Here is a 67,478-nt window from a genome sequence, read left to right as displayed (position 1 = left end):
TTTTGCCAGCATATTTCTTTTTCTCTGCAACCAACTGCTAAATTGTGCTTCCTAGATGTTTTTATAAAATCATTGAATCAAATCTAACTCTGATTACATCAGAGAAGGCCAGGTACCCTACACAATAACAGGGGGTATGAAATTTGACTTGTCTACTTAAAGATCACCAAAATCTGATAACAAGGTCAATTACGTCCCTGGGTGGGATTGAACCACCAACCTTTTGGTTAATAGCCGTACACACTAACTGATTGCGCCACAGAGACACTTTGCGAAAGTACATACTGACAAATGCTAATAAGCATTCATCTAAAACGTTTCCTAGAAAAACTTAAAAAAGTCAATAATCTGGAGAGTTTTTGTAAGATGTTTCTTCTATCAACCAACGAAGAAACACATTGGTACTTTCCCATGATGAGTGAGTGCTTCAGGATCTCTTGCACTAACATGTGCAGCAGAGTACAGCAATGGAAGCATGCTGGGCCCATAACCCAGAGGTAGGCAGATTGAAACTATCCTCTGCTATATGCATTTTTTTTGTTAATTAAAGTAATCCAAAACTGGGATTGATATTTTGGCTCTTTTATTTTTACTTAAAGTACAATAACTTTTACCATTTTAATTTGTTTTAATAGTATATTGACAGTATTGTTTTCTTTCAAAAATCCACTTCATTTTCTTTACCCTATTATTAAAATGGTAATTGACAAAAACAAACTACATTGTCACCAGAAGAGCAATACAAAATGTACAAGTGATATATTAAAATCATCTTTCCAGCTTGAATTTCAATGATGCATTGGGGCAACGATTTTGTGAGAAACATCTTCACCCTTAAATAAAGATTTTCTTAATTCCTTACCTGTGTGCTAATTAGATATCACCTTGTTTTCACATTAAACAGACTTCCACATGAGAAAGCAGCAAGGATGCAGTGGCGTTAATGTTTCCTGGTGTCAACCTGTATTATTTCAGTAGACATTGAAATGAGGATGCATCTTGCTGCCTTTCCAATGAAGCAAGTTTAATTTAGTAATAGGTGAAAAACCATCCCTACAAAGGTGTTAATCAGAGACTTTGCTTTGTGGACACTTTTCAGAGAACAAATTTGTTAGCATAAAAATAAAGCCAGAAAATGAAGAGCTGTTTAATCACTCAATTGGATTTTTCTGCCAGCATATTTCTTTTTCTCTGCAACCCACTGCTAAATTGTGCTTCCTAGCTGTTTTTATAAAATCACTGAATCAAATCTAACTCTGATTACATCAGAGAAGGCCAGGTACCCTACACCATTACAGGGGGTTTGAAATTTTGACTTGTCTACTTAAAGATCACCAAAATCTGATAACAAGGTCAATTACGTACCTGGGTGGGATTGAACCACCAACCTTTTGGTTAATAGCCGTACACACTAACTAATTGCGCCACAGAGACACATTGCAAAAGTATATACTGACAAGGGCTAATAAGCATTCATCTAAAACGTTTCCTAGAAAAACTTTAAAAAGTCAATAATCTGGAGAGTTTTTGTAAGATGTTTCTTCCATCAACCAACGAAGAAACACATTGGTACTTTCCCATGATGAGTGAGTGCTTCAGGATCTCTTGCACTTACATGTGCAGCAGAGTACAGCAATGGAAGCATGCTGGGCCCATAACCCAGAGGTAGGCAGATTGAAACTATCCTTTGCTATATGCTTTTTTTTTTGTTAATTAAAGTAATCCAAAACTGGGATTGATATTTTGGCTCTTTTATTTTTACTTAAAGTACAATAACTTTTACCATTTTAATTTGTTTTAATAGTATATTGACAGTATTGTTTTCTTTCAAAAATCCACTTAATTTTCTTTACCCTATTATTAAAATGGTAATTGACAAAAACAAACTACATTGTCACCAGAAGAGCAATACAAAATGTACAAGTGATATATTAAAATCATCTTTCCAGCTTGAATTTCAATGATGCATTGGGGCAACGATTTTGTGAGAAACATCTTCACCCTTAAATAAAGATTTTCTTAATTCCTTACCTGTGTGATAATTAGATATCACCTTGTTTTCGCATTACACAGACTTCCACATGAGAAAGCAGCAAGGATGCAGTGGCGTTAATGTTTCCTGGTGTCAACTTGTATTATTTCAGTAGACATTGAAATGAGGATGCATCTTGCTGCCTTTCCAATGAAGCAAGTTTAATTTAGTAATAGGTGAAAAACCATCCTTACAAAGGTGTTAATCAGAGACTTGGCTTTGTGGACACTTTTCAGAGAACAAATTTGTTAGCATAAAAATAAAGCAAGAAAATGAAGAGCTGTTTAATCACTCAATTGGATTTTTCTGCCAGCATATTTTTTTTCTCTGCAAACCACTGCTAAATTGTGCTTCCTAGCTGTTTTTATAAAATCAATGAATCAAATCTAACTCTGATTACATCAGAGAAGGCCAGGTACCCTACACCATAAGAGGGGGTTTGAAATTTTGACTTGTCTACTTAAAGATCACCAAAATCTGATAACAAGATCAATTACATCCCTGGGTGGGATTGAACCACCAACCTTTTAGTTAATAGCCATACACACTAACTGATTGCGCCACAAAGACACTTTGCGAAAGGGCATACTGACAAAGGCTAATAAGCATTCATCTAAAACGTTTCCTAGAAAAACTTTAAAAAGTCAATAATCTGGAGAGTTTTTGTAAGATGTTTCTTCCATCAACCAACGAAGAAACACATTGGTACTTTCCCATGATGAGTGAGTGCTTCAGGATCTCTTGCACTTACATGTGCAGCAGAGTACAGCAATGGAAGCATGCTGGGCCCATAACCCAGAGGTAGGCAGATTGAAACTATCCTTTGCTATATGCTTTTTTTTTGTTAATTAAAGTAATCCAAAACTGGGATTGATATTTTGGCTCTTTTATTTTTACTTAAAGTACAATAACTTTTACCATTTTAATTTGTTTTAATAGTATATTGACAGTATTGTTTTCTTTCAAAAATCCACTTAATTTTCTTTACCCTATTATTAAAATGGTAATTGACAAAAACAAACTACATTGTCACCAGAAGAGCAATACAAAATGTACAAGTGATATATTAAAATCATCTTTCCAGCTTGAATTTCAATGATGCATTGGGGCAACGATTTTGTGAGAAACATCTTCACCCTTAAATAAAGATTTTCTTAATTCCTTACCTGTGTGATAATTAGATATCACCTTGTTTTCGCATTAAACAGACTTCCACATGAGAAAGCAGCAAGGATGCAGTGGCGTTAATGTTTCCTGGTGTCAACTTGTATTATTTCAGTAGACATTGAAATGAGGATGCATCTTGCTGCCTTTCCAATGAAGCAAGTTTAATTTAGTAATAGGTGAAAAACCATCCCTACAAAGGTGTTAATCAGAGACTTGGCTTTGTGGACACTTTTCAGAGAACAAATTTGTTAGCATAAAAATAAAGCCAGAAAATGAAGAGCTGTTTAATCACTCAATTGGATTTTTTTTGCCAGCATATTTTTTTTCTCTGCAACCCACTGCTAAATTGTGCTTCCTAGCTGTTTTTTATAAAATCACTGAATCAAATCTAACTCTGATTACATCAGAGAAGGCCAGGTACCCTACACAATAAGAGGGGGTTTGAAATTTTGACTTGTCTACTTAAATATCACCAAAATCTGATCACAAGGTCAATTACGTCCCTGGGTGGGATTGAACCACCAACCTTTTGGTTAATAGTCGAACACACTAACCGATCGCGCCACAGAGACACTTTGCAAAAAGCACATACTGACAAAGGCTAATAAGCATACATCTAGAACGTTTCCTAGAAAAACATTAAAAAATAAATAATCTGGAGAGTTTTTGTAAGATGTTTCTTCCATCAACCAACGAATAAACACATTGGTACTTTCCCATGATGAGTGAGTGCTTCTGGATCTCTTGCACTTACATGTGCAGCAGAGTACTGCAATGGAAGCATGCTGGACCCATAACCCAGAGGTAGGCAGATTGAAACTATCCTTTGCTATATGCATTTTTTTTGTTAATTTAAGTAATCAAAACTGGGATTGATATTTTTGCTCTTTTATTTTTACTTAAAGTACAATAACTTTTACCATTTTAATTTGTTTTAATAGTTTATTGACAGTATAGTTTTCTTTCAAAAATCCACTTAATTTTCTTTACCCTATTATTAAAATGGTAATTGACAAAAAAAACTACATTGTCACCAGAAGAGCAATACAAAATGTACAAGTGATATATTAAAATCATCTTTCCAGCTTGAATTTCAATGATGCATTGGGGCAACAATTTTGTGAGAAACATCTTCACCCTTAAATAAAGATTTTCGTAATTCCTTACCTGTGTGCTAATTAGATATCACCTTGTTTTCACATTAAACAGACTTCCACATGAGAAAGCAGCAAGGATGCAGTGGCGTTAATGTTTCCTGGTTTCAACCTGTATTATTTCAGTAGACATTGAAATGAGGATGCATCTTGCTGCCTTTCCAATGAAGCAAGTTTAATTTAGTAATAGGTGAAAAACCATCCCTACAAAGGTGTTAATCAGAGACTTGGCTTTGTGGACACTTTTCAGAGAACAAATTTGTTAGCATAAAAATAAAGCCAGAAAATGAAGAGCTGTTTAATCACGCAATTTGATTTTTTTGCCAGCATATTTTTTTTTCTCTGCAACCCACTGCTAAATTGTGCTTCCTAGATGTTTTTATAAAATCATTGAATCAAATCTAACTCTGATTACATCAGAGAAGGCCAGGTACCCTACACAATAACAGGGGGTATGAAATTTGACATGTCTACTTAAAGATCACCAAAATCTGATAACAAGGTCAATTACGTACCTGGGTGGGATTGAACCACCAACCTTTTGGTTAATAGCCGTACACACTAACTAATTGCGCCACAGAGACACATTGCAAAAGTATATACTGACAAGGGCTAATAAGCATTCATCTAAAACGTTTCCTAGAAAAACTTTAAAAAGTCAATAATCTGGAGAGTTTTTGTAAGATGTTTCTTCCATCAACCAACGAAGAAACACATTGGTACTTTCCCATGATGAGTGAGTGCCTCAGGATCTCTTGCACTAACATGTGCAGCAGAGTACAGCAATGGAAGCATGCTGGGCCCAAAACCCAGAGGTAGGCAGATTGAAACTATCCTTTGCTATATGCTTTTTTTTTGTTAATTAAAGTAATCCAAAACTGGGATTGATATTTTGGCTCTTTTATTTTTACTTAAAGTACAATAACTTTTACCATTTTAATTTGTTTTAATAGTATATTGACAGTATTGTTTTCTTTCAAAAATCCACTTAATTTTCTTTACCCTATTATTAAAATGGTAATTGACAAAAACAAACTACATTGTCACCAGAAGAGCAATACAAAATGTACAAGTGATATATTAAAATCATCTTTCCAGCTTGAATTTCAATGATGCATTGGGGCAACGATTTTGTGAGAAACATCTTCACCCTTAAATAAAGATTTTCTTAATTCCTTACCTGTGTGCTAATTAGATATCACCTTGTTTTCACATTAAACAGACTTCCACATGAGAAAGCAGCAAGGATGCAGTGGCGTTAATGTTTCCTGGTGTCAACCTGTATTATTTCAGTAGACATTGAAATGAGGATGCATCTTGCTGCCTTTCCAATGAAGCAAGTTTAATTTAGTAATAGGTGAAAAACCATCCTTACAAAGGTGTTAATCAGAGACTTGGCTTTGTGGACACTTTTCAGAGAACAAATTTGTTAGCTTAAAAATAAAGCCAGAAAATGAAGAGCTGTTTAATCACTCAATTGGATTTTTCTGCCAGCATATTTTTTTTCTCTGTAACCCACTGCTAAATTGTGCTTCCTAGCTGTTTTTTATAAAATCACTGAATCAAATCTAACTCTGATTACATCAGAGAAGGCCAGGTAGCCTACACAATAAGAGGGGGTTTGAAATTTTGACTTGTCTACTTAAATATCACCAAAATCTGATCACAAGGTCAATTACGTTCCTGGGTGGGATTGAACCACCAACCTTTTGGTTAATAGCCTTACACACTAACCAATTGCACCACAGAGACACTTTGCAAAAAGTACATACTGACAAAGGCTAATAAGCATTCATCAAGAACGTTTCCTAGAAAAACTTTAAAAAGTCAATAATCTGGAGAGTTTTTGTAAGATGTTTCTTCCATCAACCAATGAAGAAACACATTGGTACTTTCCCATGATGAGTGAGTGCTTCAGGATCTCTTGCACTTACATGTGCAGCAGAGTACTGCAATGGAAGCATGCTGGGCCCATAACCCAGAGATAGGCAGATTGAAACTATTCTTTGCTATATGCATTTTTTTTGTTAATTAAAGTAATCCAAAACTGGGATTGATATTTTTGCTCTTTTATTTTTACTTAAAGTACAATAACTTTTACCATTTTAATTTGTTTTAATAGTATATTGACAGTATTGTTTTCTTTCAAAAATCCACTTAATTTTCTTTACCCTATTATTAAAATGGTAATTGACAAAAACAAACTACATTGTCACCAGAAGAGCAATACAAAATGTACAAGTGATATATTAAAATCATCTTTCCAGCTTGAATTTCAATGATGCATTGGGGCAACGATTTTGTGAGAAACATCTTCACCCTTAAATAAAGATTTTCTTAATTCCTTACCTGTGTGCTAATTAGATATCACCTTGTTTTCACATTAAACAGACTTCCACATGAGAAAGCAGCAAGGATGCAGTGGCGTTAATGTTTCCTGGTGTCAACCTGTATTATTTCAGTAGACATTGAAATGAGGATGCATCTTGCTGCCTTTCCAATGAAGCAAGTTTAATTTAGTAATAGGTGAAAAACCATCCCTACAAAGGTGTTAATCAGAGACTTGGCTTTGTGGACACTTTTCAGAGAACAAATTTGTTAGCATAAAAATAAACCAGAAAATGAAGAGCTGTTTAATCACTCAATTGGATTTTTTTGCCAGCATATTTTTTTTCTCTGCAACCCACTGCTAAATTGTGCTTCCTAGCTGTTTTTTTATAAAATCACTGAATCAAATCTAACTCTGATAACATCAGAGAAGGCCAGGTACCCTACACAATAAGAGGGGGTTTGAAATTTTGACTTGTCTACTTAAATATCACCAAAATCTGATCACAAGGTCAATTACGTCCCTGGGTGGGATTGAACCACCAACCTTTTGGTTAATAGCCTTACACACTAACCAATTGCGCCACAGAGACACTTTGCAAAAGTACATACTGACAAAGGCTAATAAGCATTCATCTAGAACGTTTCCTAAAAAAACTTTAAAAAGTCAATAATCTGGAGAGTTTTTGTAAGATGTTTCTTCCATCAACCAACAAAGAAACACATTGGTACTTTCCCATGATGAGTGAGTGCTTCAGGATCTCTTGCACTTACATGTGCAGCAGAGTACTGCAATGGAAGCATGCTGGGCCCATAACCCAGAGGTAGGCAGATTGAAACTATCCTTTGCTATATGCATTTTTTTTTTGTTAATTAAAGTAATCCAAAACTGGGATTGATATTTTGGCTCTTTTATTTTTACTTAAAGTACAATAACTTTTACCATTTTAATTTGTTTTGATAGTATATTGACAGTATTGTTTTCTTTTAAAAATCCACTTAATTTTCTTTACCCTATTATTAAAATGGTAATTGACAAAAACAAACTACATTGTCACCAGAAGAGCAATACAAAATGTACAAGTGATATATTAAAATCATCTTTCCAGCTTGAATTTCAATGATGCATTGGGGCAACGATTTTGTGAGAAACATCTTCACCCTTAAATAAAGATTTTCTTAATTCCTTACCTGTGTGATAATTAGATATCACCTTGTTTTCACATTAAACAGACTTCCACATGAGAAAGCAGCAAGGATGCAGTGGCGTTAATGTTTCCTGGTGTCAACCTGTATTATTTCAGTAGACATTGAAATGAGGATGCATCTTGTTGCCTTTCCAATGAAGCAAGTTTAATTTAGTAATAGGTGAAAAACCATCCCTACAAAGGTGTTAATCAGAGACTTGGCTTTGTGGACACATTTCAGAGAACAAATTTGTTAGCATAAAAATAAAGCCAGAAAATGAAGAGCTGTTTAATCACTCAATTGTATTTTTTTGCCAGCATATTTTTTTATCTGCAACCCACTGCTAAATTGTGCTTCCTAGCTGTTTTTTTTATAAAATCACTGAATCAAATCTAACTCTGATTACATCAGAGAAGGCCAGGTACCCTACACAATAAGAGGGGGTTTGAAATTTTGACTTGTCTACTTAAATATCACCAAAATCTGATCACAAGGTCAATTACATTCCTGGGTGGGATTGAACCACCAACCTTTTGGTTAATGGTCTTACACACTAACCAATTGCACCACAGAGACACTTTGCAAAAGTACATACTGACAAAGGCTAATAAGCATTCATCTAGAACGTTTCCTAGAAAAACTTTAAAAAGTCAATAATCTGCAGAGTTTTTGTAAGATGTTTCTTCCATCAACCAATGAAGAAACACATTGGTACTTTCCCATTATGAGTGAGTGCTTCAGGATCTCTTGCACTTACATGTGCAGCAGAGTACTGCAATGGAAGTATGCTGGGCCCATAACCCAGAGGTAGGCAGATTGAAACTATCCTTTGCTATATGCATTTTTTTTTGTTAATTAAAGTAATCCAAAACTGGGATTGATATTTTTGCTCTTTTATTTTTACTTAAAGTACAATAACTTTTACCATTTTAATTTGTTTTAATAGTATATTGACAGTATTGTTTTCTTTCAAAAATCCACTTAATTTTCTTTACCCTATTATTAAAATGGTAATTGACAAAAACAAACTACATTGTCACCAGAAGAGCAATACAAAATGTACAAGTGATATATTAAAATCATCTTTCCAGCTTGAATTTCAATGATGCATTGGGGCAACGATTTTGTGAGAAACATCTTCACCCTTAAAGATTTTCTTAATTCCTTACCTGTGTGCTAATTAGATATCACCTTGTTTTCACATTAAACAGACTTCCACATGAGAAAGCAGCAAGGATGCAGTGGCGTTAATGTTTCCTGGTGTCAACCTGTATTATTTCAGTAGACATTGAAATGAGGATGCATCTTGCTGCCTTTCCAATGAAGCAAGTTTAATTTAGTAATAGGTGAAAAACCATCCCTACAAAGGTGTTAATCAGAGACTTGGCTTTGTGGACACTTTTCAGAGAACAAATTTGTTAGCATAAAAATAAAGCCAGAAAATGAAGAGCTGTTTAATCACTCAATTGGATTTTTTTGCCAGCATATTTCTTTTTCTCTGCAACCCACTGCTAAATTGTGCTTCCTAGCTGTTTTAATAAAATCACTGAATCAAATCTAACTACATCAGAGAAGGCCAGGTACCCTACACCATAACAGGGGGTTTGAAATTTTGACTTGTCTACTTAAAGATCACCAAAATCTGATCACAAGGTCAATTACGTCCCTGGGTGTGATTGAACCACCAACCTTTTGGTTAGTAGCCGTACACACTAACTGATTGCGCCACAGAGACACTTTGCAGAAGTAAATACTGACAAAGGCTAATAAGCATTCATCTAGAACGTTTCCTAGAAAAACTTTAAAAAGTCAATAATCTGGAGAGTTTTTGTAAGATGTTTCTTCCATCAACCAACGAAGAAACACATTGGTACTTTCCCATGATGAGTGAGTGCTTCAGGATCTCTTGCACTTACATGTGCAGCAGAGTACAGCAATGGAAGCATGCTGGGCCCATAACCCAGAGGTAGGCAGATTGAAACTATCCTTTGCTATATGCTTTTTTTTTGTTAATTAAAGTAATCCAAAACTGGGATTGATATTTTGGCTCTTTTATTTTTACTTAAAGTACAATAACTTTTACCATTTTAATTTGTTTTAATAGTATATTGACAGTATTGTTTTCTTTCAAAAATCCACTTAATTTTCTTTACCCTATTATTAAAATGGTAATTGACAAAAACAAACTACATTGTCACCAGAAGAGCAATACAAAATGTACAAGTGATATATTAAAATCATCTTTCCAGCTTGAATTTCAATGATGCATTGGGGCAACGATTTTGTGAGAAACATCTTCACCCTTAAATAAAGATTTTCTTAATTCCTTACCTGTGTGATAATTAGATATCACCTTGTTTTCGCATTAAACAGACTTCCACATGAGAAAGCAGCAAGGATGCAGTGGCGTTAATGTTTCCTGGTGTCAACTTGTATTATTTCAGTAGACATTGAAATGAGGATGCATCTTGCTGCCTTTCCAATGAAGCAAGTTTAATTTAGTAATAGGTGAAAAACCATCCTTACAAAGGTGTTAATCAGAGACTTTGCTTTGTGGACACTTTTCAGAGAACAAATTTGTTAGCATAAAAATAAAGCCAGAAAATGAAGAGCTGTTTAATCACTCAATTGGATTTTTCTGCCAGCATATTTTTTTTCTCTGCAAACCACTGCTAAATTGTGCTTCCTAGCTGTTTTTATAAAATCAATGAATCAAATCTAACTCTGATTACATCAGAGAAGGCCAGGTACCCTACACCATAAGAGGGGGTTTGAAATTTTGACTTGTCTACTTAAAGATCACCAAAATCTGATAACAAGATCAATTACATCCCTGGGTGGGATTGAACCACCAACCTTTTAGTTAATAGCCGTACACACTAACTGATTGCGCCACAGAGACACTTTGCGAAAGGGCATACTGACAAATGCTAATAAGCATTCATCTAAAACGTTTCCTAGAAAAACTTTAAAAAGTCAATAATCTGGAGAGTTTTTGTAAGATGTTTCTACCATCAACCAACGAAGAAACACATTGGTACTTTCCCATGATGAGTGAGTGCTTCAGGATCTCTTGCACTTACATGTGCAGCAGAGTACAGCAATGGAAGCATGCTGGGCTCATAACCCAGAGGTAGGCAGATTGAAACTATCCTCTGCTGTATGCTTTTTTTTTTTTTATTAAAGTAATCCAAAACTGGGATTGATATTTTGGCTCTTTTATTTTTACTTAAAGTACAATAACTTTTACCATTTTAATTTGTTTTAATAGTATATTGACAGTATTGTTTTCTTTCAAAAATCCACTTAATTTTCTTTACCCTATTATTAAAATGGTAATTGACAAAAACAAACTACATTGTCACCAGAAGAGCAATACAAAATGTACAAGTGATATATTAAAATCATCTTTCCAGCTTGAATTTCAATGATGCATTGGGGCAACGATTTTGTGAGAAACATCTTCACCCTTAAATAAAGATTTTCTTAATTCCTTACCTGTGTGCTAATTAGATATCACCTTGTTTTCGCATTAAACAGACTTCCACATGAGAAAGCAGCAAGGATGCAGTGGCGTTAATGTTTCCTGGTGTCAACTTGTATTATTTCAGTAGACATTGAAATGAGGATGCATCTTGCTGCCTTTCCAATGAAGCAAGTTTAATTTAGTAATAGGTGAAAAACCATCCCTACACAGGTGTTAATCAGAGACTTGGCTTTGTGGACACTTTTCAGAGAACAAATTTGTTAGCATAAAAATAAAGCCAGAAAATGAAGAGCTGTTTAATCACTCAATTGGATTTTTTTTTGCCAGCATATTTTTTTTCTCTGCAACCCACTGCTAAATTGTGCTTCCTAGCTATTTTTTATAAAATCACTGAATCAAATCTAACTCTGATTACATCAGAGAAGGCCAGGTACCCTACACAATAAGAGGGGGTTTGAAATTTTGACTTGTCTACTTAAATATCACCAAAATCTGATCACAAGGTCAATTACGTTCCTGGGTGGGATTGAACCACCAACCTTTTGGTTAATAGCCTTTCACACTAACCAATTGCACCACAGAGAAAAAGTACATACTGACAAAGGCTAATAAGCATTCATCAAGAACGTTTCCTAGAAAAACTTTAAAAAGTCAATAATCTGGAGAGTTTTTGTAAGATGTTTCTTCCATCAACCAATGAAGAAACACATTGGTACTTTCCCATGATGAGTGAGTGCTTCAGGATCTCTTGCACTTACATGTGCAGCAGAGTACTGCAATGGAAGCATGCTGGGCCCATAACCCAGAGGTAGGCAGATTGAAACTATCCTTTGCTATATGCTTTTTTTTTGTTAATTAAAGTAATCCAAAACTGGGATTGATATTTTGGCTCTTTTATTTTTACTTAAAGTACAATAACTTTTACCATTTTAATTTGTTTTAATAGTATATTGACAGTATTGTTTTCTTTCAAAAATCCACTTAATTTTCTTTACCCTATTATTAAAATGGTAATTGACAAAAACAAACTACATTGTCACCAGAAGAGCAATACAAAATGTACAAGTGATATATTAAAATCATCTTTCCAGCTTGAATTTCAATGATGCATTGGGGCAACGATTTTGTGAGAAACATCTTCACCCTTAAATAAAGATTTTCGATTTTCTTAATTCCTTACCTGTGTGATAATTAGATATCACCTTGTTTTCGCATTAAACAGACTTCCACATGAGAAAGCAGCAAGGATGCAGTGGCGTTAATGTTTCCTGGTGTCAACTTGTATTATTTCAGTAGACATTGAAATGAGGATGCATCTTGCTGCCTTTCCAATGAAGCAAGTTTAATTTAGTAATAGGTGAAAAACCATCCTTACAAAGGTGTTAATCAGAGACTTTGCTTTGTGGACACTTTTCAGAGAACAAATTTGTTAGCATAAAAATAAAGCCAGAAAATGAAGAGCTGTTTAATCACTCAATTGGATTTTTCTGCCAGCATATTTTTTTTCTCTGCAAACCACTGCTAAATTGTGCTTCCTAGCTGTTTTTATAAAATCAATGAATCAAATCTAACTCTGATTACATCAGAGAAGGCCAGGTACCCTACACCATAAGAGGGGGTTTGAAATTTTGACTTGTCTACTTAAAGATCACCAAAATCTGAAAACAAGATCAATTACATCCCTGGGTGGGATTGAACCACCAACCTTTTAGTTAATAGCCGTACACACTAACTGATTGCGCCACAGAGACACTTTGCGAAAGGGCATACTGACAAAGGCTAATAAGCATTCATCTAAAACGTTTCCTAGAAAAACTTTAAAAAGTCAATAATCTGGAGAGTTTTTGTAAGATGTTTCTACCATCAACCAACGAAGAAACACATTGGTACTTTCCCATGATGAGTGAGTGCTTCAGGATCTCTTGCACTTACATGTGCAGCAGAGTACAGCAATGGAAGCATGCTGGGCTCATAACCCAGAGGTAGGCAGATTGAAACTATCCTCTGCTGTATGCTTTTTTTTTTTTTATTAAAGTAATCCAAAACTGGGATTGATATTTTGGCTCTTTTATTTTTACTTAAAGTACAATAACTTTTACCATTTTAATTTGTTTTAATAGTATATTGACAGTATTGTTTTCTTTCAAAAATCCACTTAATTTTCTTTACCCTATTATTAAAATGGTAATTGACAAAAACAAACTACATTGTCACCAGAAGAGCAATACAAAATGTACAAGTGATATATTAAAATCATCTTTCCAGCTTGAATTTCAATGATGCATTGGGGCAACGATTTTGTGAGAAACATCTTCACCCTTAAATAAAGATTTTCTTAATTCCTTACCTGTGTGCTAATTAGATATCACCTTGTTTTCGCATTAAACAGACTTCCACATGAGAAAGCAGCAAGGATGCAGTGGCGTTAATGTTTCCTGGTGTCAACTTGTATTATTTCAGTAGACATTGAAATGAGGATGCATCTTGCTGCCTTTCCAATGAAGCAAGTTTAATTTAGTAATAGGTGAAAAACCATCCCTACAAAGGTGTTAATCAGAGACTTGGCTTTGTGGACACTTTTCAGAGAACAAATTTGTTAGCATAAAAATAAAGCCAGAAAATGAAGAGCTGTTTAATCACTCAATTGGATTTTTTTTTGCCAGCATATTTTTTTTCTCTGCAACCCACTGCTAAATTGTGCTTCCTAGCTGTTTTTTATAAAATCACTGAATCAAATCTAACTCTGATTACATCAGAGAAGGCCAGGTACCCTACACAATAAGAGGGGGTTTGAAATTTTGACTTGTCTACTTAAATATCACCAAAATCTGATCACAAGGTCAATTACGTTCCTGGGTGGGATTGAACCACCAACCTTTTGGTTAATAGCCTTACACACTAACCAATTGCACCACAGAGAAAAAGTACATACTGACAAAGGCTAATAAGCATTCATCAAGAACGTTTCCTAGAAAAACTTTAAAAAGTCAATAATCTGGAGAGTTTTTGTAAGATGTTTCTTCCATCAACCAATGAAGAAACACATTGGTACTTTCCCATGATGAGTGAGTGCTTCAGGATCTCTTGCACTTACATGTGCAGCAGAGTACTGCAATGGAAGCATGCTGGGCCCATAACCCAGAGGTAGGCAGATTGAAACTATCCTTTGCTATATGCATTTTTTTTTTGTTAATTAAAGTAATCCAAAACTGGGATTGATATTTTGGCTCTTTTATTTTTACTTAAAGTACAATAACTTTTACCATTTTAATTTATTTTGATAGTATATTGACAGTATTGTTTTCTTTCAAAAATCCACTTAATTTTCTTTACCCTATTATTAAAATGGTAATTGACAAAAACAAACTACATTGTCACCAGAAGAGCAATACAAAATGTACAAGTGATATATTAAAATCATCTTTCCAGCTTGAATTTCAATGATGCATTGGGGCAGCGATTTTGTGAGAAACATCTTCACCCTTAAATAAAGATTTTCTTAATTCCTTACCAGTGTGATAATTAGATATCACCTTGTTTTCACATTAAACAGACTTCCACATGAGAAAGCAGCAAGGATGCAGTGGCGTTAATGTTTCCTGGTGTCAACCTGTATTATTTCAGTAGACATTGAAATGAGGATGCATCTTGTTGCCTTTCCAATGAAGCAAGTTTAATTTAGTAATAGGTGAAAAACCATCCCTACAAAGGTGTTAATCAGAGACTTGGCTTTGTGGACACATTTCAGAGAACAAATTTGTTAGCATAAAAATAAAGCCAGAAAATGAAGAGCTGTTTAATCACTCAATTGTATTTTTTTGCCAGCATATTTTTTTTATCTGCAACCCACTGCTAAATTGTGCTTCCTAGCTGTTTTTTATAAAATCACTGAATCAAATCTAACTCTGATTACATCAGAGAAGGCCAGGTACCCTACACAATAAGAGGGGGTTTGACATTTTGACTTGTCTACTTAAATATCACCAAAATCTGATCACAAGGTCAATTACATTCCTGGGTGGGATTGAACCACCAACCTTTTGGTTAACAGCCTTACACACTAACCAATTGCACCACAGAGACACTTTGCAAAAGTACATACTGACAAAGGCTAATAAGCATTCATCTAGAACGTTTCCTAGAAAAACTTTAAAAAGTCAATAATCTGGAGAGTTTTTGTAAGATGTTTCTTCCATCAACCAACGAAGAAACACATTGGTACTTTCCCATGATGAGTGAGTGCTTCAGGATCTCTTGCACTTACATGTGCAGCAGAGTACTGCAATGGAAGCATGCTGGGCCCATAACCCAGAGGTAGGCAGATTGAAACTATCCTTTGCTATATGCATTTTTTTTTGTTAATTAAAGTAATCCAAAACTGGGATTGATATTTTTGCTCTTTTATTTTTACTTAAAGTACAATAACTTTTACCATTTTAATTTGTTTTAATAGTATATTGACAGTATTGTTTTCTTTCAAAAATCCACTAAATTTTCTTTACCCTATTATTAAAATGGTAATTGACAAAAACAAACTACATTGTCACCAGAAGAGCAATACAAAATGTACAAGTGATATATTAAAATCATCTTTCCAGCTTGAATTTCAATGATGCATTGGGGCAACGATTTTGTGAGAAACATCTTCACCCTTAAATAAAGATTTTCTTAATTCCTTACCTGTGTGCTAATTAGATATCACCTTGTTTTCACATTAAACAGACTTCCACATGAGAAAGCAGCAAGGATGCAGTGGCGTTAATGTTTCCTGGTGTCAACCTGTATTATTTCAGTAGACATTGAAATGAGGATGCATCTTGCTGCCTTTCCAATGAAGCAAGTTTAATTTAGTAATAGGTGAAAAACCATCCCTACAAAGGTGTTAATCAGAGACTTGGCTTTGTGGACACTTTTCAGAGAACAAATTTGTTAGCATAAAAATAAAGCCAGAAAATGAAGAGCTGTTTAATCACTCAATTGGATTTTTTTGCCAGCATATTTCTTTTTCTCTGCAACCCACTGATAAATTGTGCTTCCTAGCTGTTTTTATAAAATCACTGAATCAAATCTAACTCTGATTACATCAGAGAAGGCTAGGTACCCTACACAATAAGAGGGGGTTTGAAATTTTGACTTGTCTACTTAAATATCACCAAAATCTGATCACAAGGTCAATTACGTCCCTGGGTAGGATTTAACCACCAACCTTTTGGTTAATAGCCGTACACACTAACCAATTGCGCCACAGAGACACTTTGCAAAAAGTTCATACTGACAAAGGCTAATAAGCATTCATCTAGAACGTTTCCTAGAAAAACTTTAAAAAGTCAATAATCTGGAGAGTTTTTGTAAGATGTTTCTTCCATCAACCAACGAAGAAACACATTGGTACTTTCCCATGATGAGTGAGTGCTTCAGGATCTCTTGCACTTACATGTGCAGCAGAGTACTGCAATGGAAGCATGCTGGGCCGATAACCCAGAGGTAGGCAGATTGAAACTACCCTCTGCTATATGCATTTTTTTTTAATTAAAGTAATCCAAAATTGGGATTGATATTTTAGCTCTTTTATTTTTACTTAAAGTACAATAACTTTTACCATTTTAATTTGTTTAATAGTATATTGACAGTATTGTTTTCTTTCAAAAATCCACTTAATTTTCTTTACCCTATTATTAAAATGGTAATTGACAAAAACAAACTACATTGTCACCAGAAGAGCAATACAAAATGTACAAGTGATATATTAAAATCATCTTTCCAGCTTGAATTTCAATGATGCATTGGGGCAACGATTTTGTGAGAAACATCTTCACCCTTAAATAAAGATTTTCTTAATTCCTTACCTGTATGCTAATTAGATATCACCTTGCTTTCACATTAAACAGACTTCCACATGAGAAAGCAGCAAGGATGCAGTGGCGTTAATGTTTCCTGGTGTCAACCTGTATTATTTCAGTAGATATTGAAATGACGATGCATCTTGCTGCCTTTCCAATGAAGCAAGTTTAATTTAGTAATAGGTGAAAAACCATCCCTACAAAGGTGTTAATCAGATACTTGGCTTTGTGGACACTTTTCAGAGAACAAATTTGTTAGCATAAAAATAAAGCCAGAAAATGAAGAGCTGTTTAATCACTCAATTGGATTTTTTTGCCAGCATATTTCTTTTTCTCTGCAACCCACTGCTAAATTGTGCTTCCTAGCTGTTTTTTTTTATAAAATCACTTAATCAAATCTAACTCTGATTACATCAGAGAAGGCCAGGTACCCTACACCACAAGAGGGGGTTTGAAATTTTGACTTGTCTACTTAAAGATCACCAAAATCTGATAACAAGGTAAATTACGTCCCTGGGTGGGATTGAACCACCAACCTTTTGGATAATAACTGAACACGCTAACTGATTGCGCCACAGTGACACTTTGCAAACGTACATTCTGACAAACGCTAATAAGCATTCATCTAGAACGTTTCCTAGAAAAACTTTAAAAAGTCAATAATCTGGAGAGTTTTTGTTAGATGTTTCTTCCATCAATCAACGAAGAACATTCAAGCTGATTTCTTGCAGCAGCTGGGCACTGTAACAGCTCCAGAGCTGCTCTGTAAGGCAACTAAAAGGGTGTGGGCCCTGCAGCACTACCTGTAGTTCGCATTGTGCGTTGGAAGGCACAAAGTAAGCAGACGGGAGAAGTCAGGATAGTGCGCAAGGGCATAGAAAGGAGCGGCTCAAGAAAAGAGAAGTGGAAACAGACAGCAAACTAGGCTGGAGAGAGACCTGAGACAAAGAGATCTGAATTATACGAGAGCCGACCAGGGGAAACACAAATTATGCAGTCGAGTTTCCCACATTTGGGGAAATCGCTGGAGCAGCACACACAGAGTGCAATGGGTGAGCCTTGCCCTGGGAGAAGCACCTTCATGATCATAGTATCTCACCTGGCAGGTAAGTAGGAGTTGGGCAAGAGCTGAGGAGGGTCGCTGCTCGGGCACCCCCCTGTCAAGTGAAGGAGATCCAACTGAGGCAGCACAAGAGAACTCTCGAAAGAAGAACAAGGCTAGAGGAAGATCTGAGACACAGAAATCTGGCTTTTACCAGAGCTGACCAGAGGAAAGCACAAACACAGTCCCCCACTACCACAAATAATGCAGTCGAGTTTCCCACATTTGGGGAAATCACAGGGGTCAGCATACCCAGAATGCAATGAATGAACCTCACCCTGGGAGAACAATCTTCATGACCATGGTATCTCCTATGCAAAATAAGTATGATTTGGGATAGGGCTGGGGAGGGCCGCTGCTCAGGCACATCTCTGTCAAGTAAAGGAGATTCAACTGAGGCAGCACAAGGGAACTCTCATCTGGGGACAACAACTGCAGGGAGAACACATATTTTCAGATGAACATGGGAGGGCAGAAGGCTGCCTAATACTGAAGCACCCCCAAACAACAAACCAAATGCAACAACTAGTACAAGCATTCCTGGGGGAAGGCCTGCAGCAGATGGATTTGCATATGGTGATGTCATCCAAGCAGTGGGTCAAAGTTGGCTTCAACCCTCGTCTGCATATGAAAAGAGAAAAGGGGCGTGCAGGGCATGGCGGCCTTTTGCGGCGCTTGGATGACCCCTAGTTCGCATTAAACACCTCCACCCTCATTCGGTGTGGGGCTCATGTTGGCTATGCCCCAGCCCCTGAAGCATTCAAGCTGATTTCTTGCAGCAGCTGGGCACTGTAACAGCTCCAGAGTTGCTCTGTAAGTCAAGTAAAAGGGTGTGGGCCCTGCAGCACTACCTGTAGTTCGCATTGTGCGTTGGAAGGCACAAAGTAAGCAGACGGGAGAAGTCAGGATAGTGCGCAAGGGCATAGAAGGGAGCGGCTCAAGAAAAGAGAAGTGGAAACAGACAGCAAACTAGGCTGGAGAGAGACCTGAGACAAACAGATCTGAATTATACGAGAGCTGACCAGGGGAAACACAAATTATGCAGTCAAGTTTCCCACATTTGGGGAAATCGCAGGAGCAGCACACCCAGAGTGCAATGGGTGAGCCTTGCCCTGGGAGAAGCACCTTCATGATCATAGTATCTCACTTGGCAGGTAAGTAGGAGTTGGGCTTGAGCTGGGGAGGGTTGATGCTAGGGCACCCCCCTGTCAAGTGAAGGAGATCCAACTGAGGCAGCACAAGGGAACTCTCGAAAGAAGAACAAGGCTAGAGGAAGATCTGAGACAAAGAAATCTGACTTTTACCAGAGCTGACCAGAGGAAAGCACAAACACAGTCCCCCACTACCACAAATAATGCAGTCGAGTTTCCCACATTTGGGGAAATCATAGGAGTCAGCATACCCAGAATGCAATGTATGAACCTCACCCTGGGAGAACAATCTTCATGACCATGGTATCTCCTATGCAAAATAAGTATGATTTGGGATAGAGCTGGGGAGGGCCGCTGCTCAGGCACATCTCTGTCAAGTAAAGGAGATTCAACTGAGGCAGCACAAGGGAACTCTCATCTGGGGACAACAACTGCTGGGAGAACACATATTTTCAGATGAACATGGGAGGGCAGAAGGCTGCCTAATACTGAAGCACCCCCAAACAACAAACCAAATGCAACAACTAGTACAAGCATTCCTGGGGGAAGGCCTACAGCAGATGGATTTGCATATGGTGATGTCATCCAAGCAGTGGGTCAAAGTTGGCTTCAACCCTCGTCTGCATATGAAAAGAAAAAAGGGATGTGCAGGGCATGGCGTCCTTTTGTGGCGCTTGGATGACCCCTAATTCACATTAAACATCTCCACCCTCCTTCGGTGTGGGGCTCATGTTGGCTATGCCCCAGCCCCTGAAGCATTCAAGATGATTTCTTGCAGCAGCTGGGCACTGTAACAGCTCCAGAGCTGTTCTGTAAAGCATGTAAAAGGGTGTGGGCCCTGCAGCACTACCTGTAGTATGCATTGTGCGTTGGAAGGCACAAAGTAAGCAGACGGGAGAGGTCAGGATAGTGCGCAAGGGCATAGAAGGGAGCGGCTCAAGAAAAGAGAAGTGGAAACAGACAGCAAACTAGGCTGGAGAAAGACCTGAGACAAAGAGATCTGAATTATACGAGAGCCGACCAGGGGAAACACAAATTATGCAGTCAAGTTTCCCACATTTGGGGAAATCGCAGGAGCGGCACACCCAGAGTGCAATGGGTGAGCCTTGCCCTGGGAGAAGCACCTTCCTGATCATAGTATCTCACCTGGCAGGTAAGTAGGAGTTGGGCTAGAGCTGGGGAGGGTCGCTGCTCGGGCACCCCCCTGTCAAGTGAAGGAGATCCAACTGAGGCAGCACAAGGGAACTCTCGAAAGAAGAACAAGGCTAGAGGAAGATCTGAGACAAAGAAATCTGACTTTTACCAGAGCTGAGCAGAGGAAAGCACAAACACAGTCCCCCACTACCACAAATAATGCAGTCGAGTTTCCCACATTTGGGGAAATCACAGGGGTCAGCATACCCAGAATGCAATGAATGAACCTCACCCTGGGAGAACAATCTTCATGACCATGGTATCTACTATGCAAAATAAGTATGATTTGGGATAGGGCTGGGGAGGGCCGCTGCTCAGGCACATCTCTGTCAAGTAAAGGAGATTCAACTGAGGCAGCACAAGGGAACTCTCATCTGGGGACAACAACTGCAGGGAGAACACATATTTTCAGATGAACATGGGAGGGCAGAAGGCTGCCTAATACTGAAGCACCCCCAAACAACAAACCAAATGCAACAACTAGTGCAAGCATTCCTGGGGGAAGGCCTGCAGCAGATTGATTTGCATATGGTAATGCCATCCAAGCAGTGGGTCAAAGTTGGCTTCAACCCTCGTCTGCATATGAAAAGAGAAAAGGGGCGTGCAGGGCATGGCGGCCTTTTGCGGCGCTTGGGTGACCCTTAGTTCGCATTAAACACCCCCACCCTCCTTCGGTGTGGGGCTCATGTTGGCAATGCCCCAGCCCCTGAAGCATTCAAGCTGATTTCTTGCAGCAGCTGGGCACTGTAACAGCTCCAGAGCTGCTCTGTGAGGCAAGTAAAAGGGTGTGGGCCCTGCAGCACTACCTGTAGTTTGCATTGTGTGTTGGAAGGCACAAAGTAAGCAGACGGGAGAAGTCAGGATAGTGCGCAAGGGCATAGAAGGGAGCGGCTCAAGAAAAGAGAAGTGGAAACAGACAGCAAACTAGGCTGGAGAGAGACCTGAGACAAAGAGATCTGAATTATACGAGAGCCGACCAGGGGAAACACAAATTATGCAGTCAAGTTTCCCACATTTGGGGAAATCACAGGGGCAGCACACCCAGAGTGCAATGGGTGAGCCTTGCCCTGGGAGAAGCACCTACATGATCATAGTATCTCACCTGGCAGGTAAGTAGGAGTTGGGCTAGAGCTGCGAAGGGTCGCTGCTCGGGTACCCCCCTGTCAAGTGAAGGAGATCCAACTGAGGCAGCACAAGGGAACTCTCGAAAGAGGAACAAGGCTAGAGGAAGATCTGAGACAAAGAAATCTGATTTTTACCAGAGTTGACCAGAAGAAAGCACAAACACAGTCCCCCACTACCACAAATAATGCAGTTGAGTTTCCCACATTTGGGGAAATCACAGGGGTCAGCATACCCAGAATGCAATGAATGAACCTCACCCTGGGAGAACAATCTTCATGACCATGGTATCTCCTATGCAAAATAAGTATGATTTGGGATAGGGCTGGGGAGGGCCGCTGCTCAGGCACATCTCTGTCAAGTAAAGGAGATTCAACTGAGGCAGCACAAGGGAACTCTCATCTGGGGACAACAACTGCAGGGAGAACACATATTTTCAGATGAACATGGGAGGGCAGAAGGCTGCCTAATACTGAAGCACCCCCAAACAACAAACCAAATGCAACAACTAGTGCAAGCATTCCTGGGGGAAGGCCTGCAGCAGATGGTTTTGCATATGGTGATGTCATCCAAGCAGTGGGTCAAAGTTGGCTTCAACCCTCGTCTGCATATGAAAAGAAAAAAGGGATGTGCAGGGCATGGCGTCCTTTTGTGGCGCTTGGATGACCCCTAATTCGCATTAAACATCTCCACCCTCCTTCGGTGTGGGGCTCATGTTGGCTATGCCCCAGCCCCTGAAGCATTCAAGATGATTTCTTGCAGCAGCTGGGCACTGTAACAGCTCCAGAGCTGCTCTGTAAAGCATGTAAAAGGGTGTGGGCCCTGCAGCACTACCTGTAGTATGCATTGTGCGTTGGAAGGCACAAAGTAAGCAGACGGGAGAGGTCAGGATAGTGCGCAAGGGCATAGAAGGGAGCGGCTCAAGAAAAGAGAAGTGGAAACAGACAGCAAACTAGGCTGGAGAAAGACCTGAGACAAAGAGATCTGAATTATATGAGAGCCGACCAGAGGAAACACAAATTATGCCGTCAAGTGTCCCACATTTGGGGAAATCGCAGGAGCAGCACACCCAGAGTGCAATGGGTGAGCCTTGCCCTGGGAGAAGCACCTTCCTGATCATAGTATCTCACCTGGCAGGTAAATAGGAGTTGGGCTAGAGCTGGGGAGGGTCGCTGCTCGTGCACCCCCCTGTCAAGTGAAGGAGATCCAACTGAGGCAGCACAAGGGAACTCTCGAAAGAAGAACAAGGCTAGAGGAAGATCTGAGACAAAGAAATCTGACTTTTACCAGAGCTGACCAGAGGAAAGCACAAACACAGTCCCCCACTACCACAAATAATGCAGTTGAGTTTCCCACATTTGGGGAAATCACAGGGGTCAGCATACCCAGAATGCAATGAATGAACCTCACCCTGGGAGAACAATCTTCATGACCATGGTATCTCCTATGCAAAATAAGTATGATTTGGGATAGGGCTGGGGAGGGCCGCTGCTCAGGCACATCTCTGTTAAGTAAAGGAGATTCAACTGAGGCAGCACAAGGGAACTCTCATCTGGGGACAACAACTGCAGGGAGAACACATATTTTCAGATGAACATGGGAGGGCAGAAGGCTGCCTAATACTGAAGCACCCCCAAACAACAAACCAAATGCAACAACTAGTGCAAGCATTCCTGGGGGAAGGCCTGCAGCAGATTGATTTGCATATGGTAATGCCATCCAAGCAGTGGGTCAAAGTTGGCTTCAACCCTCGTCTGCATATCAAAAAAGAGAAAAGGGGCGTGCAGGGCATGGCGGCCTTTTGCGGCGCTTGGATGACCTCTAGTTCGCATTAAACACCTCCACCCTCCTTCGGTGTGGGGCTCATGTTGGCTATGCCCCAGCCCCTGAAGCATTCAAGCTGATTTCTTGCAGCAGCTGGGCACTGTAACAGCTCCAGAGCTGCTCTGTAAGGCAAGTAAAAGGGTGTGGGCCCTGCAGCACTACCTGTAGTTTGCATTGTGCATTGGAAGGCACAAAGTAAGCAGACGGGAGAAGTCAGGATAGTGCGCAAGGGCATAGAAGGGAGCGGCTCAAGAAAAGAGAAGTGGAAACAGACAGCAAACTATACTGGAGAGAGACCTGAGACAAAGAGATCTGAATTATACGAGAGCCGACCAGGGGAAACACAAATTATGCAGTCAAGTGTCCCACATTTGGGGAAATTGCAGGAGCAGCACACCCAGAGTGCAATGGGTGAGCCTTGCCCTGGGAGTAGCACCTTCATGATCATAGTATCTCACCTGGCAGGTAAGTAGGAGTTGGGCTAGAGCTGGGGAGGGTCGCTGCTCGGGCACCCCCCTGTCAAGTGAAGGAGATCCAACTGAGGCAGCACAAGGGAACTCTTGAAAGAGGAACAAGGCTAGAGGAAGATCTGAGACAAAGAAATCTGACTTTTACCAGAGCTGACCAGAGGAAAGCACAAACACAGTCCCCCACTACCACAAATAATGCAGTCGAGTTTCCCACATTTGGGGAAATCACAGGGGTCAGCATACCCAGAATGCAATGAATGAACCTCACCCTGGGAGAACAATCTTCATGACCATGGTATCTCCTATGCAAAATAAGTATGATTTGGGATAGGGCTGGTGAGGGCCGCTGCTCAGGCACATCTCTGTCAAGTAAAGGAGATTCAACTGAGGCAGCACAAGGGAACTCTCATCTGGGGACAACAACTGCAGGGAGAACACATATTTTCAGATGAACATGGGAGGGCAGAAGGCTGCCTAATACTGAAGCACCCCCAAACAACAAACCAAATGCAACAACTAGTACAAGCATTCCTGGGGGAAGGCCTGCAGCAGATGGTTTTGCATATGGTGATGTCATCCAAGCAGTGGGTCAAAGTTGGCTTCAACCCTCGTCTGCATATGAAAAGAGAAAAGGGGCGTGCAGGGCATGGCGGCCTTTTGCGGCGCTTGGATGACCCCTAGTTCGCATTAAACACCTCCACCCTACTTCGGTGTGGGGCTCATGTTGGCTATGCCCCAGCCCATGAAGCATTCAAGCTGATTACTTGCAGCAGCTGGGCACTGTAATAGCTCCAGAGCTGCTCTGTAAGGCAAGTACAAGGGTGTGGGCCCTGCAGCACTACCTGTAGTTCGCATTGTGCATTGGAAGGCACAAAGTAAGCAGATGGGAGAAGTCAAGATAATGCGCAAGGGCATAGAAGGGAGCGGCTCAAGAAAAGAGAAATTGAAACAGACAGCAAACTAGGCTGGAGAGAGACCTGAGACAAACAGATCTGAATTATACGAGAGCTGACCAGGGGAAACACAAATTATGCAGTCAAGTTTCCCACATTTGGGGAAATCGCAGGAGCAGCACACCCAGAGTGCAATGGGTGAGCCTTGCCCTGGGAGAAGCACCTTCATGATCATTGTATCTCACTTGGCAGGTAAGTAGGAGTTGGGCTTGAGCTGGGGAGGGTTGATGCTAGGGCACCTCCCTGTCAAGTGAAGGAGATCCAACTGAGGCAGCACAAGGGAACTCTCGAAAGAAGAACAAGGCTAGAGGAAGATCTGAGACAAATAAATCTGACTTTTACCAGAGCTGACCAGAGGAAAGCACAAACACAGTCCCCCACTACCACAAATAATGCAGTCGAGTTTCCCACATTTGGGGAAATCATAGGAGTCAGCATACCCAGAATGCAATGAATGAACCTCACCCTGGGAGAACAATCTTCATGACCATGGTATCTCCTATGCAAAATAAGTATGATTTGGGATAGAGCTGGGGAGGGCCGCTGCTCAGGCACATCTCTGTCAAGTAAAGGAGATTCAACTGAGGCAGCACAAGGGAACTCTCATCTGGGGACAACAACTGCTGGGAGAACACATATTTTCAGATGAACATGGGAGGGCAGAAGGCTGCCTAATACTGAAGCACCCCCAAACAACAAACCAAATGCAACAACTAGTACAAGCATTCCTGGGGGAAGGCCTACAGCAGATGGATTTGCATATGGTGATGTCATCCAAGCAGTGGGTCAAAGTTGGCTTCAACCCTCGTCTGCATATGAAAAGAAAAAAGGGATGTGCAGGGCATGGCGTCCTTTTGTGGCGCTTGGATGACCCCTAATTCACATTAAACATCTCCACCCTCCTTCGGTGTGGGGCTCATGTTGGCTATGCCCCAGCCCCTGAAGCATTCAAGATGATTTCTTGCAGCAGCTGGGCACTGTAACAGCTCCAGAGCTGTTCTGTAAAGCATGTAAAAGGGTGTGGGCCCTGCAGCACTACCTGTAGTATGCATTGTGCGTTGGAAGGCACAAAGTAAGCAGACGGGAGAGGTCAGGATAGTGCGCAAGGGCATAGAAGGGAGCGGCTCAAGAAAAGAGAAGTGGAAACAGACAGCAAACTAGGCTGGAGAAAGACCTGAGACAAAGAGATCTGAATTATACGAGAGCCGACCAGAGGAAACACAAATTATGCAGTCAAGTTTCCCACATTTGGGGAAATCGCAGGAGCGGCACACCCAGAGTGCAATGGGTGAGCCTTGCCCTGGGAGAAGCACCTTCCTGATCATAGTATCTCACCTGGCAGGTAAGTAGGAGTTGGGCTAGAGCTGGGGAGGGTCGCTGCTCGGGCACCCCCCTGTCAAGTGAAGGAGATCCAACTGAGGCAGCACAAGGGAACTCTCGAAAGAAGAACAAGGCTAGAGGAAGATCTGAGACAAAGAAATCTGACTTTTACCAGAGCTGAGCAGAGGAAAGCACAAACACAGTCCCCCACTACCACAAATAATGCAGTCGAGTTTCCCACATTTGGGGAAATCACAGGGGTCAGCATACCCAGAATGCAATGAATGAACCTCACCCTGGGAGAACAATCTTCATGACCATGGTATCTCCTATGCAAAATAAGTATGATTTGGGATAGGGCTGGGGAGGGCCGCTGCTCAGGCACATCTCTGTCAAGTAAAGGAGATTCAACTGAGGCAGCACAAGGGAACTCTCATCTGGGGACAACAACTGCAGGGAGAACACATATTTTCAGATGAACATGGGAGGGCAGAAGGCTGCCTAATACTGAAGCACCCCCAAACAACAAACCAAATGCAACAACTAGTGCAAGCATTCCTGGGGGAAGGCCTGCAGCAGATTGATTTGCATATGGTAATGCCATCCAAGCAGTGGGTCAAAGTTGGCTTCAACCCTCGTCTGCATATGAAAAGAGAAAAGGGGCGTGCAGGGCATGGCGGCCTTTTGCGGCGCTTGGGTGACCCTTAGTTCGCATTAAACACCCCCACCCTCCTTCGGTGTGGGGCTCATGTTGGCAATGCCCCAGCCCCTGAAGCATTCAAGCTGATTTCTTGCAGCAGCTGGGCACTGTAACAGCTCCAGAGCTGCTCTGTGAGGCAAGTAAAAGGGTGTGGGCCCTGCAGCACTACCTGTAGTTTGCATTGTGTGTTGGAAGGCACAAAGTAAGCAGACGGGAGAAGTCAGGATAGTGCGCAAGGGCATAGAAGGGAGCGGCTCAAGAAAAGAGAATTGGAAACAGACAGCAAACTAGGCTGGAGAGAGACCTGAGACAAAGAGATCTGAATTATACGAGAGCCGACCAGGGGAAACACAAATTATGCAGTCAAGTTTCCCACATTTGGGGAAATCACAGGGGCAGCACACCCAGAGTGCAATGGGTGAGCCTTGCCCTGGGAGAAGCACCTACATGATCATAGTATCTCACCTGGCAGGTAAGTAGGAGTTGGGCTAGAGCTGCGAAGGGTCGCTGCTCGGGTACCCCCCTGTCAAGTGAAGGAGATCCAACTGAGGCAGCACAAGGGAACTCTCGAAAGAGGAACAAGGCTAGAGGAAGATCTGAGACAAAGAAATCTGATTTTTACCAGAGTTGACCAGAAGAAAGCACAAACACAGTCCCCCACTACCACAAATAATGCAGTTGAGTTTCCCACATTTGGGGAAATCACAGGGGTCAGCATACCCAGAATGCAATGAATGAACCTCACCCTGGGAGAACAATCTTCATGACCATGGTATCTCCTATGCAAAATAAGTATGATTTGGGATAGGGCTGGGGAGGGCCGCTGCTCAGGCACATCTCTGTCAAGTAAAGGAGATTCAACTGAGGCAGCACAAGGGAACTCTCATCTGGGGACAACAACTGCAGGGAGAACACATATTTTCAGATGAACATGGGAGGGCAGAAGGCTGCCTAATACTGAAGCACCCCCAAACAACAAACCAAATGCAACAACTAGTGCAAGCATTCCTGGGGGAAGGCCTGCAGCAGATGGTTTTGCATATGGTGATGTCATCCAAGCAGTGGGTCAAAGTTGGCTTCAACCCTCGTCTGCATATGAAAAGAAAAAAGGGATGTGCAGGGCATGGCGTCCTTTTGTGGCGCTTGGATGACCCCTAATTCGCATTAAACATCTCCACCCTCCTTCGGTGTGGGGCTCATGTTGGCTATGCCCCAGCCCCTGAAGCATTCAAGATGATTTCTTGCAGCAGCTGGGCACTGTAACAGCTCCAGAGCTGCTCTGTAAAGCATGTAAAAGGGTGTGGGCCCTGCAGCACTACCTGTAGTATGCATTGTGCGTTGGAAGGCACAGAGTAAGCAGACGGGAGAGGTCAGGATAGTGCGCAAGGGCATAGAAGGGAGCGGCTCAAGAAAAGAGAAGTGGAAACAGACAGCAAACTAGGCTGGAGAAAGACCTGAGACAAAGAGATCTGAATTATATGAGAGCCGACCAGAGGAAACACAAATTATGCCGTCAAGTGTCCCACATTTGGGGAAATCGCAGGAGCAGCACACCCAGAGTGCAATGGGTGAGCCTTGCCCTGGGAGAAGCACCTTCCTGATCATAGTATCTCACCTGGCAGGTAAATAGGAGTTGGGCTAGAGCTGGGGAGGGTCGCTGCTCGTGCACCCCCCTGTCAAGTGAAGGAGATCCAACTGAGGCAGCACAAGGGAACTCTCGAAAGAAGAACAAGGCTAGAGGAAGATCTGAGACAAAGAAATCTGACTTTTACCAGAGCTGACCAGAGGAAAGCACAAACACAGTCCCCCACTACCACAAATAATGCAGTTGAGTTTCCCACATTTGGGGAAATCACAGGGGTCAGCATACCCAGAATGCAATGAATGAACCTCACCCTGGGAGAACAATCTTCATGACCATGGTATCTCCTATGCAAAATAAGTATGATTTGGGATAGGGCTGGGGAGGGCCGCTGCTCAGGCACATCTCTGTCAAGTAAAGGAGATTCAACTGAGGCAGCACAAGGGAACTCTCATCTGGGGACAACAACTGCAGGGAGAACACATATTTTCAGATGAACATGGGAGGGCAGAAGGCTGCCTAATACTGAAGCACCCCCAAACAACAAACCAAATGCAACAACTAGTGCAAGCATTCCTGGGGGAAGGCCTGCAGCAGATTGATTTGCATATGGTAATGCCATCCAAGCAGTGGGTCAAAGTTGGCTTCAACCCTCGTCTGCATATCAAAAAAGAGAAAAGGGGCGTGCAGGGCATGGCGGCCTTTTGCGGCGCTTGGATGACCTCTAGTTCGCATTAAACACCTCCACCCTCCTTCGGTGTGGGGCTCATGTTGGCTATGCCCCAGCCCCTGAAGCATTCAAGCTGATTTCTTGCAGCAGCTGGGCACTGTAACAGCTCCAGAGCTGCTCTGTAAGGCAAGTAAAAGGGTGTGGGCCCTGCAGCACTACCTGTAGTTTGCATTGTGCATTGGAAGGCACAAAGTAAGCAGACGGGAGAAGTCAGGATAGTGCGCAAGGGCATAGAAGGGAGCGGCTCAAGAAAAGAGAAGTGGAAACAGACAGCAAACTATACTGGAGAGAGACCTGAGACAAAGAGATCTGAATTATACGAGAGCCGACCAGGGGAAACACAAATTATGCAGTCAAGTGTCCCACATTTGGGGAAATTGCAGGAGCAGCACACCCAGAGTGCAATGGGTGAGCCTTGCCCTGGGAGTAGCACCTTCATGATCATAGTATCTCACCTGGCAGGTAAGTAGGAGTTGGGCTAGAGCTGGGGAGGGTCGCTGCTCGGGCACCCCCCTGTCAAGTGAAGGAGATCCAACTGAGGCAGCACAAGGGAACTCTTGAAAGAGGAACAAGGCTAGAGGAAGATCTGAGACAAAGAAATCTGACTTTTACCAGAGCTGACCAGAGGAAAGCACAAACACAGTCCCCCACTACCACAAATAATGCAGTCGAGTTTCCCACATTTGGGGAAATCACAGGGGTCATCATACCCAGAATGCAATGAATGAACCTCACCCTGGGAGAACAATCTTCATGACCATGGTATCTCCTATGCAAAATAAGTATGATTTGGGATAGGGCTGGTGAGGGCCGCTGCTCAGGCACATCTCTGTCAAGTAAAGGAGATTCAACTGAGGCAGCACAAGGGAACTCTCATCTGGGGACAACAACTGCAGGGAGAACACATATTTTCAGATGAACATGGGAGGGCAGAAGGCTGCCTAATACTGAAGCACCCCCAAACAACAAACCAAATGCAACAACTAGTACAAGCATTCCTGGGGGAAGGCCTGCAGCAGATGGATTTGCATATGGTGATGTCATCCAAGCAGTGGGTCAAAGTTGGCTTCAACCCTCATCTGCATATGAAAAGAGAAAAGGGGCGTGCAGGGCATGGCGGCCTTTTGCGGCGCTTGGATGACCCCTAGTTCGCATTAAACACCTCCACCCTCATTCGGTGTGGGGCTCATGTTGGCTATGCCCCAGCCCCTGAAGCATTCAAGCTGATTTCTTGCAGCAGCTGGGCACTGTAACAGCTCCAGAGTTGCTCTGTAAGTCAAGTAAAAGGGTGTGGGCCCTGCAGCACTACCTGTAGTTCGCATTGTGCGTTGGAAGGCACAAAGTAAGCAGACGGGAGAAGTCAGGATAGTGCGCAAGGGCATAGAAGGGAGCGGCTCAAGAAAAGAGAAGTGGAAACAGACAGCAAACTAGGCTGGAGAGAGACCTGAGACAAAGAGATCTGAATTATATGAGAGCCGACCAGGGGAAACACAAATTATGCAGTCAAGTTTCCCACATTTGGGGAAATCAAAGGGGCAGCACACCCAGAGTGCAATGGGTGAGCCTTGCCCTGGGAGAAGCACCTACATGATCATAGTATCTCACCTGGCAGGTAAGTAGGAGTTGGGCTAGAGCTGGGGAGGGTCGCTGCTCGGGCACCCCCCTGTCAAGTGAAGGAGATCCAACTGAGGCAGCACAAGGGAACTCTCGAAAGAAGAACAAGGCTAGAGGAAGATCTGAGACAAAGAAATCTGACTTTTACCAGAGCTGACCAGAGGAAAGCACAAACACAGTCCCCCACTACCACAAATAATGCAGTCGAGTTTCCCACATTTGGGGAAATCACAGGGGTCATCATACCAAGAATGCAATGAATGAACCTCACCCTGGGAGAACAATCTTCATGACCATGATATCTCCTATGCAAAATAAGTATGATTTGGGATAGGGCTGGGGAGGGCCGCTGCTCAGGCACATCTCTGTCAAGTAAAGGCGATTCAACTGAGGCAGCACAAGGGAACTCTCATCTGGGGACAACAACTGCAGGGAGAACACATATTTTCAGATGAACATGGGAGGGCAGAAGGCTGCCTAATACTGAAGCACCCCCAAACAACAAACCAAATGCAACAACTAGTGCAAGCATTCCTGGGGGAAGGCCTGCAGCAGATGGATTTGCATATGGTGATGTCATCCAAGCAGTGGGTCAAAGTTGGCTTCAACCCTCGTCTGCATATGAAAAGAAAAAAGGGATGTGCAGGGCATGGCGGCCTTTTGCGGCGCTTGCATGACCCCTAATTCGCATTAAACACCTCCACCCTCCTTCGGTGTGGGGCTCATGTTGGCTATGCCCCAGCACCTGAAGCATTCAAGCTGATTTCTTGCAGCAGCTGGGCACTGTAACAGCTCCAGAGCTGCTCTGTAAGGCAACTAAAAGGGTGTGGGCCCTGCAGCACTACCTGTAGTTCGCATTGTGCGTTGGAAGGCACAAAGTAAGCAGACGGGAGAAGTCAGGATAGTGCGCAAGGGCATAGAAGGGAGCGGTTCAAGAAAAGAGAAGTGGAAACAGACAGCAAACTAGGCTGGAGAGAGACCTGAGACAAAGAGATCTGAATTATACGAGAGCCGACCAGAGGAAACACAAATTATGCCGTCAAGTATCCCACATTTGGGGAAATCGCAGGAGCAGCACACCCAGAGTGCAATGGGTGAGCCTTGCCCTGGGAGAAGCACCTTCCTGATCATAGTATCTCACCTGGCAGGTAAGTAGGAGTTGGGCTAGAGCTAGGGAGGGTCGCTGCTCGGGCACCCCCCTGTCAAGTGAAGGAGATCCAACTGAGGCAGCACAAGGGAACTCTCGAAAGAAGAACAAGGCTAGAGGAAGATCTGAGACAAAGAAATCTGACTTTTACCAGAGCTGACCAGAGGAAAGCACAAACACAGTCCCCCTCTACCACAAATAATGCAGTCGAGTTTTCCACATTTGGGGAAATCACAGGGGTCATCATACCCAGAATGCAATGAATGAACCTCACCCTGGGAGAACAATCTTCATGACCATGATATCTCCTATGCAAAATAAGTATGATTTGGGATAGGGCTGGGGAGGGCCGCTGCTCAGGCACATCTCTGTCAAGTAAAGGCGATTCAACTGAGGCAGCACAAGGGAACTCTCATCTGGGGACAACAACTGCAGGGAGAACACATATTTTCAGATGAACATGGGAGGGCAGAAGGCTGCCTAATACTGAAGCACCCCCAAACAACAAACCAAATGCAACAACTAGTACAAGCATTCCTGGGGGAAGGCCTGCAGCAGATGGATTTGCATATGGTGATGTCATCCAAGCAGTGGGTCAAAGTTGGCTTCAACCCTCATCTGCATATGAAAAGAAAAAAGGGATGTGCAGGGCATGGCGTCCTTTTGTGGCGCTTGGATGACCCTTAATTCGCATTAAACATCTCCACCCTCCTTCGGTGTGGGGCTCATGTTGGCTATGCCCCAGCCCGTGAAGCATTCAAGATGATTTCTTGCAGCAGCTGGGCACTGTAACAGCTCCAGAGCTGTTCTGTAAAGCATGTAAAAGGGTGTGGGCCCTGCAGCACTACCTGTAGTATGCATTGTGCGTTGGAAGGCACAAAGTAAGCAGACGGGAGAGGTCAGGATAGTGCGCAAGGGCATAGAAGGGAGCGGCTCAAGAAAAGAGAAGTTGAAACAGACAGCAAACTAGGCTGGAGAAAGACCTGAGACAAAGAGATCTGAATTATACGAGAGCCGACCAGAGGAAACACAAATTATGCAGTCAAGTTTCCCACATTTGGGGAAATCGCAGGAGCAGCACACCCAGAGTGCAATGGGTGAGCCTTGCCCTGGGAGAAGCACCTTCCTGATCATAGTATCTCACCTGGCAGGTAAGTAGGAGTTGGGCTAGAGCTGGGGAGGGTCGCTGCTCGGGCACCCCCCTGTCAAGTGAAGGAGATCCAACTGAGGCAGCACAAGGGAACTCTCGAAAGAAGAACAAGGCTAGAGGAAGATCTGAGACAAAGAAATCTGACTTTTACCAGAGCTGACCAGAGGAAAGCACAAACACAGTCCCCCACTACCACAAATAATGCAGTCGAGTTTCCCACATTTGGGGAAATCACAGGGGTCAGCATACCCAGAATGCAATGAATGAACCTCACCCTGGGAGAACAATCTTCATGACCATGGTATCTCCTATGCAAAATAAGTATGATTTGGGATAGGGCTGGGGAGGGCCGCTGCTCAGGCACATCTCTGTCAAGTAAAGGAGATTCAACTGAGGCAGCACAAGGGAACTCTCATCTGGGGACAACAACTGCAGGGAGAACACATATTTTCAGATGAACATGGGAGGGCAGAAGGCTGCCTAATACTGAAGCACCCCCAAACAACAAACCAAATGCAACAACTAGTGCAAGCATTCCTGGGGGAAGGCCTGCAGCAGATTGATTTGCATATGGTAATGCCATCCAAGCAGTGGGTCAAAGTTGGCTTCAACCCTCGTCTGCATATGAAAAGAGAAAAGGGGCGTGCAGGGCATGGCGGCCTTTTGCGGCGCTTGGGTGACCCTTAGTTCGCATTAAACACCCCCACCCCCCTTCGGTGTGGGGCTCATGTTGGCAATGACCCAGCCCCTGAAGCATTCAAGCTGATTTCTTGCAGCAGCTGGGTACTGTAACAGCTCCAGAGCTGCTCTGTGAGGCAAGTAAAAGGGTGTGGGCCCTGCAGCACTACCTGTAGTTTGCATTGTGTGTTGGAAGGCACAAAGTAAACAGACGGGAGAAGTCAGGATAGTGCGCAAGGGCATAGAAGGGAGCGGCTCAAGAAAAGAGAAGTGGAAACAGACAGCAAACTAGGCTGGAGAGAGACCTGAGACAAAGAGATCTGAATTATACGAGAGACGACCAGGGGAAACACAAATTATGCAGTCAAGTTTCCCACATTTGGGGAAATCACAGGGGCAGCACACCCAGAGTGCAATGGGTGAGCCTTGCCCTGGGAGAAGCACCTACATGATCATAGTATCTCACCTGGCAGGTAAGTAGGAGTTGGGCTAGAGCTGGGGAGGGTCGCTGCTCGGGTACCCCCCTGTCAAGTGAAGGAGATCCAACTGAGGCAGCACAAGGGAACTCTCGAAAGAGGAACAAGGCTAGAGGAAGATCTGAGACAAAGAAATCTGATTTTTACCAGAGTTGACCAGAAGAAAGCACAAACACAGTCCCCCACTACCACAAATAATGCAGTCGAGTTTCCCACATTTGGGGAAATCACAGGGGTCAGCATACCCAGAATGCAATGAATGAACCTCACCCTGGGAGAACAATCTTCATGACCATGGTATCTCCTATGCAAAATAAGTATGATTTGGGATAGGGCTGGGGAGGGCCGCTGCTCAGGCACATCTCTGTCAAGTAAAGGAGATTCAACTGAGGCAGCACAAGGGAACTCTCATCTGGGGACAACAACTGCAGGGAGAACACATATTTTCAGATGAACATGGGAGGGCAGAAGGCTGCCTAATACTGAAGCACCCCCAAACAACAAACCAAATGCAACAACTAGTGCAAGCATTCCTGGGGGAAGGCCTGCAGCAGATGGATTTGCATATGGTGATGTCATCCAAGCAGTGGGTCAAAGTTGGCTTCAACCCTCGTCTGCATATGAAAAGAAAAAAGGGATGTGCAGGGCATGGTGTCCTTTTGTGGCGCTTGGATGACCCCTCCTTCGGTGTGGGGCTCATGTTGGCTATGCCCCAGCCCCTGAAGCATTCAAGATGATTTCTTGCAGCAGCTGGGCACTGTAACAGCTCCAGAGTTGCTCTGTAAAGCATGTAAAAGGGTGTGGGCCCTGCAGCACTACCTGTAGTATGCATTGTGCGTTGGAAGGCACAAAGTAAGCAGACGGGAGAGGTCAGGATAGTGCGCAACTGCATAGAAGGGAGCGGCTCAAGAAAAGAGAAGTGGAAACAGACAGCAAACTAGGCTGGAGAAAGACCTGAGACAAAGAGATCTGAATTATATGAGAGCCGACCAGAGGAAACACAAATTATGCAGTCAAGTGTCCCACATTTGGGGAAATCGCAGGAGCAGCACACCCAGAGTGCAATGGGTGAGCCTTGCCCTGGGAGAAGCACCTTCCTGATCATAGTATCTCACCTGGCAGGTAAATAGGAGTTGGGCTAGAGCTGGGGAGGGTCGCTGCTCGGGCACCACCCTGTCAAGTGAAGGAGATCCAACTGAGGCAGCACAAGGGAACTCTCGAAAGAAGAACAAGGCTAGAGGAAGATCTGAGACAAAGAAATCTGACTTTTACCAGAGCTGACCAGAGGAAAGCACAAACACAGTCCCCCACTACCACAAATAATGCAGTCGAGTTTCCCACATTTGGGGAAATCACAGGGGTCAGCATACCCAGAATGCAATGAATGAACCTCACCCTGGGAAAACAATCTTCATGACCATGGTATCTCCTATGCAAAATAAGTATGATTTGAGATAGGGCTGGGGAGGGCCGCTGCTCAGGCACATCTCTGTCAAGTAAAGGAGATTCAACTGAGGCAGCACAAGGGAACTCTCATCTGGGGACAACAACTGCAGGGAGAACACATATTTTCAGATGAACATGGGAGGGCAGAAGGCTGCCTAATACTGAAGCACCCCCAAACAACAAACCAAATGCAACAACTAGTGCAAGCATTCCTGGGGGAAGGCCTGCAGCAGATTGATTTGCATATGGTAATGCCATCCAAGCAGTGGGTCAAAGTTGGCTTCAACCCTCGTCTGCATATCAAAAAAGAGAAAAGGGGCGTGCAGGGCATGGCGGCCTTTTGCGGCGCTTGGATGACCTCTAGTTCGCATTAAACACCTCCACCCTCCTTCGGTGTGGGGCTCATGTTGGCTATGCCCCAGCCCCTGAAGCATTCAAGCTGATTTCTTGCAGCAGCTGGGCACTGTAACAGCTCCAGAGCTGCTCTGTAAGGCAAGTAAAAGGGTGTGGGCCCTGCAGCACTACCTGTAGTTTGCATTGTGCATTGGAAGGCACAAAGTAAGCAGACGGGAGAAGTCAGGATAGTGCGCAAGGGCATAGAAGGGAGCGGCTCAAGAAAAGAGAAGTGGAAACAGACAGCAAACTATACTGGAGAGAGACCTGAGACAAAGAGATCTGAATTATACGAGAGCCGACCAGGGGAAACACAAATTATGCAGTCAAGTGTCCCACATTTGGGGAAATTGCAGGAGCAGCACACCCAGAGTGCAATGGGTGAGCCTTGCCCTGGGAGTAGCACCTTCATGATCATAGTATCTCACCTGGCAGGTAAGTAGGAGTTGGGCTAGAGCTGGGGAGGGTCGCTGCTCGGGCACCCCCCTGTCAAGTGAAGGAGATCCAACTGAGGCAGCACAAGGGAACTCTTGAAAGAGGAACAAGGCTAGAGGAAGATCTGAGACAAAGAAATCTGACTTTTACCAGAGCTGACCAGAGGAAAGCACAAACACAGTCCCCCACTACCACAAATAATGCAGTCGAGTTTCCCACATTTGGGGAAATCACAGGGGTCATCATACCCAGAATGCAATGAATGAACCTCACCCTGGGAGAACAATCTTCATGACCATGGTATCTCCTATGCAAAATAAGTATGATTTGGGATAGGGCTGGTGAGGGCCGCTGCTCAGGCACATCTCTGTCAAGTAAAGGAGATTCAACTGAGGCAGCACAAGGGAACTCTCATCTGGGGACAACAACTGCAGGGAGAACACATATTTTCAGATGAACATGGGAGGGCAGAAGGCTGCCTAATACTGAAGCACCCCCAAACAACAAACCAAATGCAACAACTAGTACAAGCATTCCTGGGGGAAGGCCTGCAGCAGATGGATTTGCATATGGTGATGTCATCCAAGCAGTGGGTCAAAGTTGGCTTCAACCCTCATCTGCATATGAAAAGAGAAAAGGGGCGTGCAGGGCATGGCGGCCTTTTGCGGCGCTTGGATGACCCCTAGTTCGCATTAAACACCTCCACCCTCATTCGGTGTGGGGCTCATGTTGGCTATGCCCCAGCCCCTGAAGCATTCAAGCTGATTTCTTGCAGCAGCTGGGCACTGTAACAGCTCCAGAGTTGCTCTGTAAGTCAAGTAAAAGGGTGTGGGCCCTGCAGCACTACCTGTAGTTCGCATTGTGCGTTGGAAGGCACAAAGTAAGCAGACGGGAGAAGTCAGGATAGTGCGCAAGGGCATAGAAGGGAGCGGCTCAAGAAAAGAGAAGTGGAAACAGACAGCAAACTAGGCTGGAGAGAGACCTGAGACAAAGAGATCTGAATTATATGAGAGCCGACCAGGGGAAACACAAATTATGCAGTCAAGTTTCCCACATTTGGGGAAATCAAAGGGGCAGCACACCCAGAGTGCAATGGGTGAGCCTTGCCCTGGGAGAAGCACCTACATGATCATAGTATCTCACCTGGCAGGTAAGTAGGAGTTGGGCTAGAGCTGGGGAGGGTCGCTGCTCGGGCACCCCCCTGTCAAGTGAAGGAGATCCAACTGAGGCAGCACAAGGGAACTCTCGAAAGAAGAACAAGGCTAGAGGAAGATCTGAGACAAAGAAATCTGACTTTTACCAGAGCTGACCAGAGGAAAGCACAAACACAGTCCCCCACTACCACAAATAATGCAGTCGAGTTTCCCACATTTGGGGAAATCACAGGGGTCATCATACCAAGAATGCAATGAATGAACCTCACCCTGGGAGAACAATCTTCATGACCATGATATCTCCTATGCAAAATAAGTATGATTTGGGATAGGGCTGGGGAGGGCCGCTGCTCAGGCACATCTCTGTCAAGTAAAGGCGATTCAACTGAGGCAGCACAAGGGAACTCTCATCTGGGGACAACAACTGCAGGGAGAACACATATTTTCAGATGAACATGGGAGGGCAGAAGGCTGCCTAATACTGAAGCACCCCCAAACAACAAACCAAATGCAACAACTAGTGCAAGCATTCCTGGGGGAAGGCCTGCAGCAGATGGATTTGCATATGGTGATGTCATCCAAGCAGTGGGTCAAAGTTGGCTTCAACCCTCGTCTGCATATGAAAAGAAAAAAGGGATGTGCAGGGCATGGCGGCCTTTTGCGGCGCTTGCATGACCCCTAATTCGCATTAAACACCTCCACCCTCCTTCGGTGTGGGGCTCATGTTGGCTATGCCCCAGCACCTGAAGCATTCAAGCTGATTTCTTGCAGCAGCTGGGCACTGTAACAGCTCCAGAGCTGCTCTGTAAGGCAACTAAAAGGGTGTGGGCCCTGCAGCACTACCTGTAGTTCGCATTGTGCGTTGGAAGGCACAAAGTAAGCAGACGGGAGAAGTCAGGATAGTGCGCAAGGGCATAGAAGGGAGCGGTTCAAGAAAAGAGAAGTGGAAACAGACAGCAAACTAGGCTGGAGAGAGACCTGAGACAAAGAGATCTGAATTATACGAGAGCCGACCAGAGGAAACACAAATTATGCCGTCAAGTATCCCACATTTGGGGAAATCGCAGGAGCAGCACACCCAGAGTGCAATGGGTGAGCCTTGCCCTGGGAGAAGCACCTTCCTGATCATAGTATCTCACCTGGCAGGTAAGTAGGAGTTGGGCTAGAGCTAGGGAGGGTCGCTGCTCGGGCACCCCCCTGTCAAGTGAAGGAGATCCAACTGAGGCAGCACAAGGGAACTCTCGAAAGAAGAACAAGGCTAGAGGAAGATCTGAGACAAAGAAATCTGACTTTTACCAGAGCTGACCAGAGGAAAGCACAAACACAGTCCCCCTCTACCACAAATAATGCAGTCGAGTTTTCCACATTTGGGGAAATCACAGGGGTCATCATACCCAGAATGCAATGAATGAACCTCACCCTGGGAGAACAATCTTCATGACCATGATATCTCCTATGCAAAATAAGTATGATTTGGGATAGGGCTGGGGAGGGCCGCTGCTCAGGCACATCTCTGTCAAGTAAAGGCGATTCAACTGAGGCAGCACAAGGGAACTCTCATCTGGGGACAACAACTGCAGGGAGAACACATATTTTCAGATGAACATGGGAGGGCAGAAGGCTGCCTAATACTGAAGCACCCCCAAACAACAAACCAAATGCAACAACTAGTACAAGCATTCCTGGGGGAAGGCCTGCAGCAGATGGATTTGCATATGGTGATGTCATCCAAGCAGTGGGTCAAAGTTGGCTTCAACCCTCATCTGCATATGAAAAGAAAAAAGGGATGTGCAGGGCATGGCGTCCTTTTGTGGCGCTTGGATGACCCTTAATTCGCATTAAACATCTCCACCCTCCTTCGGTGTGGGGCTCATGTTGGCTATGCCCCAGCCCGTGAAGCATTCAAGATGATTTCTTGCAGCAGCTGGGCACTGTAACAGCTCCAGAGCTGTTCTGTAAAGCATGTAAAAGGGTGTGGGCCCTGCAGCACTACCTGTAGTATGCATTGTGCGTTGGAAGGCACAAAGTAAGCAGACGGGAGAGGTCAGGATAGTGCGCAAGGGCATAGAAGGGAGCGGCTCAAGAAAAGAGAAGTTGAAACAGACAGCAAACTAGGCTGGAGAAAGACCTGAGACAAAGAGATCTGAATTATACGAGAGCCGACCAGAGGAAACACAAATTATGCAGTCAAGTTTCCCACATTTGGGGAAATCGCAGGAGCAGCACACCCAGAGTGCAATGGGTGAGCCTTGCCCTGGGAGAAGCACCTTCCTGATCATAGTATCTCACCTGGCAGGTAAGTAGGAGTTGGGCTAGAGCTGGGGAGGGTCGCTGCTCGGGCACCCCCCTGTCAAGTGAAGGAGATCCAACTGAGGCAGCACAAGGGAACTCTCGAAAGAAGAACAAGGCTAGAGGAAGATCTGAGACAAAGAAATCTGACTTTTACCAGAGCTGACCAGAGGAAAGCACAAACACAGTCCCCCACTACCACAAATAATGCAGTCGAGTTTCCCACATTTGGGGAAATCACAGGGGTCAGCATACCCAGAATGCAATGAATGAACCTCACCCTGGGAGAACAATCTTCATGACCATGGTATCTCCTATGCAAAATAAGTATGATTTGGGATAGGGCTGGGGAGGGCCGCTGCTCAGGCACATCTCTGTCAAGTAAAGGAGATTCAACTGAGGCAGCACAAGGGAACTCTCATCTGGGGACAACAACTGCAGGGAGAACACATATTTTCAGATGAACATGGGAGGGCAGAAGGCTGCCTAATACTGAAGCACCCCCAAACAACAAACCAAATGCAACAACTAGTGCAAGCATTCCTGGGGGAAGGCCTGCAGCAGATTGATTTGCATATGGTAATGCCATCCAAGCAGTGGGTCAAAGTTGGCTTCAACCCTCGTCTGCATATGAAAAGAGAAAAGGGGCGTGCAGGGCATGGCGGCCTTTTGCGGCGCTTGGGTGACCCTTAGTTCGCATTAAACACCCCCACCCCCCTTCGGTGTGGGGCTCATGTTGGCAATGACCCAGCCCCTGAAGCATTCAAGCTGATTTCTTGCAGCAGCTGGGTACTGTAACAGCTCCAGAGCTGCTCTGTGAGGCAAGTAAAAGGGTGTGGGCCCTGCAGCACTACCTGTAGTTTGCATTGTGTGTTGGAAGGCACAAAGTAAACAGACGGGAGAAGTCAGGATAGTGCGCAAGGGCATAGAAGGGAGCGGCTCAAGAAAAGAGAAGTGGAAACAGACAGCAAACTAGGCTGGAGAGAGACCTGAGACAAAGAGATCTGAATTATACGAGAGACGACCAGGGGAAACACAAATTATGCAGTCAAGTTTCCCACATTTGGGGAAATCACAGGGGCAGCACACCCAGAGTGCAATGGGTGAGCCTTGCCCTGGGAGAAGCACCTACATGATCATAGTATCTCACCTGGCAGGTAAGTAGGAGTTGGGCTAGAGCTGGGGAGGGTCGCTGCTCGGGTACCCCCCTGTCAAGTGAAGGAGATCCAACTGAGGCAGCACAAGGGAACTCTCGAAAGAGGAACAAGGCTAGAGGAAGATCTGAGACAAAGAAATCTGATTTTTACCAGAGTTGACCAGAAGAAAGCACAAACACAGTCCCCCACTACCACAAATAATGCAGTCGAGTTTCCCACATTTGGGGAAATCACAGGGGTCAGCATACCCAGAATGCAATGAATGAACCTCACCCTGGGAGAACAATCTTCATGACCATGGTATCTCCTATGCAAAATAAGTATGATTTGGGATAGGGCTGGGGAGGGCCGCTGCTCAGGCACATCTCTGTCAAGTAAAGGAGATTCAACTGAGGCAGCACAAGGGAACTCTCATCTGGGGACAACAACTGCAGGGAGAACACATATTTTCAGATGAACATGGGAGGGCAGAAGGCTGCCTAATACTGAAGCACCCCCAAACAACAAACCAAATGCAACAACTAGTGCAAGCATTCCTGGGGGAAGGCCTGCAGCAGATGGATTTGCATATGGTGATGTCATCCAAGCAGTGGGTCAAAGTTGGCTTCAACCCTCGTCTGCATATGAAAAGAAAAAAGGGATGTGCAGGGCATGGTGTCCTTTTGTGGCGCTTGGATGACCCCTCCTTCGGTGTGGGGCTCATGTTGGCTATGCCCCAGCCCCTGAAGCATTCAAGATGATTTCTTGCAGCAGCTGGGCACTGTAACAGCTCCAGAGTTGCTCTGTAAAGCATGTAAAAGGGTGTGGGCCCTGCAGCACTACCTGTAGTATGCATTGTGCGTTGGAAGGCACAAAGTAAGCAGACGGGAGAGGTCAGGATAGTGCGCAACTGCATAGAAGGGAGCGGCTCAAGAAAAGAGAAGTGGAAACAGACAGCAAACTAGGCTGGAGAAAGACCTGAGACAAAGAGATCTGAATTATATGAGAGCCGACCAGAGGAAACACAAATTATGCAGTCAAGTGTCCCACATTTGGGGAAATCGCAGGAGCAGCACACCCAGAGTGCAATGGGTGAGCCTTGCCCTGGGAGAAGCACCTTCCTGATCATAGTATCTCACCTGGCAGGTAAATAGGAGTTGGGCTAGAGCTGGGGAGGGTCGCTGCTCGGGCACCACCCTGTCAAGTGAAGGAGATCCAACTGAGGCAGCACAAGGGAACTCTCGAAAGAAGAACAAGGCTAGAGGAAGATCTGAGACAAAGAAATCTGACTTTTACCAGAGCTGACCAGAGGAAAGCACAAACACAGTCCCCCACTACCACAAATAATGCAGTCGAGTTTCCCACATTTGGGGAAATCACAGGGGTCAGCATACCCAGAATGCAATGAATGAACCTCACCCTGGGAAAACAATCTTCATGACCATGGTATCTCCTATGCAAAATAAGTATGATTTGAGATAGGGCTGGGGAGGGCCGCTGCTCAGGCACATCTCTGTCAAGTAAAGGAGATTCAACTGAGGCAGCACAAGGGAACTCTCATCTGGGGACAACAACTGCAGGGAGAACACATATTTTCAGATGAACATGGGAGGGCAGAAGGCTGCCTAATACTGAAGCACCCCCAAACAACAAACCAAATGCAACAACTAGTGCAAGCATTCCTGGGGGAAGGCCTGCAGCAGATTGATTTGCATATGGTAATGCCATCCAAGCAGTGGGTCAAAGTTGGCTTCAACTCTCGTCTGCATATGAAAAGGGAAAAGGGGCGTGCAGGGCATGGCGGCCTTTTGCGGCGCTTGGATGACCCCTAGTTCGCATTAAACACCTCCACCCTCCTTCGGTGTGGGGCTCATGTTGGCTATGCCCCAGCCCCTGAAGCATTCAAGCTGATTTCTTGCAGCAGCTGGGCACTGTAACAGCCCCAGAGCTGCTCTGTAAGGCAAGTAAAAGGGTGTGGGCCCTGCAGTACTACCTGTAGTTTGCATTGTGCATTGGAAAGCACAAAGTAAGCAGACGGGAGAAGTCAGGATAGTGCGGAGGGCTGGGTCAGTTGATTGTGGGCGAGTTTGTAAGCCATTGGCGGTGGCAGCGGGTATCGGCTCAGAGGCAGTAGCGGGCATTGGCTAAGGGTCATGGGCAGGATTCGGCGGACATTATGGCTGTAGTGCCTCACTAGCCACTGACCTCACCGCACGCCACTGTGGGACAGATGTAACATGCAGAGAGAGGTAGATTTGGGAGGGGGAATGTCCTAGCATAACTGTTAATTGCAGTGTAATACTGTAATTCAGCTGTGCAGCATTTGTGGCTAAATGTCAAAGAAGCCAGTATTTACCCTGCATGCAAAACAATAAATGTATTTGAACATACCTCCCAACTATCCCAATTTTTGCAGGACAGTCACTTTTTTGGGGAATGTCCAGCTAACCCAAACACCCCCCCCCCCCCCTTCCCATGGGGAAGGGGGGGGGATGGGGGGTGGAAGGCTCCCTGTAGCTTGTTGCTCTGCAAATATGCACATTGTGGGTAATTCAGACCTGATCGCTAGGGTGTGTTTTTTGCATCCCTGTAATCAGGTAGTTGTCGCCTACAGCGGAAGGGAAAATTTGCTGTGCAGGTGTGTGATCACATGTGCACAAGAGCTGCACAGCTCAGCACTTACTCAGCCATTGAGGTGACGTCACAAATCCTCCCACAAAACGCCGGGTCCCTCCAGTGTTTTTCCGGACACTCCCTAGACACATTCAGTTGCCACCCACACAAACACCCTCTTCTTGTCAATCTTCTTGTGATCTCCGGGCCGTCGCACTTACGCATTGTGGCGCATACGCATGTGCAATGCAAACCAGATTGCCCGCTGGGTGAAAATAAATTGAAGCGATCTGGTCTGAATAAGCCTCAATCTCTATTCACGGGAGACAGAGGGGCTGGGGCATGGCCAGCAGCTCACAGAGCACCTATAATGACAAAAATGGGAGACATGGCTCATGATCGCGATATACCTGCGAAGGTACGCCCTCTACTGATTGACAGGCAGAGGCATTCGTATTTTCTGCGGGGCACCCGGAGAAAATGTAGGCACATGCACAGGATGGACCCTGCGTATATGCCCCCATCCTCTTCATAGTTTTTGCGGTTGGAACGCGTATTACGATCCAAACTGAATTAGGCCCTATGTCTTATATACACGAGCAGTGTGAAAACATCAATCGATGGGGGTAATTCCAAGTTGATCGCAGCAGGAATTTTGTTAGCAGTTGGGCAAAACCATGTGTACTGCAGGGGAGGCAGATATAACATGTGCAGAAAGAGTTAGATTTGGGTGAGTTATTTTGTTTCTGTGCAGGGTAAGCCCCACACATTAATGCCCTTTGGAACATATTATGTCACTCACCACAATATCTGTGATACACTATGCCCTACAGTAAAGCTTCTAATTACTTTTACAAAAACTGCTCAATGCCAAGAGTTTCACGTGCTGGGTGTCATGCTCATTGCCAGGGGTTTCACTCTCTGGGTGTAATGCTCATTGCCAGGGGGAACGCAGTAGGGGGTGTTATATAGTAAGCACCACTATGGCATAGTATATAGCATTATATATATTGTGAGCACTGGTGATGTTGAGTGCAGTAGAGCTGCTGCTGGGTAATTACAATTTACTACAACCACCAATATATTCTGCTGCACTATATATATGCAAAGCAAATTCTGCTGGGTAATTACAATTGACTACAACCACCAATATATTCTGCTGCACTATATCTATATTTGCAAAGCTAATTCTGCTGGGTAATTACAATTGACTACAACCACCAATATATTCTGCTGCACTATATCTATATATGAAAAGCTAATTCTGCTGAGTAATTACAATTGACTACAACCACCAATATATTCTGCTGCACTATATCTATATATGCAAAGCTAATTCTGCTGGGTAATGCAAATTGAAACATTATTGCATAGTATGTGATTTTTAAGTACTTTTTTAAAGTTTTGAATGATATAGACCCAGTTTAATCTTTGTGGAATGCCTGGTTGTTGTTTTTAAGGTAATTTATTGCCTGGCATTTGAGGGGGTGGGGTGTGGTTACAGATTTCAATTATTGGTTTCACTTGTAATAGTCTTCTACTTAAGTCCAATGGTGTAGGCTGTGCAAAGCCGTTTGGCTGTGCATTTATTGATCCAAGCGTGCATTTTTATCAAAGCGTGATAAAATTGACACATAACAGCAGCGTTCAATCAGCGTTAATTTATCTTCAGCTGATATCGATTGTGAATTGACGTTTCTTCTCTTCTTGTCACCTACAGGTAATTACAATTGACTACAACCACCAATATATTCTGCTGCACTATATCTATATATGCAAAGCTAATTCTGCTGGGTAATGCAAATTGAAACATTATCGCATAGTATGTGATTTTTAAGTACTTTTTTAAAGTTTTGAATGATAGAGACCCAGTTTAATCTTTGTGGAATGCCTGGTTGTTGTTTTTAAGGTAATTTATTGCCTGGCATTTGAGGGGGTGGGGTGTGGTTACAGATTTCAATTATTGGTTTCACTTGTAATAGTCTTCTACTTAAGTCCAATGGTGTAGGCTGTGCAAAGCCATTTGGCTGTGCATTTATTGATCTAAGCGTGCATTTTTATCAAAGCGTGATAAAATTGACACATAACAGCAGTGTTCAATCAGCGTTCAATCAGCGTTCAATCGAAGTGAAAAAGAAGGAAAACAGAAGCACACCAATCTAACAAAACAAAGAAAACTGAAGAACTAATAACAAATGTGAGTCACTTACTCCTCAGATCACTCACCTCCTGATTGTTGCATCTGATTACATAGCACAGAACTACCTTACTTGGACATTTCATAAACCATCCATTTCACCTACAAATGCCTGTATCTGTATTATTGTAATTTTGTTTTTTAAGCACAGCTGCACCAATGCAATTTTACCTGCAAACACTTAAAACATCTAACATAATTACCATTGCTTCTTAAACCTCTCACAATCCTTTCATTTCTTACACTCCAAATACATTTCTGCACCCACTTTATCTACGCTTTTGACTCATTTCATACTAAATCTACACCCCTTGAGCCTACACTGCTTTTCTCACCTGCATTTCTGCAATTCTTCTGCTCGGATTGCCTTACAGTCTCCTCTCCTACTTCCACTACTTCAACCTATTTACCTACTTAACACTATGTCAAGGTTTTCTTATACTCCCCACATCACTCAGTGTCTACCTAATAATGTATCTTTATCCTTCCCCACTAGTCTCCTCCACCTCCTCCTCTCTCCCCTCCTCTGTCTCCCCTCCATCCCTCTGTTTCCTTCCCCCACCTTTCCTGTTACCCCACTTTCATTCACCTCTGCCCCATGGTCCTGCTACCCCACAACTCAGCCCTGCTCCCTCTCTCCCTTCCCTGTCACCTCCCCACACCCCCATCCACATCACACTGACCTCCCTCCCTGCCCACCTCCTGCAGTTTCCCCTCCTAGCTCAGGCACCCGTACCATCACTACTCTCTCATCATCCCTGCCCTCAAAGTTAATCCCACCTCATCGCTACAGCAACCCTGAAAATCTAATTCACATCTCTCCCACAAACTCATACCCCCTATCCTGTGCCCTCTGGAATGCCAGATCTGTTTGTAACAAACTGGTCCCCACTCATGACCTTTTCATTTCCAACTCCCTACACCTACTAGCCATTACTGAAACTTGGATTATGCCCTCTGACACTACTTCTGCTGCTGCTCTCTCTGCTGGGGGCCTTACATTCACACACACACCCCGACCTGGGGGTCGCCATGGGGGTGGTGTTGGGGTCCTTTTACCTTCTAGTTACTCCTACCAACTCATACCACCAGAACCATCCCTTATATTCTCTACATTTGAGGTCCACACCATATGCCTCTTCCAACCAGTCCATCTTAGAGTAGCTGTCATTTACCGGCCCCCTGGCACTGCTTCCAAATTCATCGACAACTTTGCTTCCTGGCTTCCTCACTTCCTCTCTTCTGACATTCCCACCATTATCCTAGGCGATTTCAACATCCCTATTGACATCCCCACACAATCCCCTGCCTCTAAACTCCTTAACCTCACCTCTTCACTTGGTCTCTCCCAGTGGACCTCCTCACCCTCCCATGTGAATGGGAGCTCACTGGATCTGGTCTTCACTCACCGCTGTGATATTTCTGATTTTTCCAACTCCCCATTTCCCCTCTCTGACCACCACCTGCTCTCCTTCAACCTATCTCTCTCGACTTCCCCATCTCTACCTCCTAAGGCTACCATCACTAAGCGTAACATTGAAGCTATTGACACCACATTCCTTTCCTCCCTGTTTGACTCACTTCTCTCTCCTATTCTCTCTCTCTCATGCCCTGAACAAGCCACTTCCACATACAATGCTTCCCTTACTTCTGCTCTTGACTCTGTTGCTCCACCAACCACTATTCACCCTTGCAAATTAACACCTCAACCCTGGCACACCAAATGCACCAGATATCTGCAAAAATGCTCATGTACTGCTGAGCGACACTGGAGGAAATCACGCTCTAAGGCAGACTTCCTCCATTTCAAACTTATGCTCTCATCCTTCAGTGCTGCCCTTTCTCTTGCTAAACAGTCATACTTCAAGAACCTCATCTCCTCCCAGTCTTCCAACCCCCGGCGCCTCTTTGCCACTCTCAACTCACTCCTCTGCCCACCTCCACCTCGTCTCCCTTCCTCACTCTCTGCTCTTGACTTTGCCACTTACTTCACATCCAAAATTGACTCCATACGTCAGGACATCACATCACACCAGACTATCAGTAACCAGCCTTCTCCCATCCCTTACCAACCCTCCCCATCCCTCGCACCAACTCTGTCATCTTTCTCCCATGCATCTGGAGAGGAAGTCATGGCCCTCATTCGTTCCTGTCCCCTCACCACCTCCCCACTTGACCCTATCCCCTCCCGCCTCCTTTGCCACCTCTCTTCTTCTGCTTGTTCCCATCTTTCCCACCTTCTCAATCTCTCCCTCTCATCAGGCACTGTCCCCTCTGCCTTCAAGCACGCTCTCATCTCTCCTATTCTTAAAAAACCTACTCTTGATCCAAACACTATCTCCAACTACCGACCCATCTCTCTCCTCCCTTTTGCCTCCAAACTCCTTGAGCGTATTGTCTACAACCGCCTTACTTCCTTTCTTTCCTCACACTCACTGCTTGACCCATTCCAGTCTGGCTTCCGTCCTCTCCACTCCACTGAAACTGCCCTTACAAAAGTATGCAATGACCTCCATGCTGCTAAATCTAAGGGACACTACTCTCTACTTATTCTACTTGATCTCTCTGCTGCTTTTGACACTGTGGACCATCCTCTCCTACTGCAAATCCTTCACTCCATTGTTTTGCGTAACACTGCCCTCTCTTGGTTGTCGTCCTACCTTTCTGACCGTTCATTCTCTGTCTCCTCTCATGACTCCACCTCCCCCTCACTTCCACTAACTGTAGGGGTACCCCAAGGTTCTGTCCTTGGTCCTCTTCTCTTCTCTCTCTATACGTCCTCACTAGGTAAGCTCATTAGTTCTTTTGGTTTCCAATATCATCTCTATGCTGATGACACTCAAATTTATCTTTCCTCTCCAGACCTCTCCCCTACTCTCCTCACTCGTATCTCCAACTGTCTCTCTGCTATCTCTTCCTGGATGTCCCAGCGCTTTCTTAAACTTAACATGTCTAAGACCGAGCTGATCATCTTCCCTCCCTCCCGCATAATCTCACCTCCTACAATCTCATTATCTATTGATGGCACTACTATCTCCTCTACCCCCCAAGCGCGCTGTCTTGGAGTAATCCTTGACTCCTCCCTCTCCTTCAAACCACACATTCAGCACCTCTCACAAACCTGCCGTTTTCATCTAAAAAATATTTCCAGGATCAGACCCTTTCTGACCCAGGATGCTACTAAGACTCTTATCCACTCACTGGTCATCTCCAGACTGGACTGCTGTAATCTCTTCCTGACTGGCATTCCTGACAAATACCTCTCTCCACTCCAATCTATCCTCAATGCTGCTGCCCGGCTCATTTTCCTCACCAAACGCACTACGTCCACCTCTCCTCTCTTACTAGTCCTTCACTGGCTCCCCTTCCCTTTCAGAATCCATTTCAAGCTTCTCACACTTGCTTACAAAGCCCTCACCCACTCCTCTCCCATCTACATCTCTGATCTTATCTCGCTTTACACTCCCACCCGTCCTCTTCGCTCTGCTAATGCACACCGACTCTCCTGCCTACGGATTACTTCCTCCCACTCCTACCTCCAAGATTTTTCACGTGCTGCACCACTTTTCTGGAATTCCCTACCTCTCCCCCTCAGACTCTCCACCTCTCTACAAAACTTCAAACGGGCTCTCAAGACCCACTTCTTCACCAAACCCAGCCAAATCTCATCCTAAACCTCTGTTCCATGCTCTCTATGTACCCCATCTGTCTCACCCCTGTCTGTCTACCCCTCCCTTTTAGAATGTAAGCTCTCACGAGCAGGGCCCTCTTCCCTCATGTGCTTACTCTTTTCTTACTTTAATAATCTTCAGCTGCACCAAATCCAGCAGTCTTCTGCCACCTGATACTTATTCCAGTGTCATCTGCTGATGTAGCTATGTTTATTTACCCTGTACTTGTCCTATATTGTCGTCAACTGTAAGTTGCTGTTTTCCTGTTTGATTATTTGTTTATGTACTCTGTAATTGGGCACTGCGGAACCCTTGTGGCGCCATATAAATAAAGGATAATAATAATAATAAATAATATAATATATAGCAGTACGGTACAGTAGGACACTGCTCTACCTACCTCTGTGTCGTCAAGTATACTATCCATCCATACCTGTGGTGCATTTTAGAAAAAAACATGTCTCGGCAGAGCAATCTATAAATCCATCATTTTTCAGACAGCAACAGTGGGTATTGTAATAGTCACCCAATCCATCACTTTTATAGGGTTACATGCACCCACATGCTACAGCCTGTCTCAATAATTTTACTGTCACGCTGTGTGTGTTTGTGTTTTTATTTGGGTATTTTTTGTTGTTGTAGAACTACAGGTACCAGCAAGCCCGTTATTTCCCCGCCTGCTGGTACTTGAGGTTCTCCAAGTACCAGCAAGCGGGGGAGGCTTGCTGGGCCTTGTAGTTCCACAACGAAAAAACAATATTCTTTTTTTACACACATGGCTATCAGCCCGGCACCCACCACCCAGGGGTGCTGGGGACAGCCTCGGGCTTCACCCCTGGCCCTTGGGTGCCTCGAGGGGAGGAACCTCTTGATTTAAGGGGTCCCCACTCCTCCAGGGAACCCCGGCCAGGGGTGACTAGTTGGAGGGGTAATGCCAGGGCTGCAGGGACCTACATAAAAGTGTCCCCCGGCTGTGGCATTATCTCTCTGGCTAGTGGAGCCCGGTGCTGGTTTTAAAAATATGGGGGACCCCTACATCTATTGTCCCACGTATTTTTGGAACCTGGACCGGTCTAAGAGCCCGGTGCTGGTTGTCTAAATACGGGGAACCCCTGTCCAATTTTTCCCCCAGTATTTAAATAACCAGGACCGGCTCAAAGAGCCCGAGGCTGGTTATACTAAGGAGGGGGGACCTCACGCATTTTTTTTAACCCATTCAGACCCTTCTCCTTTAAGTTAATGGAAGCCCTGGACAACAAAATTGCATTCATGTCCTCCTCCCTCACCCTTCCCAGTCCCAAACACTCATTTTTTTTTTCTTTAAAAATTTATAATATATAACGAGAACAATGAGCAGGCAGGCAGCGGGCATTGGCGGCATCGGACTGAGATAGAAATTAGTGGTGGAGGGCTGGGTCAGTTGATTGTGGGCGAGTTTGTAAGCCATTGGCGGTGGCAGCGGGTATCGGCTCAGAGGCAGTAGCGGGCATTGGCTAAGGGTCATGGGCAGGATTCGGCGGACATTATGGCTGTAGTGCCTCACTAGCCACTGACCTCACCGCACGCCACTGTGGGACAGATGTAACATGCAGAGAGAGGTAGATTTGGGAGGGGGAATGTCCTAGCATAACTGTTAATTGCAGTGTAATACTGTAATTCAGCTGTGCAGCATTTGTGGCTAAATGTCAAAGAAGCCAGTATTTACCCTGCATGCAAAACAATAAATGTATTTGAACATACCTCCCAACTATCCCAATTTTTGCAGGACAGTCACTTTTTTGGGGAATGTCCAGCTAACCCAAACAACCCCCCCCCCCCTTCCCATGGGAAAGGGGGGGGGGTGGAAGGCTCCCTGTAGCTTGTTGCTCTGCAAATATGCACATTGTGGGTAATTCAGACCTGATCGCTAGGGTGTGTTTTTTGCATCCCTGTAATCAGGTAGTTGTCGCCTACAGCGGAAGGGAAAATTTGCTGTGCAGGTGTGTGATCACATGTGCACAAGAGCTGCACAGCTCAGCACTTACTCAGCCATTGAGGTGACGTCACAAATCCTCCCACAAAACGCCGGGTCCCTCCAGTGTTTTTCCGGACACTCCCTAGAAACATTCAGTTGCCACCCACACAAACACCCTCTTCTTGTCAATCTTCTTGTGATCTCCGGACCGTCGGACTTACGCATTGTGGCGCATACGCATGTGCAGTGCAAACCAGATTGCCCGCTGGGTGAAAATAAATTGAAGCGATCTGGTCTGAATAAGCCTCAATCTCTATTCACGGGAGACAGAGGGGCTGGGGCATGGCCAGCAGCTCACAGAGCACCTATAATTACAAAAATGGGAGACATGGCTCATGATCGCGATATACCTGCGAAGGTACGCCCTCTACTGATTGACAGGCAGAGGCATTCGCATTTTCTGCGGGGCACCCGGAGAAAATGTAGGCACACGCACAGGATGGACCCTGCGTATATGCCCCCATCCTCTTCATAGTTTTTGCGGTTGGAACGCGTATTACGATCCAAACTGAATTAGGCCCTATGTCTTATATACACGAGCAGTGTGAAAACATCAATCGATGGGGGTAATTCCAAGTTGATCGCAGCAGGAATTTTGTTAGCAGTTGGGCAAAACCATGTGTACTGCAGGGGAGGCAGATATAACATGTGCAGAAAGAGTTAGATTTGGGTGAGTTATTTTGTTTCTGTGCAGGGTAAATACTAACTGCTTTATTTTTACACTGCAAATTAGATTGCAGATTGAACACACCACACCCAAATCTAACTCTCTCTGCACATGTTAAATCTGCCTTCCCTGCAGTGCACATAGGTGGTCATTCCGAGTTGTTCGCTCGGTAATTTTCTTCGCATCGCAGCGATTTTCCGCTTAATGCGCATGCGCAATGTTCACACTGCGACTGCGCCAAGTAAATTTGCTATGCAGTTAGGAATATTACTCACGGTTTTTTCATCGTTCTGGTGATCGTAATGTGATTGACAGGAAGTGGGTGTTTCTGGGCGGAAACAGGCCGTTTTAGGGGCGTGTGGGAAAAAATGCTACCGTTTCTGGGAAAAACGCGGGAGTGGCTCGAGAAACGGAGGAGTGTCTGGGCGAACGCTGGGTGTGTTTGTGACGTCAAACCAGGAACGACAAGCACTGAACTGATCGCACTGGCAGAGTAAGTCTCGAGCTACTCAGAAACTGCACAGAGATGTCTTATCGCAATATTGCAAATCTTTCGTTCGCAATTTTAAGATGCTAAGATTCACTCCCAGTAGGCGGCAGCTTAGCGTGTGCAATGCTGCTAAAAGCAGCTTGCGAGCGAACAACTCGGAATGAGGGCCATGGGGGGTAATTCTGAGTTGATCGCAGCAGGATTTTTGTTAGCAGTTGGGCAAAACCATGTGCACTGCATTTACGAACAGATGATTTTTTATATAAATTTTAAAATGTTAGTAAATGTGTGTTTTTTTTTCAACCTGGAAGCCCAACATCGATTAAGATCGATCTTAAATAGACCCCTGGGTTTTAAGGATAACCATGGTTGAGTCCAATGGTTAATTCACATTGACCGAAGTTCTAATTAAGTCACCTGTGCTCAAGCATGATATCCTTAAAATCTGGATTGCAATGACAGCATTTTGGAACTATGCCTAAGGGTTTAATTTTTACATTTATCCACTGACAATAAATCTACCTACAATATCCCTGTAACTGTTATGATTACAGTATTTCACTAAATAATTTAATTTGCTGAACCTTCTGTAAAAAGAAATATTAAGCTGCTGTAATTCCCAGATGCAGCAAATTTGTTAGCTAGTGGGCAAAACCATGTGCATTGCAGGGTTGGGGGGGGGGCAGATATAACATTTGCAGAGAGATTTAGGTGGGTTATATTGTTTGTGTGCAGGGTAAATACTAGAGATGAGCGCCGGAAATTTTTCGGGTTTTGTGTTTTGGTTTTGGGTTCGGTTCCGCGGCCGTGTTTTGGGTTCGACCGCGTTTTGGCAAAACCTCACCGAATTTTTTTTGTCGGATTCGGGTGTGTTTTGGATTCGGGTGTTTTTTTCAAAAAACCCTAAAAAACAGCTTAAATCATAGAATTTGGGGGTAATTTTGATCCCAAAGTATTATTAACCTCAAAAAACATAATTTACACTCATTTTCAGCCTATTCTGAACACATCACACCTCACAATATTATTTTTAGTCCTAAAATTTGCACCGAGGTCGCTGTGTGAGTAAGATAAGCGACCCTAGTGGCCGACACAAACACCGGGCCCATCTAGGAGTGGCACTGCAGTGTCACGCAGGATGTCCCTTCCAAAAAACCCTCCCCAAACAGCACATGACGCAAAGAAAAAAAGAGGCGCAATGAGGTAGCTGTGTGAGTAAGATTAGCGACCCTAGTGGCCGACACAAACACCGGGCCCATCTAGGAGTGGCACTGCAGTGTCACGCAGGATGTCCCTTCCAAAAAACCCTCCCCAAACAGCACATGACGCAAAGAAAAAAAGAGGCGCAATGAGGTAGCTGACTGTGTGAGAAAGATAAGCGACCCTAGTGGCCGACACAAACACCGGGCCCATCTAGGAGTGGCACTGCAGTGTCACGCAGGATGTCCCTTCCAAAAAACCCTCCCCAAACAGCACATGACGCAAAGAAAAAAAGAGGCGCAATGAGGTAGCTGACTGTGTGAGAAAGATAAGCGACCCTAGTGGCCGACACAAACACCGGGCCCATCTAGGAGTGGCACTGCAGTGTCACGCAGGATGTCCCTTCCAAAAAACCCTCCCCAAACAGCACATGACGCAAAGAAAAAAAGAGGCGCAATGAGGTAGCTGTGTGAGTAAGATTAGCGACCCTAGTGGCCGACACAAACACCGGGCCCATCTAGGAGTGGCACTGCAGTGTCACGCAGGATGTCCCTTCCAAAAAACCCTCCCCAATCAGCACATGATGCAAAGAAAAAGAAAAGAAAAAAGAGGTGCAAGATGGAATTATCCTTGGGCCCTCCCACCCACCCTTATGTTGTATAAACAAAACAGGACATGCACACTTTAACCAACCCATCATTTCAGTGACAGGGTCTGCCACACGACTGTGACTGATATGACGGGTTGGTTTGGACCCCCCCCAAAAAAGAAGCAATTAATCTCTCCTTGCACAAACTGGCTCTACAGAGGCAAGATGTCCACCTCATCTTCACCCTCCGATATATCACCGTGTACATCCCCCTCCTCACAGATTATCAATTCGTCCCCACTGGAATCCACCATCTCAGCTCCCTGTGTACTTTGTGGAGGCAATTGCTGCTGGTCAATGTCTCCGCGGAGGAATTGATTATAATTCATTTTAATGAACATCATCTTCTCCACATTTTCTGGATGTAACCTCGTACGCCGATTGCTGACAAGGTGAGCGGCGGCACTAAACACTCTTTCGGAGTACACACTTGTGGGAGGGCAACTTAGGTAGAATAAAGCCAGTTTGTGCAAGGGCCTCCAAATTGCCTCTTTTTCCTGCCAGTATAAGTACGGACTGTGTGACGTGCCTACTTGGATGCGGTCACTCATATAATCCTCCACCATTCTATCAATGTTGAGAGAATCATATGCAGTGACAGTAGACGACATGTCCGTAATCGTTGTCAGGTCCTTCAGTCCGGACCAGATGTCAGCATCAGCAGTCGCTCCAGACTGCCCTGCATCACCGCCAGCGGGTGGGCTCGGAATTCTGAGCCTTTTCCTCGCACCCCCAGTTGCGGGAGAATGTGAAGGAGGAGATGTTGACAGGTCGCGTTCCGCTTGACTTGACAATTTTGTCACCAGCAGGTCTTTCAACCCCAGCAGACCTGTGTCTGCCGGAAAGAGAGATCCAAGGTAGGCTTTAAATCTAGGATCGAGCACGGTGGCCAAAATGTAGTGCTCTGATTTCAACAGATTGACCACCCGTGAATCCTTGTTAAGCGAATTAAGGGCTGCATCCACAAGTCCCACATGCCTAGCGGAATCGCTCCGTGTTAGCTCCTTCTTCAATGCCTCCAGCTTCTTCTGCAAAAGCCTGATGAGGGGAATGACCTGACTCAGGCTGGCAGTGTCTGAACTGACTTCACGTGTGGCAAGTTCAAAGGGCATCAGAACCTTGCACAACGTTGAAATCATTCTCCACTGCACTTGAGACAGGTGCATTCCACCTACTATATCGTGCTCAATTGTATAGGCTTGAATGGCCTTTTGCTGCTCCTCCAACCTCTGAAGCATATAGAGGGTTGAATTCCACCTCGTTACCACTTCTTGCTTCAGATGATGGCAGGGCAGGTTCAGTAGTTTTTGGTGGTGCTCCAGTTTTCTGTACGTGGTGCCTGTACGCCGAAAGTGTCCCGCAATTCTTCTGGCCACCGACAGCATCTCTTGCACGCCCCTGTCGTTTTTTAAAAAATTCTGCACCACCAAATTCAAGGTATGTGCAAAACATGGGACGTGCTGGAATTGGCCCAGATTTAATGCACACACAATATTGCTGGCGTTGTCCGATGCCACAAATCCACACGAGAGTCCAATTGGGGTAAGCCATTCCGCGATGATCTTCCTCAGTTGCCGTAAGAGGTTTTCAGCTGTGTGCGTATTCTGGAAAGCGGTGATACAAAGCGTAGCCTGCCTAGGAAAGAGTTGGCGTTTGCGAGATGCTGCTACTGGTGCCGCCGCTGCTGTTCTTGCGGCGGGAGTCCATACATCTACCCAGTGGGCTGTCACAGTCATATAGTCCTGACCCTGCCCTGCTCCACTTGTCCACATGTCCGTGGTTAAGTGGACATTGGGTACAGCTGCATTTTTTAGGACACTGGTGACTCTTTTTCTGAGGTCTGTGTACATTTTCGGTATCGCCTGCCTAGAGAAATGGAACCTAGATGGTATTTGGTACCGGGGACACAGTACCTCCAACAAGTCTCTAGTTGGCTCTGCAGTAATGATGGATACCGGAACCACGTTTCTCACCACCCAGGATGCCAAGGCCTCAGTTATCCGCTTTGCAGTAGGATGACTGCTGTGATATTTCATCTTCCTCGCAAAGGACTGTTGAACAGTCAATTGCTTACTGGAAGTATACAAGTGGGCTTACGACTTCCCCTCTGGGATGACCATCGACTCCCAGCGGCAACAACAGCAGCGCCAGCAGCAGTAGGCGTTACACGCAAGGATGCATCGGAGGAATCCCAGGCAGGAGAGGACTCGTCAGACTTGCCAGTGACATGGCCTGCAGGACTATTGGCATTCCTGGGGAAGGAGGAAATTGACACTGAGGGAGTTGGTGGGGTGGTTTGCGTGAGCTTGGTTACAAGAGGAAGGGATTTACTGGTCAGTGGACTGCTTCCGCTGTCACCCAAAGTTTTTGAACTTGTCACTGACTTATTATGAATGCGCTGCAGGTGACGTATAAGGGAGGATGTTCCGAGGTGGTTAACGTCCTTACCCCTACTTATTACAGCTTGACAAAGGGAACACACGGCTTGACACCTGTTGTCCGCATTTCTGGTGAAATACCTCCACACCGAAGAGCTGATTTTTTTGGTATTTTCACCTGGCATGTCAACGGCCATATTCCTCCCACGGACAACAGGTGTCTCCCCGGGTGCCTGACTTAAACAAACCACCTCACCATCAGAATCCTCCTGGTCAATTTCCTCCCCAGCGCCAGCAACACCCATATCCTCCTCATCCTGGTGTACTTCAACACTGACATCTTCAATCTGACTATCAGGAACTGGACTGCGGGTGCTCCTTCCAGCACTTGCAGGGGGCATGCAAATAGTGGAAGGCGCATGCTCTTCACGTCCAGTGTTGGGAAGGTCAGGCATCGCAAACGACACAATTGGACTCTCCTTGTGGATTTGGGATTTCAAAGAACGCACAGTTCTTTGCGGTGCTTTTGCCAGCTTGAGTCTTTTCAGTTTTCTAGCGAGAGGCTGAGTGCTTCCATCCTCATGTGAAGCTGAACCACTAGCCATGAACATAGGCCAGGGCCTCAGCCGTTCCTTGCCACTCCGTGTGGTAAATGGCATATTGGCAAGTTTACGCTTCTCCTCCGACAATTTTATTTTAGGTTTTGGAGTCCTTTTTTTTCTGATATTTGGTGTTTTGGATTTGACATGCTCTGTACTATGACATTGGGCATCGGCCTTGGCAGACGACGTTGCTGGCATTTCATCGTCTCGGCCATGACTAGTGGCAGCAGCTTCAGCACGAGGTGGAAGTGGATCTTGATCTTTCCCTAATTTTGGAACCTCAACTTTTTTGTTCTCCATATTTTATAGGCAGAACTAAAAGGCACCTCAGGTAAACAATGGAGATGGATGGATTGGATACTAGTATACAATTATGGACGGACTGCCACGGTTAGGTGGTATAAAAAAACCACGGTTAGGTGGTATATATTATAATAATAATACAATTATGGATGGACGGACTGCCTGCCGACTGCCGACACAGAGGTAGCCACAGCCGTGAACTACCGCACTGTACACTGGTAGATAAAGAGATAGTAGTATACTCGTAACAACTAGTATGACACTATGACGACGGTATAAAGAATGAAAAAAAAAACCACGGTTAGGTGGTATATATTATAATAATAATACAATTATGGATGGACGGACTGCCTGCCGACTGCCGACACAGAGGTAGCCACAGCCGTGAACTACCGCACTGTACACTGGTTGATAAAGAGATAGTAGTATACTCGTAACAACTAGTATGACACTATGACGACGGTATAAAGAATGAAAAAAAAACCACGGTTAGGTGGTATATATTATAATAATAATACAATTATGGATGGACGGACTGCCTGCCGACTGCCGACACAGAGGTAGCCACAGCCGTGAACTACCGCACTGTACACTGGTTGATAAAGAGATAGTAGTATACTCGTAACAACTAGTATGACACTATGACGACGGTATAAAGAATGAAAAAAAAACCACGGTTAGGTGGTATATATTATAATAATAATACAATTATGGATGGACGGACTGCCTGCCGACTGCCGACACAGAGGTAGCCACAGCCGTGAACTACCGCACTGTACACTGGTTGATAAAGAGATAGTAGTATACTCGTAACAACTAGTATGACACTATGACGACGGTATAAAGAATGAAAAAAAAACCACGGTTAGGTGGTATATATTATAATAATAATACAATTATGGATGGACGGACTGCCTGCCGACTGCCGACACAGAGGTAGCCACAGCCGTGAACTACCGCACTGTACACTGGTTGATAAAGAGATAGTAGTATACTCGTAACAACTAGTATGACACTATGACGACGGTATAAAGAATGAAAAAAAAACCACGGTTAGGTGGTATATATTATAATAATAATACAATTATGGATGGACGGACTGCCTGCCGACTGCCGACACAGAGGTAGCCACAGCCGTGAACTACCGCACTGTACACTGGTTGATAAAGAGATAGTAGTATACTCGTAACAACTTGTATGACACTATGACGACGGTATAAAGAATGAAAAAAAAACCACGGTTAGGTGGTATATATTATAATAATAATACAATTATGGATGGACGGACTGCCTGCCGACTGCCGACACAGAGGTAGCCACAGCCGTGAACTACCGCACTGTACACTGGTTGATAAAGAGATAGTAGTATACTCGTAACAACTAGTATGACACTATGACGGTATAAAGAATGAAAAAAAAACCACGGTTAGGTGGTATATATTATAATAATAATACAATTATGGATGGACGGACTGCCTGCCGACTGCCGACACAGAGGTAGCCACAGCCGTGAACTACCGCACTGTACACTGGTTGATAAAGAGATAGTAGTATACTCGTAACAACTAGTATGACACTATGACGACGGTATAAAGAAAGAAAAAAAAATACCACGGTTAGGTGGTATATATTGTAATACAATTATGGATGGACGGACTGCCTGCCGAGTTCCGACTGCCGACACAGAGGTAGCCACAGCCGTGAACTACCGCACTGTACTGTGTCTGCTGCTAATATAGACTGGTTGATAAAGAGATAGTATACAATACATACAACAATATACTACTATACTGGTGGTCAGGCACTGGTCACCACTAGTCACACTGGCAGTGGCACTCCTGCAGCAAAAGTGTGCACTGTTTAATTTTAAATTAATATAATATTATGTACTCCTGGGGGCTCCTGCTATAACAACCTGCAGTGCTCCCCAGTCTCCCCCACAATTATTATAAGCTTTGCCTTTTATACATTGATGTGCAGCACACTGGGCTGAGCTGAGTGCACACAGACTGAGTCACACTGTGTGACTGGCTGCTGCTGTGTATCGTTTTTTTTCAGGCAGAGAACGGATATAGCAGAGAACGGATATATTATATTAAAATAAATAAAAGTTAACTAACAACAACTGCACTGGTCACTGTGGTAAACTCTGTCTGACTCTGCACAATCTCTCTCTCTCTTCTAATCTAATTTCTAATGGAGAGGACGCCAGCCACGTCCTCTCCCTATCAATCTCAATGCACGTGTGAAAATGGCGGCGACGCGCGGCTCCTTATATAGAATCCGAGTCTCGCGAGAATCCGACAGCGTCATGATGACGTTCGGGCGCGCTCGGGTTAACCGAGCAAGGCGGGAGGATCCGAGTCTGCTCGGACCCGTGAAAAAAACATGAAGTTCGTGCGGGTTCGGTTTCAGAGAAACCGAACCCGCTCATCTCTAGTAAATACTGGCTGTTTTGTTTTTACACTGCAATTTAGATTTCAGTTTGAACACACCGCACCAAAATCTAACTCTCTCTGCACATATTATACACCCCCCCCCCCCCTGCAGTGTACATGGTTTTAGCTAATAAATTTGCTGCTGTGATCAGATCTGAGTTAAGCCCTATGTATTTGGCACTGGCAAAGGGTTAGAGGCCTTGCTGTAGAGCTCACACCTTTCTTATCATGCATTGTAATATTTCCTATGTCCTGATGTTGTGCTCTCTGCTCCATCCAAGTAAACAGCAATGTAGCATGGCTATTAAAGAGCGTGAAGATTGCAGATTTCCTGGGATTAATGCTAAGGAATGCTATTCCAGAGGCTGCTGCTTTAATTCAAGTGTCACTGGGGTTAAATGGTGTTTTTACCTTAAAAACACAGGTAGAGTATATAGTACAGTGGTAAAGTGGGAGCATGTAGTGCTATTGATTACAGATTTGATGGAGCTTAAACATGGATAAGGTCCATGGCTCTAAGAGTTTATCTTGTGTATCCTTTATTCTTAGTCATGGTCAGATAAGATTAGAAAATACCATTTAAGTGGAAATTTCCTGTTAGCTGTTTTTCAGTTTGCTCAACTGTCTGATTAACTTGTCCTAAAAAAGGACCAAAGGAGCTAAATTGCCCTGTGATCTAGCTAAATTGCCCCAGTTAAAAAAAAAAAAAACTAAGCTGCTGTAATTCCTGGATGTTTCCTTACTGCATCAACAGGAAGTGACAAGAAACAATGTAATGTGGAACCGTACAGCAGAAGGGATTGCGGCTACCCCACAATAAGTGCAGCGGAATGTAAGAAGAGGAATTGTTGCTTTGACTGCAGCATTCCCGGGGTTAACTGGTGTTTCTTCAAGTCACAAGGTATGGAGCTGCTGTATAGTTACTCGCAAGTCAGTAGTTGTATGATGCTCACACCTGGAAAACTGGATACACACAGAATGCCCTACACAGGGGGTGAAATGAGCGCCCCCCCCCCCACCTCCCGTACGCTCAGCACACATCACGCTGTGCTGAGCGGGGGCAGAGATGTGTGCTGAGCAGTTCGCTCAGCACACATCTCTCCCCAAAATCGGGCCGTGAATACGGACCTTTAAACTGGATCCACACTTAGATTATCTGTCCAATTAAATTTTTTCTAGTTGAAACAAAATTATGCTAATATGTGGCAGCAAATGACAATTGACCATTTGCTCACAAACACTGGAAAACATCCAAAAATGGTCATTTAGATAAATTGGTTAAATCCATTTCATTTAGCTAATTTATCCAAACTACCTTTATTGTATCTTTGTGGGTGAATGATGTGTGGGTCAGTGTTGAGGGTGGTGGAGGAGATGGGTATTAGGCACAGCAGGGTGTGGACAGTCAAATAGTGTGCTTAGAGGTTCAGAGTCATTGTATGAGACTCTGGCAACAGTGACTTGATGAGTCTGGTGTCCATAGGGTGGGACGCATTAACCTTTTTATGCTATTGAAATAGTTCTCCTCCTGACCGACGCAGTTCCTTGCTCCGAGGTTGGTGTATTGTCCTGTTGCAGCGCCTCTCCACTGTGGTCACAGTGAGCTGTGTGGTGTTGCTGGCGCATGCCAATCTCCCCCCAACCTCCCTCTTGCATTTCAGACCTACGTACGCATGATGGGATCTTGTATGATATGCGCGTGTGCTGTAGAGATGAAAGTGGGGGTGAGGAGGCAGATCGTGAGATGGGGAAACTTTGTGGACTGTTAGCGAAGGGGAGCACTGGGCAATCTGAGTTGCAAAGAGGGCAGCAGAAGAGGTTATTGCATGTGCACTGGTGACAGGTCCATCCTTGGTGGCCAGCCTCAGTGGTAAAGGGGTACATGAGCTAGTGTCCCTTGGCCAGCCATGTACCATGGCCACCTCCCTACCTCCTATATATTCTCCCTGATCTGTCACTTTGTTACGGTCTGCTGCTGGCACTGGTGTATCGTCCTGCAGATGCCGTCTCCGCCCATTGCTGTGACTGCCCCCAGAGTTAGCCACACAGAGTGACAGATCTGGGAAAATATATAGGAGATCATTACTTTCACTTGCAGCCTACCTTATTTTTTGCAGCCTAGCATGCTCCTGACCCATTCTCTCACTAATACTTATACAACATTCATGAACTCATCTTAAGGTTTCTTTATTATTCAGTCACACTGTCTTGGATCCAAACCATTTCCTGTGGCATTGCAGTCAAACAATTGAGCTATTTACCCTTGCATAGAAAGGTATAATCTAAGCTAGAGAATTCTATTTGGAGCTCACCTTGTACTTTGTGAAGAAATAATCAGCTTTGTGGCTGAGCAGATATATGGAGTGTGTGGCTGCACACTGCATTGATCTGCTGAGTTGCAATGCTAATAATTTTTTTTTTGCAAAGTACCAATAGCTTCATTGTGAAGGTGGAAAGAAGGGTGTTACGGCATGGAATGTACAAACTGCGAGACCCTGCTGGTAGCGCCTTTGTCTATTTAGTAGGAAGGGCACGTAACAGCCGGGGGGCAATGGAGGAAGCCCCTTTAGGGCTGGAGCCCGGCGGCAACTGACTCCGTTGTCTCTGGCAGTTCCGCCCCTGGACTAGAGGAATGGTCAAGAACATGGCAACATTTAATGCCAAAAAATGCAAAATCATACACGTCTCAAAAATGCAAAGGCTAACTATAATATTAAGGGCATTATAATGGCAAGAGGAAAGCTATCTAAGTATTACTATTTCAGGTGAGCAATGTAACAAAGCAATAGGAAAGGCAAGTCAGATGCTTGTTTGCATAGGTTAAAGAACCAGTAGCAGAAAAAAGTAATACAGGTTGAGTATCCCATATCCAAATATTCAGAAATACGGAATATTCCGAAATACGGACTTTTTTGAGTGAGACTGAGATAGTGAAACCTTTGTGTTTTGATGGCTCAGTGTACACAAACTTTGTTTAATACTCAAAGTTATTAAAAATATTGTATTAAATGAACTTCAGACTGTGTGTATAAGGTGTATATGAAACATAAATGAATTCTGTGAATGTACACACACTTTGTTTAATGCACAAAGTTATAAAAAAGATTGGCTAAAATGACCTTCAGGCTGTGTGTATAAGGTGTATATGAAACATAAATGCCTTCTGTGCTTAGATTTAGGTCCCATCACCATAATATCTCGTTATGGTATGCAATTATTCCAAAATACAGAAAAATCTGATATCCAAAATTCCTCTGGTCCCAAGCATTTTGGATAAGGGATACTCAACCTGTAATGCCACTGTATAGGTCCTTGGTACAGCCACATTTAGAATCCTGTGTTCAGTTCCAGAAGCCATATCTCCAGAAGGCTGTAAATACATTAGGGCAACTAAAATTGTGCATGGCCTACATCACAAAACTTACCTGGAAATACTAAAAAATGTTGATGTGTATAGTTTGGAGAAGGGAAGAGGGAACATACAGTAATAGAAACATTTAAATATATAGGGAGGAATGTAATAGGGTGTGAGAATCAGAAAGTGAGAGATTTTGTGTTTTTTCCTGTTGTTTTTTTTTTTATTGTTTGTTTTTAAAGTGGCAATCCTTTACATGGCAAAACCGGGTTGATATTTGCCATGTAAAGGATTGCCACCGTGGGCATGTGTAGAAGGGGCACTGCTACTGTTGGCATTATGTGTGTAAGCTGCACTGATATGGTGGTTATGTGTATAAAGGGCACTGCGACTGTGGGTATTATTATTATTATTATTACATGCGGTGTAATGACAATAAGATAGTGCTACTGTGTGGCGTATTTTGATTTGGGGTGCTATTGTGTGGCCATGCCCCTTCCTTGTGATACCACACCTTCTTTTTTTAAGGAGCGCACTGTCCCTTTATTAAGTATTGGAGAGAGGGCCCAAATTAATAGTTTGCAGGGAGGCGCCAAACACCCTAGCACTGGCCCTTTGGTAGGGGACAGGATTTGCTTCTGCTTGTGCACATATGTTATGATTGCCAGCCAACAGCACTGGTTTTGCCTATAACACTAACTATAAATATTTTGAATTGGTCCTGGACCACCAATCCAAGGCACCCCTGCAAGTGTCCTGAGGCACCCCAGGGTGCAGTTTGAGAACCACTGGTCTAGTGAGTACCCAGGATAATTATTGTAGCTGGTCTGCGGGTTGTTACCGCAGACCAGCTACAAGTGCTCTCAGTGCTCTCAGATCCACTTCTAGAAAAAATGCAGCAATGTAATTTGAGTGACAAACTGCAGAGATGAACCCTTTCTGTGACTGCTGCACAGGGATCACACAAACTCTATTCATAGGGCTGACTTCACTTAGGGGAGATGTTCTCACCCCGCAAAGAAGTGCGAGTATATACCGCACTTACGGTACCATTGGATTTACAGATATTTTCTTGCAATACACTATGGGGGTCATTCTGAGTTGATTGCTCGCTAGCAGTTTTTAGCAGCCATGCAAACGCATTGTCGCTGCCCACTGGAGAGTGTATATTCACTTTGGAGAAGTGCGAATACTTGAGTAGCAGAGCGCCTGCAAAATCGTTTCAAAATAAGACCAGCACTGTAGTTACACTTCGTGTGCGTTGATTCTAACAACCGAGGGACGGCTTTTGATGTCACACACCCATCCAGCGAATGCCCAGCCACGTCTGCATTTCTTCTGCCACGCCTGCATTTTTCCAAGCACTCCCTGAAAACGGTCAGTTGACACCCAGAAACGCCCTCTTTCTGTCAATCTCCTTGTGGCCTGTTCTGTGATTGGAATAATCGCTAGAACTAGTGCAAAACCACAATGGACTTTGTACCCGTACGATGCGCATGCACATTACGGAGCATGCGCATGCACAGATTAGCCATTTTTTTTCAACTGATTGCTACGCAGCGAACAACGGCAGCAAGCGATCAACTCGGAATGACCCCCTATATACATAGAAACATGGATTTTTACTGCAGGAATTATGGTTAGTTTAGGGGTATCGGTTAGGGTCAACAGAGGTGTAGCTAGGGGTCCAAGCGCCCCTGGCAAAGTAAGGGACTGGCGCCCCCCCTTTCGATAAAGCATTGCAGTCCATTGGCGGTTACCATGTTGGAGCCACAGCAACTGACCCCCTCCCCCACACGCTGCCCTACATCATCGGCTGGGATTCACTGTTGGTGTGAAGCCACTGGGAACATTCTGGTAGCATTAGCAGCAGTCTGTGTCATAGATAGGGAAGGCAGAAGGTTAACTAGCTAATAGCAGTCTGTTGGCAGCAGAGGCTGGGCGGGGGGCTGAGAATGAGCCAACGCTGATCAGTGTCCAGTCTGCTCAGACAAAAATATTTTGTGATCAGGGCTGGTTCTAGACCAAAGGAGCCAATGGCAAAAATTTCCTTTGGCACCCCCCCCCCACACACACACACACACACACACACATACACACACACACACACACACACACACACACACACACACACCAAAAAAGAACATATCCCAGTTTAACATAACGCTATGTGGTGCAAGGTGTGGAGCTGGTCACTTGTATCAGACCTCTGACATTTGCCTTTTCACCCATATTGCATACTTTTGTCTTGCAGGTTGTGTCTTAATTCAAGAAGTGTTCTAAGTACTTCAGCTTAGTATCTTTACTGACCCCTCTTTACCCCACACTACATAACTGACCCCTCTATACCCTACACTACATCACTGACCTTTCTATAACCATCACTGCATTACTGACCCCTCTTTAGAGATGTGCACTTGAAATTTTTCGGGTTTTGTGTTTTGGTTTTGGGTTCGGTTCCGCGGCCGTGTTTTGGGTTCGACCGCGTTTTGGCAAAACCTCACTGAATTTTTTTTGTCGGATTCGGGTGTGTTTTGGATTCGGGTGTTTTTTTCCAAAAACACTAAAAAACAGCTTAAATCATAGAATTTGGGGGTCATTTTGATCCCAAAGTATTATTAACCTCAAAAACCATAATTTCCACTCATTTTCAGTCTATTCTGAACGCCTCACACCTCACAATATTATTTTTAGTCCTAAAATTTGCACCGAGGTCGCTGGATGACTAAGCTAAGCGACCCTAGTGGCCGACACAAACACCTGGCCCATCTAGGAGTGGCACTGCAGTGTCACGCAGGATGGCCCTTCCAAAAAACACTCCCCAAACAGCACATGACGCAAAGAAAAAAAGAGGCGCAATGAGGTAGCTGTGTGAGTAAGCTAAGCGACCCTAGCGGCCGACACAAACACCTGGCCCATCTAGGAGTGTCACTGCAGTGTCACGCAGGATGGCCCTTCCAAAAAACACTCCCCAAACAGCACATGACGCAAAGAAAAAAAGAGGCGCAATGAGGTAGCTGTGTGAGTAAGATAAGCGACCCTAGTGGCCGACACAAACACCTGGCCCATCTAGGAGTGGCACTGCAGTGTCACGCAGGATGGCCCTTCCAAAAAACATTACCCAAACAGCACATGACGCAAAGAAAAAAAGAGGCGCAATGAGGTAGCTGTGTGAGTAAGATAAGCGACCCTAGTGGCCGACACAAACACCTGGCCCATCTAGGAGTGTCACTGCAGTGTCACGCAGGATGGCCCTTCAAAAAAATACTCCCCAAACAGCACATGACGCAAAGAAAAATGAAAGAAAAAAGAGGTGCAAGATGGAATTGTCCTTGGGCCCTCCCACCCACCCTTATGTTGTATAAACAGGACATGCACACTTTAACCAACCAATCATTTCAGTGACAGGGTCTGCCACACGACTGTGACTGAAATGACGGGTTGGTTTGGACCCCCACCAAAAAAGAAGCAATTAATCTCTCCTTGCACAAACTGGCTCTACAGAGGCAAGATGTCCACCTCATCATCATCCTCCGATATATCACCGTGTACATCCCCCTCCTCACAGATTATCAATTCGTCCCCACTGGAATCCACCATCTCAGCTCCCTGTGTACTTTGTGGAGGCAATTGCTGCTG

At 44.6% G+C, this 67,478-nt stretch overlaps 42 non-coding genes and 2 pseudogenes across 42 annotated transcripts; all 44 read right to left on the bottom strand.

Annotated features, from left to right (window-relative positions):
- Positions 1-18,147: 18,147 nt before the first annotated feature.
- LOC135042690 (U1 spliceosomal RNA) lies at positions 18,148-18,310 on the bottom strand. The gene has a single exon (XR_010235776.1). It is a non-coding gene; the product is annotated as a U1 spliceosomal RNA (small nuclear RNA).
- Positions 18,311-18,462: 152 nt separating this feature from the next.
- On the bottom strand, positions 18,463-18,626 carry LOC135042664 (U1 spliceosomal RNA). Its single transcript, XR_010235751.1, has one exon. It is a non-coding gene; the product is annotated as a U1 spliceosomal RNA (small nuclear RNA).
- Positions 18,627-19,297: 671 nt separating this feature from the next.
- LOC135042693 (U1 spliceosomal RNA) lies at positions 19,298-19,460 on the bottom strand. Its single transcript, XR_010235779.1, has one exon. It is a non-coding gene; the product is annotated as a U1 spliceosomal RNA (small nuclear RNA).
- A 152-nt stretch (positions 19,461-19,612) lies between these two features.
- On the bottom strand, positions 19,613-19,776 carry LOC135042676 (U1 spliceosomal RNA). Its single transcript, XR_010235762.1, has one exon. It is a non-coding gene; the product is annotated as a U1 spliceosomal RNA (small nuclear RNA).
- Positions 19,777-20,447: 671 nt separating this feature from the next.
- LOC135042686 (U1 spliceosomal RNA) lies at positions 20,448-20,610 on the bottom strand. Its single transcript, XR_010235772.1, has one exon. It is a non-coding gene; the product is annotated as a U1 spliceosomal RNA (small nuclear RNA).
- Positions 20,611-20,762: 152 nt separating this feature from the next.
- Positions 20,763-20,926, bottom strand: LOC135042677 (U1 spliceosomal RNA). The gene has a single exon (XR_010235763.1). It is a non-coding gene; the product is annotated as a U1 spliceosomal RNA (small nuclear RNA).
- Positions 20,927-21,597: 671 nt separating this feature from the next.
- LOC135042698 (U1 spliceosomal RNA) lies at positions 21,598-21,760 on the bottom strand. Its single transcript, XR_010235784.1, has one exon. It is a non-coding gene; the product is annotated as a U1 spliceosomal RNA (small nuclear RNA).
- A 152-nt stretch (positions 21,761-21,912) lies between these two features.
- LOC135042667 (U1 spliceosomal RNA) lies at positions 21,913-22,076 on the bottom strand. Its single transcript, XR_010235753.1, has one exon. It is a non-coding gene; the product is annotated as a U1 spliceosomal RNA (small nuclear RNA).
- Positions 22,077-22,747: 671 nt separating this feature from the next.
- LOC135042705 (U1 spliceosomal RNA) lies at positions 22,748-22,910 on the bottom strand. Its single transcript, XR_010235789.1, has one exon. It is a non-coding gene; the product is annotated as a U1 spliceosomal RNA (small nuclear RNA).
- A 152-nt stretch (positions 22,911-23,062) lies between these two features.
- LOC135042674 (U1 spliceosomal RNA) lies at positions 23,063-23,226 on the bottom strand. The gene has a single exon (XR_010235760.1). It is a non-coding gene; the product is annotated as a U1 spliceosomal RNA (small nuclear RNA).
- Positions 23,227-23,899: 673 nt separating this feature from the next.
- LOC135042689 (U1 spliceosomal RNA) lies at positions 23,900-24,062 on the bottom strand. Its single transcript, XR_010235775.1, has one exon. It is a non-coding gene; the product is annotated as a U1 spliceosomal RNA (small nuclear RNA).
- Positions 24,063-24,214: 152 nt separating this feature from the next.
- On the bottom strand, positions 24,215-24,378 carry LOC135042663 (U1 spliceosomal RNA). The gene has a single exon (XR_010235750.1). It is a non-coding gene; the product is annotated as a U1 spliceosomal RNA (small nuclear RNA).
- Positions 24,379-25,049: 671 nt separating this feature from the next.
- LOC135042701 (U1 spliceosomal RNA) lies at positions 25,050-25,212 on the bottom strand. Its single transcript, XR_010235787.1, has one exon. It is a non-coding gene; the product is annotated as a U1 spliceosomal RNA (small nuclear RNA).
- A 152-nt stretch (positions 25,213-25,364) lies between these two features.
- On the bottom strand, positions 25,365-25,528 carry LOC135042672 (U1 spliceosomal RNA). Its single transcript, XR_010235758.1, has one exon. It is a non-coding gene; the product is annotated as a U1 spliceosomal RNA (small nuclear RNA).
- Positions 25,529-26,199: 671 nt separating this feature from the next.
- On the bottom strand, positions 26,200-26,362 carry LOC135042682 (U1 spliceosomal RNA). Its single transcript, XR_010235768.1, has one exon. It is a non-coding gene; the product is annotated as a U1 spliceosomal RNA (small nuclear RNA).
- A 152-nt stretch (positions 26,363-26,514) lies between these two features.
- Positions 26,515-26,678, bottom strand: LOC135042706 (U1 spliceosomal RNA). The gene has a single exon (XR_010235790.1). It is a non-coding gene; the product is annotated as a U1 spliceosomal RNA (small nuclear RNA).
- Positions 26,679-27,349: 671 nt separating this feature from the next.
- LOC135042697 (U1 spliceosomal RNA) lies at positions 27,350-27,512 on the bottom strand. The gene has a single exon (XR_010235783.1). It is a non-coding gene; the product is annotated as a U1 spliceosomal RNA (small nuclear RNA).
- A 152-nt stretch (positions 27,513-27,664) lies between these two features.
- LOC135042666 (U1 spliceosomal RNA) lies at positions 27,665-27,828 on the bottom strand. Its single transcript, XR_010235752.1, has one exon. It is a non-coding gene; the product is annotated as a U1 spliceosomal RNA (small nuclear RNA).
- A 671-nt stretch (positions 27,829-28,499) lies between these two features.
- LOC135042704 (U1 spliceosomal RNA) lies at positions 28,500-28,662 on the bottom strand. Its single transcript, XR_010235788.1, has one exon. It is a non-coding gene; the product is annotated as a U1 spliceosomal RNA (small nuclear RNA).
- A 152-nt stretch (positions 28,663-28,814) lies between these two features.
- Positions 28,815-28,978, bottom strand: LOC135042662 (U1 spliceosomal RNA). Its single transcript, XR_010235749.1, has one exon. It is a non-coding gene; the product is annotated as a U1 spliceosomal RNA (small nuclear RNA).
- Positions 28,979-29,651: 673 nt separating this feature from the next.
- LOC135042688 (U1 spliceosomal RNA) lies at positions 29,652-29,814 on the bottom strand. Its single transcript, XR_010235774.1, has one exon. It is a non-coding gene; the product is annotated as a U1 spliceosomal RNA (small nuclear RNA).
- A 152-nt stretch (positions 29,815-29,966) lies between these two features.
- Positions 29,967-30,130, bottom strand: LOC135042675 (U1 spliceosomal RNA). The gene has a single exon (XR_010235761.1). It is a non-coding gene; the product is annotated as a U1 spliceosomal RNA (small nuclear RNA).
- Positions 30,131-30,822: 692 nt separating this feature from the next.
- Positions 30,823-30,964, bottom strand: LOC135042703 (U1 spliceosomal RNA; annotated as a pseudogene).
- Positions 30,965-31,116: 152 nt separating this feature from the next.
- On the bottom strand, positions 31,117-31,280 carry LOC135042681 (U1 spliceosomal RNA). The gene has a single exon (XR_010235767.1). It is a non-coding gene; the product is annotated as a U1 spliceosomal RNA (small nuclear RNA).
- A 671-nt stretch (positions 31,281-31,951) lies between these two features.
- LOC135042692 (U1 spliceosomal RNA) lies at positions 31,952-32,114 on the bottom strand. Its single transcript, XR_010235778.1, has one exon. It is a non-coding gene; the product is annotated as a U1 spliceosomal RNA (small nuclear RNA).
- Positions 32,115-32,266: 152 nt separating this feature from the next.
- LOC135042679 (U1 spliceosomal RNA) lies at positions 32,267-32,430 on the bottom strand. Its single transcript, XR_010235765.1, has one exon. It is a non-coding gene; the product is annotated as a U1 spliceosomal RNA (small nuclear RNA).
- A 671-nt stretch (positions 32,431-33,101) lies between these two features.
- Positions 33,102-33,264, bottom strand: LOC135042684 (U1 spliceosomal RNA). The gene has a single exon (XR_010235770.1). It is a non-coding gene; the product is annotated as a U1 spliceosomal RNA (small nuclear RNA).
- A 152-nt stretch (positions 33,265-33,416) lies between these two features.
- Positions 33,417-33,580, bottom strand: LOC135042696 (U1 spliceosomal RNA). Its single transcript, XR_010235782.1, has one exon. It is a non-coding gene; the product is annotated as a U1 spliceosomal RNA (small nuclear RNA).
- Positions 33,581-34,251: 671 nt separating this feature from the next.
- On the bottom strand, positions 34,252-34,414 carry LOC135042700 (U1 spliceosomal RNA). Its single transcript, XR_010235786.1, has one exon. It is a non-coding gene; the product is annotated as a U1 spliceosomal RNA (small nuclear RNA).
- Positions 34,415-34,566: 152 nt separating this feature from the next.
- Positions 34,567-34,730, bottom strand: LOC135042671 (U1 spliceosomal RNA). Its single transcript, XR_010235757.1, has one exon. It is a non-coding gene; the product is annotated as a U1 spliceosomal RNA (small nuclear RNA).
- A 646-nt stretch (positions 34,731-35,376) lies between these two features.
- On the bottom strand, positions 35,377-35,539 carry LOC135042695 (U1 spliceosomal RNA). The gene has a single exon (XR_010235781.1). It is a non-coding gene; the product is annotated as a U1 spliceosomal RNA (small nuclear RNA).
- Positions 35,540-35,691: 152 nt separating this feature from the next.
- On the bottom strand, positions 35,692-35,855 carry LOC135042669 (U1 spliceosomal RNA). The gene has a single exon (XR_010235755.1). It is a non-coding gene; the product is annotated as a U1 spliceosomal RNA (small nuclear RNA).
- A 673-nt stretch (positions 35,856-36,528) lies between these two features.
- On the bottom strand, positions 36,529-36,691 carry LOC135042687 (U1 spliceosomal RNA). The gene has a single exon (XR_010235773.1). It is a non-coding gene; the product is annotated as a U1 spliceosomal RNA (small nuclear RNA).
- Positions 36,692-36,843: 152 nt separating this feature from the next.
- Positions 36,844-37,007, bottom strand: LOC135042673 (U1 spliceosomal RNA). The gene has a single exon (XR_010235759.1). It is a non-coding gene; the product is annotated as a U1 spliceosomal RNA (small nuclear RNA).
- Positions 37,008-37,699: 692 nt separating this feature from the next.
- On the bottom strand, positions 37,700-37,841 carry LOC135042702 (U1 spliceosomal RNA; annotated as a pseudogene).
- Positions 37,842-37,993: 152 nt separating this feature from the next.
- Positions 37,994-38,157, bottom strand: LOC135042680 (U1 spliceosomal RNA). Its single transcript, XR_010235766.1, has one exon. It is a non-coding gene; the product is annotated as a U1 spliceosomal RNA (small nuclear RNA).
- Positions 38,158-38,828: 671 nt separating this feature from the next.
- LOC135042691 (U1 spliceosomal RNA) lies at positions 38,829-38,991 on the bottom strand. Its single transcript, XR_010235777.1, has one exon. It is a non-coding gene; the product is annotated as a U1 spliceosomal RNA (small nuclear RNA).
- Positions 38,992-39,143: 152 nt separating this feature from the next.
- On the bottom strand, positions 39,144-39,307 carry LOC135042678 (U1 spliceosomal RNA). Its single transcript, XR_010235764.1, has one exon. It is a non-coding gene; the product is annotated as a U1 spliceosomal RNA (small nuclear RNA).
- A 671-nt stretch (positions 39,308-39,978) lies between these two features.
- LOC135042683 (U1 spliceosomal RNA) lies at positions 39,979-40,141 on the bottom strand. Its single transcript, XR_010235769.1, has one exon. It is a non-coding gene; the product is annotated as a U1 spliceosomal RNA (small nuclear RNA).
- A 152-nt stretch (positions 40,142-40,293) lies between these two features.
- Positions 40,294-40,457, bottom strand: LOC135042685 (U1 spliceosomal RNA). The gene has a single exon (XR_010235771.1). It is a non-coding gene; the product is annotated as a U1 spliceosomal RNA (small nuclear RNA).
- Positions 40,458-41,128: 671 nt separating this feature from the next.
- Positions 41,129-41,291, bottom strand: LOC135042699 (U1 spliceosomal RNA). Its single transcript, XR_010235785.1, has one exon. It is a non-coding gene; the product is annotated as a U1 spliceosomal RNA (small nuclear RNA).
- Positions 41,292-41,443: 152 nt separating this feature from the next.
- LOC135042670 (U1 spliceosomal RNA) lies at positions 41,444-41,607 on the bottom strand. The gene has a single exon (XR_010235756.1). It is a non-coding gene; the product is annotated as a U1 spliceosomal RNA (small nuclear RNA).
- A 646-nt stretch (positions 41,608-42,253) lies between these two features.
- On the bottom strand, positions 42,254-42,416 carry LOC135042694 (U1 spliceosomal RNA). The gene has a single exon (XR_010235780.1). It is a non-coding gene; the product is annotated as a U1 spliceosomal RNA (small nuclear RNA).
- Positions 42,417-42,568: 152 nt separating this feature from the next.
- LOC135042668 (U1 spliceosomal RNA) lies at positions 42,569-42,732 on the bottom strand. The gene has a single exon (XR_010235754.1). It is a non-coding gene; the product is annotated as a U1 spliceosomal RNA (small nuclear RNA).
- Between the last annotated feature and the right edge of the window lie 24,746 nt (positions 42,733-67,478).

This window comes from Pseudophryne corroboree, unplaced genomic scaffold, assembly GCF_028390025.1.
Source record: "Pseudophryne corroboree isolate aPseCor3 unplaced genomic scaffold, aPseCor3.hap2 scaffold_833, whole genome shotgun sequence".
Lineage (NCBI taxonomy): Eukaryota > Metazoa > Chordata > Amphibia > Anura > Myobatrachidae > Pseudophryne > Pseudophryne corroboree.
Note: the sequence above shows the minus strand (reverse complement) of the source record. Positions and strands in the feature narration are given on the sequence as shown.